Source organism: Equus przewalskii, chromosome 10 (assembly GCF_037783145.1).
Source record: "Equus przewalskii isolate Varuska chromosome 10, EquPr2, whole genome shotgun sequence".
NCBI classification, from domain to species: Eukaryota; Metazoa; Chordata; class Mammalia; order Perissodactyla; family Equidae; genus Equus; species Equus przewalskii.
Genome location: NC_091840.1, coordinates 12,610,633 through 12,682,721, shown reverse-complemented (window position 1 = coordinate 12,682,721; position 72,089 = coordinate 12,610,633). Strand labels below are relative to the sequence as shown.

Genomic DNA, 72,089 nt, shown 5'->3' with positions numbered 1-72,089 from the left:
GCTGGAAGCTGAGCCTGCTCTTGTTCCTGTGGCTCTTGGCCTGTCCACCTGGGACACCAGCCGGTCACTGTGCTTGCTGCTGCCTTTCTCCCTTCTCCTCCCGCCTCCAGCACACACACACACACACACACACACACACACACACTCACTCTCTGTCTCCCGCTCTCTCTCACTCACACTTGTATACACTTACTCACATGCACTCCCACACTGCTGTACATAACACTCAGCCGCAGATGCACATTCACTTACTCACATACACACTGTCACATGCTCATGTAAGGCACACTTCCTGACACACTCGTATGCACTTGAAAACTCACATACAGTCGTGCACATTGACATGTACATACACATTTACATGCTCGCGTACAAACATGTTTCCTCACAGTCTCTCACACGCGCTCACACGCGCACACACAGGCCCCCAACAGCTCAGCTTTCCACATGGGCTCCTCAGAAGAAATGCCCAGCTACCCTCCAGGGGAGCACCACCTCCTCAGTGTCCTGGGAAGGAAGGAGGAGGTGTTGCTGTCCTGGCATCAGCCTGTGCTCTTGGGAACAGGAGGCAGTGAGGGCTGACCGGGGGAGGCCGGCGTTACCTGTCACCAGCACAGACAGGCGCACAAGTCTGTAGGCAGAGCTGCTTAGCTAGGTAGTGACTCAACTAGTCACTCTGTCAAAAATAGGGGGTTTTGGGGGGGTGTGTGTGAGAGAGAGGAAGATTGGCTCTGAGCTAACACTGTGCCAACCTTCCTCTATTTTGTATGTGGGACACTGCCACAGCACGGTGTGATGAGCGGTGTGTAGGTCCGCACCCTGGATCCAGACCTGCGAACCCCAGGCTGCCGAAGCAGAGCGTGCAAACTTAACCACTGCGCCACTGGGCCAGCCCCCAAAATAGTTTTTTAATCTAGTTCCCCCTGCATGCCAATAAGAAAAGTAACTCATGCTCATGTAGAAAGTTTAGAAATTACAGAAAAGAAAATGAAAACAATTAAACCACCCACAATCTTACTGTTTGCTGAGAGAGAGGCATTTTTAACATTTTGGTGTATACTTGCTAGTCGTTTTACTAATCACCTGCTGTCATGTTTAGTTTTGTATGTCAGCTTGGCTAGGCTGTGTGTGTTAATCATGCCTTTTAATTTTTTTTTTTTATTCTAATGCTCTAACGTCTCCGGGCCTTGCTGACCCTGGAGGCACTGGCCCTCCCAATGTTAGCCCATTTCTAGAGATGGTAAAAGACTCACCTGCAAGCACGTCTTTCAAATGCAAACCAACCAACACAGAACCCCACGCCCAGCCACCTCTATGGGGCTCAGACTCAGGGCCACTATTCCCTGCCCTGATGGTTTCAGAGCAAGGTATCAGACCACCAGGGACAGCCCCTGTGCCCCAGGGTCCAGTGGCATTATTTAAACTAGCCCATCCTAAACCTGTTTACCCTGCCCCACCCATTCCTCCTGGTGGAAACCACAGTAAAGGCTCTTGCTCGTGTTTTTGCCTCACTCTCGCTGCCTCCTGACCAACCCTGGTACTTCACCATGTGGCCCCCCTCAGGAGTGGGATTAGTGCCCTTATAGAAGAGAGCCCAGAGAACTTGCCTGTCTTTTCTGCCAGTGAGGACACAGCAAGAAGTCGTAACCCGCAGTCTGCAGCCTGGAAGACAGCCTGCACCAGAACCCAACCGTGCTGGCACCCTGATCTTGGGCTTCCAGCCTGCTGAGCTCCGGAGCTGAGGGAAATACACGTTCGTTGTGTATAAACCACCCTGTCTGTGGTACTTTGTTACAGCGGCCCCAGTGGGCCAACACAACTACAGTGCTCAGTTAGTCAATCTAATACTAACCTAGCTGTTGCCGGGAAGGCACTTTGTAGATGTGGTTGGCGTCTACAATCAGCTGACTTTAAGTAAACCACATGAGCCTCCATAGTCTGGGTGATCCTCGTCCAACCAGTCGAAAGGCCTTAAAGTCAAAACTGAGATTTCCCTGAGAAGAAATTCTGCTTCGAGCCTGCAGTATCAACTCCTACATAGGTTTCGTTTCTCTGGAGAAATATTTGTTGACTCCAAGATCGTGAAGATAGTCCCCTGTGTTGTATCTTTCATATTTAGATCTAAAATCTCCCTAGAATTGAATTTTTTTTAATTGTGGTAAAAACACATAACATAAACTTACCATCCTAACGATGTGTAATTGTGCTGTTCAGTAGCATTAACTAGATTCACGTGGTTGTGCAACAGAGCTCTAGAACTTCTTCACCTGGCAGAACTGAAACTCTGTTCCCCTGGAGCACCGTCTCCCATTTCCTCCTCCCCCCAGCTCCTGCCAACCGTCATTCTCCTTTCTGTTTCCCTGCGTCTGACTATTTTAGATACCTCATATGAATGGAATTGTACAGTCTTTGGTTTTTGTGTGCGGGACTGGTTTATTTCACTTAGCATAATGTCCTCAAGATTCTTCCATGTTGTAGCATGTGGCTGGATTTCCTTCTTTTTAAAGGGCTGAATGATGTTCCATTGCATGTATATACCACACTTGGTTTATCTGTTGACGGGCACAGGTGGCTTCCATCTCTTGGCTATTGTGAAGAATGCTGCAAGGAACGTGAGTGTGCAAATATGTCTTTGAGATCATGCTTTGAATTATTTTGGGTAGATACCCAGAAGTGGGATTGCTGGATCATACGGTAATTCTATTTTTAACTTAAGAACCACCATACTCTTTTCCAAAGTCGCTGCACCATTTTATATGCACCCTAACTGCACAAAGTTTCCGATTTCTCCACATCCTCACCAACGTTTATTTTCTGGGTTTTTTGGTTTTTGGGGTTTTTTTTGGTGAGGAAGATACTCCCCTGAGCTAACATCCGTGCCAAACTTCCTCTGCTTTGTATGTGGGATGCCTCCACAGCATGGCTGATGAGTGGAATAGGTCTGTGCCCGGGATCTGGACTGGCAAACCTGGGCCGCTGTAGCAGGGTGCGCGGAACTTTAACCAGTCAGCCATGGGGCTGGCCCCCTACTTTTTGGGTGTTTTGATAGTAGTCATCCTAAGGGTGTGAGGTGATGTCTCACTGTGGTTTGGTTTGCATTTCTCTAATGATTAATGACATTGACCATCATTTCATAAGCTTCTTGGCCATTTGTTTCATCTTCTTTTGAGAAATGTCTATTCAAGGCCTTTGCACGGTTTTAAATAGACTTATTTGCTCTTTTGTTGCTGAGCTGTAGGAGTTTTTTATTTTCTGGATATTAACCCCTTATCAGATATATGATTTGCAAATATTATCTCCCGTTCTGTAAATTGCCTTTTCACTCTGTTGATCGTTTCCTTTGATGCACAAAAGTTTTTGAGTTTTGTAGTCCTATTTGTCTTTTTTTGCTGTTGTTGCTTGTGCTTTTGGTGTCATATCCAAGAAATCATTACCAAATCCAACGTCATGAAGCTTTTCCTCTATGTTTTCTTCCAGGAGCTCTATAATTTTAGATCTTACGTTTAGGTCTTTAATCTGTTTTAATTTTCGTATATGGTGTAAGGTAAGGGCCCAGCTTCACGGAATTGATTTTTGTATATGGTATGAAAAAGTATCAAGATTAATTTTATTCTAAATATATGTCCAGTTGATCCAGCATGGTTGATTGAGAAGGCCATCCTTTCTGCATTGTTCTGCAGTCCACTATTATCATAAATCAAGTTTTCATATATTTAGGTGTCTGTTTCTGTTTCTGGACTCCCTACTTTGTTATTTTGGTCAATTTATCTAACAGCTCACCATTACTGCAATGTCTTAATTATAGTGCTTAATATCTTCATATCAGGTACAGCAAGTACTTTCACTCTGTCATTCTTTTTCAGGATGGTCTTGGCTATTCATGGCTATTTGGATTTCTATATAAAGTTTAGGATCATCTTGCCAATACACACACACACACACACACAAAAAAAAACTGTTGAGATTTTGATTGGGATTACATTTAATCTGGTTGTCAGTTTTGGAGGAATTGACACTTTTATAATACTGACTCTTTCAATATATGGATATAGTGTATTTCTTCATTTATAAAGCCCTCTTTAATTTGCCCCAATAGTCTTTGGTAACTTTCTAATAGGAGTCTTGAATACTTTTACTACTTTTAGTCCTACGTAAATATTTAATGATTTTCTATGTTGCCATAAGTGCAATTTTTTAAAATTTCATTTTCTAACTGTTAGATGTTCATATATAGAAATATAATTGATTTTGTATATTGAATTTATATATTCAAATAATTTTCTAAATTCTGTTATTATTTATTTCAGTTTACCATTAATTTTTTTTAGATTTTCTACATATACAATTATGTTGTCTGTGAATAATAATCCTTAGGCGCTTATTTCTTTTTCTTGCCTTATTGTGCTGGCTTGGTCTTCCAGTATAATGCTTAATGGGAGTGTTGGTGCTCGGCACCCACGTCTCTTTCCTGATCTCAGGGGGTGATTTTAACATTTCACCATTAAATATGATATTTGCAGTAAATTGGATGTTTTTTTGTTTTGTTTTGTTTTAACTTTTGTAAATATCCTTTATCAGCTTAAGGAAGTTCTCTTCTATCCCTAGTTTATGAAAACTGTTTTTTTTAAAGATTGACACCTGAGCTAACATCAGTTGCCAATCTTCTTTTTTTTTTCCTTCTTCTTTTTCTCCCCAAAGCCCCCCAGTACATAGTTGTATATTCTAGTTGTATGTCCTTCTGGCTCTGCTATGTGGGATGCCACCTCAGCAAGGCTTGATGGGCAGTGCCAGGTCCTCGCCCAGGATCCGAACCAGTGAAACCCTGGGCTGCCGAAGTGGAGCACATGAATGCAACCACTCAGCCATGGGGCTGGCCCCTAGACTTTCATTTTTTTAACCATAAATCATTGTAAAATCTTATCAGATACATTTTCTGCATATATTAAGGGAATAATAAAAGTTTTCTTATTTATTCTACTAGTATTGTGAATTGCAATGATTAATTTTCTAACGTCAAATGAACTTTACACTACTAGAATAAACTCACCTTGGTATGGTATAGTACCCTTTCTTATATCTCAGGATTTGGCTTGCTAATGTTGTATCTAGAATCTGCATCTTTATTCATTAGATACATGGACTTATAATTTTCCTTTCTTTTAAAGACCTTGTCAGGGTTTGGTGTCAAGGTTATGCTGTCCTCATAAACTGAGTTGAAAAGCATTTCATCTTTCCTATTTAGTGAAGGAATTTATGTAAAAGTGATATTATTCCTTCTTTAAATATTTGTAAGAATTTACTGGTGAAGCCATCTGGACTTGAACTTTCATTATGGGAAACTTTTTAATCACAGATTAAAATTTTTTTAAGTAGATTTAGGACTATTCACGTTTCTCAATTTTTCTAGTGTCCATTTTGGTAAGCTAAATTTTTCTAAAATTTTTTCCATTACATTTAAATTTATTAGCATAAAATTATTTGTAATATCTTCTTTTTTGTAATTTTAATGACTTTAGGGTTTGTAGTGATGTCCTCTTTTAAATTTAATTACTGATACTGGTTATTTGTACCGTCTCTTTTTTACTTGATTAGTCTTATAGGGAATTATCAATTTTATTAGTCATTTTAAAGAATCAGCTGGTGGCTTTATTGAGTCTATTTTATGTTTGTTTTCCATTTTGTTAATTTCTGTTCTTAGTTTTATGTCTTATTACTTTCTACTTTTGTGGAGTCTAATTTGCTGTTCTTTTTTCTAACTTCTTAAGTTTCCTACTTTGATCACTGATTTTTCAGACTTTTTTTCTAATGTATGAAACTAAGGCTATTAGCCCCCTCTAAGCATCACTTTAGCTGCATCACAAATTGTTTATTTCATTATCATTTAGTTAAAAACGTTTTCTTGTTTTCATTGCGCTTTATTCTTTTACCTATAGGTTATTTGGAAGTATATTTTGTTTAATTCCTAAACATATGGGATTTTCTACTTATTGTTTTGCTGTTGATTTCCAACTCAATTGCATTGTGGTCAGAGAATTTATTATGTATGATTTCGATACTTTGAAATTTATTGAAACTTGTTTTATGACCCAATGTAGAGTCATTTTTTAAATCCCTTTGTTCATGAGCACTTGAAAAGAATGCATAGTTGGAGTTGTTGATTCCAACTATTTATATATATCCATTAAGTCAGATTCCCTATTCATATTGTTTAAATCTAGTATATTCTTACTGATTATTTGTCAGTTTTGTTGTAACTTCAGAAATAATAATTAAGTCCTCTATGACTATGGACTTAGCCATTTTTCCTGCAGTTCTGAAAATTGTTGCTTTAGTGTTTTGCAGTTATCTTGTTTGTTGCACGAAAATTTAGAATTATTATATGATTTGTTTATAAACTGAAACATTAGCAGGTTAAACTATTTTGTCTCAAGGAATGCTCTTTTCCCTTAAAATCTACTTTGTTTTAATCTAGTTGTATAAACTGTCTTTTGTTTCACGTTTACATGGTTATCTTCTGCCAGAGAGAGTTTTCATTTGCTTCTACAAGGTGCCTGGGAACTTTACCAATATGGCGTCACCTTAGTCCAATTTCCATTGAGATCACTCAGATTTGGACTCTAGTTTTTGCCACAGATCTTTTCTTTCGGAGCACAGAGGTTTTACCAGGCACCACCCATCCTTAGAGGACTCCCGACAACCGCTTTATCCTCTCATCACTCTGAGTCTGTCAAGAACTCAGCTCAGCCTTTTGGCCGCTCAGCGTCTTCTAGAATTGACAACTGCCCCCAGAGAAAAAGCAGCCCTGCAATCCGGGTTTGCCTCTCGGGGTTGTCATCTTCTACTGGGTCTTGACACAATAATTCTTTCACAACCTTTTTAGCATTTCAATGCCTTTGAGTGCTTTTAAGAATATTTTGTCCAGCTTTTCTCATTGTATATAGTTGGGGGTGGGAGTTGGTCCAAGTTATTCTGTTCTCTATTCCTGGAAGTGGAGATCCAATTGTCATTGTTTAATCATCACATACTTAATATTGTATGAATTGCAGCCATCTTATAAGATGCTATTCCTATGCCCCTTCAAGAAATGGTTCAAACTATTGGATTTTGGAGGGTAGATTCAGAAGTAGCAAGATCTCCTGGACAGATCATTGGGCAGTCTGTTGGGACTCGAGTTCTTTTCATGTCTATCCCTGACTGTAGGTGGCTCAATCTGCGGCAGAGTCATGCCATTTCATTTTCGTCATTGGTCCCCTCCTCCTCCGTTATAAAGGAGAAAACTCAGTAATGCCTATGGGAAGCCTAGAATTTTTGGCAGAGGACCACTGTGCCTGATGTAATTTGTAGAGCAAGCTCTCCCTCTCCCCAACTTTGAAGGTTTCCTCTGGATTGAGGAGAATAAACCTCGATATTGCTATTTCCTTCTGCTTACAGAGATAGGAAGGAGTGCTGACAGACCTTCTTAATAACTTTATCTAGCTAAAATAGAGAAAAAGTGGAGTTTCAAAACTTCTGCCCAGTCTTCATGTAGCTGAGGTGGACACGCAGAGCATATGACTTTGTGACGGTAATGTTACAGGTCTAATTTCTTCTGCCTGGGTAGATGAGTGGGCATGTTCCAGAAACAGAAGGATAAGCAAAGAAAGGGAAATACAAACTGCTGTACGTATATCTATAGGGGACTAGGAGACTTTTGACCAGTTATGTTGTATTAGATAACATATATTATCCTGAATACGAATTTATGCTTTACTGTCTCTGAGAACCACATTATATCCATGGAAGCCATGTGTTTTCTGTCCAGGACTTACCCACAGAAGCTTGAACACTGCAGAATGAATGAGGAGGCATCTCTTTCCTTATACCAGTAGTAAGACCTTTCAAGAGTCTGTACCTGGAGTGCCAGGGCTGCCCCACCGAAGACCCTAGTGGTGTTACTCCACACTGAGTAACTCAGATGGTTGGGTTCTTTCTCAGGGGTTATTGTGCCCCATGGGTTGCACTGCTGTGTGCTGAAACAGCTTCCAGATAAGACAAAGATTTTGGTTGAGAGGAAATTTTTTCCTTAAGAGAGACAGAGATTGAGAAAGCAGCTCTATGTCTTAAGAAGGGAGGAGTGGAGAGGACCTCAAGGCAAGGAAGCACAGCTTGAAAGAATCTATCTTATTTTCTCTTCCCATCATCCTCTTCGGTTCTGGAAACATTCATATTTTATACTCAATTTGAAATGACTTTTCTTACATCAATTTTTTCCTGTTTCTCTCTATATCTTCAGTAATGTCTATTGCACAAAAAACAGCCAGCCTTATGTTGGTGATGTGTGCCCACTGCGGGGAATGAAGGCAGTCAAGGGAAGTGGGGTCTTCCCCAACATCGTTCCTCTTCTGAGGCCAGCATAACAGCGCAGCACTGTATCAAAGGAGGACAGCTTTCCTAGAGTGATGATGACAACCAGCAGAATAACCAGCAAGCCCTGACCTCCTTCCAATCCCCCTGCCCCCATATATTTGAGGAAGACGCTGTTTGAAGAGGGGAAGCAGATGCTTGTGTTACACTGAATGGTTACTCAGGAATATCCACGTCTATTGAACCCTTGCATTTGGGCTGGATAAAGGGCAAGAGGATCCAACATGGTAGAGCTTAAAGTGAGGCCATTGAAGTGAGTTGTGCAAGTGCATGGTCCAATCCTGCCTTTAATTTAAATTTCGCTATTTTTTTCATCATAGACATTTTGCAGTAATTTTGAGTTTTCAAAATCTTGCACTAAAATTGTATCTATCTTGATGACTGAGTCTTTTGGTGTCCCCTTAAATTTGGGCCTTTAGACCAAATTTAAGACCCGGGCCTCATTCACTGCACTCTAGACCTGCAACATGAACACACACACGTGCACACACACACACACACACACATATCCAGCATATCACAGTTCTTTGAGTGTGCCTCCATGTTTTGGCACCAAGTGCATCCCCTGCCTATAATGCCATCTTCTCTTTCTCCCCCCATCTGCCTATCAAACTCCTACGTTATCTTTCAAGGCTTGAAGTCAGCTTGAATGATTTCCCTAGAAAGAAATCGCCGCTGCTTCCCCTATGTGTTCCCTCACTCTGCACCTCCCTCTCTCACTGTACTCATCACACTGGATTTTAATTATTGGTTCATGTGTCCGTCTTCCCCAATAGAGTGAGTGGTCTTTGTGGGCAGGCATCTTGTCCTCTTGATATCTTTCTATTTCCAGCAGCCAGCACATAGTAGGTGCTCAAGAAAACACACATTCAATGCTGAACGAAGACAAGGCGTTGTCACCATTTTACCAAGAAAGAAATAAAGCTCAGAGGGTTGGGACAGCTTGCTCAAGATCATACTGGGTCAGCCGGGCTCAAGGCCAGGTCTCCTGATGCCCAAGGACAGTGCTGCTTGTACTACCCAGAATAAGCAGCGCCCCTTGTGGAGTGCCAGCGCCCCCGCCAACCACACAGCTCTCACCCCAGAGCTCTGCACCGCCCCTGACCCACTTGGGAAGCTCTCCAGGGCCCCTCTCTCCCGCCCTCCTCCCTGCAAGGAGACTGACTTATGTGGATCCCAGCAAAGCTCCTGGACGCTGCTCCTGTTGGAGCTGGCCACCAACCCACCCTCTGATCCCCATGGCAGAGTTTTCTGAGATAAAAGACATCCCTCATCTCCAGAGTGGAGAGCTGAGCTTGGCCAACTAGTCTGGGCAGGATACCCGCTGTACCCGAGGTGTTGCCCTCAGCGGGAAGATTTTGCAGCATGAAATGGTCTATTCTTCACAGGACGTTTTTCTGGAAAGCCTCAGGTCCTGAAAGGGAGCCACTTAGGCAGTCAGAAAGAAGGCTTTTTTCCTTTCCTTTTTTTTTTTTTTTGCTTTTCTTGTCTTTTTTAACCTTCTGCTTCTGACTCTGCCAGTCTGTCTCTCTCTCACCCCTGGAGCTTTCTTTTCAACACTGGTCATTCGTGGAGTCGGCTCTGCCCTCTCTGCTTGTGTCTGGAGGGAGAGCGGAGCCGCCTCCCTCTAATGAGGGGCCCTCCAGGCCCTACTGCCCTCATTTTTGATACCTGGGGAGAGGATGTACAGGCAAGGGGCAATTGGATCAGAAAGGCCCCACTGAACAGACATCACAGCCGAGCTCAAAGAGTGCAGGAAGTAGAACAAAGAACAAAAACATTTACAGAAGTGCTGCAGTGTAAGGGGAAAAAGTACTAGAACTCTAACAAGGTCAATGGTGAGGGAAAGACATTTTTTTTGAAAGGAATTGCTGAGGGAAAAAAAGAGAGAAACCTCAAAAAGGGGCCGAGGACTCGGAGTAGGGCCTGCTGGTTGGCTCCTGGAACATTTTCCTTGATATCTTCCCATGAAGCACTATTTCTACAAGACTTCAATACGTTGGAAAAGTTGATGCAACTGGTTAGGAGGAGGGTTCGAAGCTGTGACTGACCGCCATCAGCTCTGTGTGTGTTTGCTTTCAACACCGGCTTCCTGTGGGACCACATCAATGGAGCCTTTTTGGCTCTTTGGCATGCGCTGGGGTGGGGTGGGGGCTCCTGGCCAACCTATTTCAAGGGCGAGTGGGGCGCTGGGCCTCCACGGCTCCTAAGGACAGAACCAATGGGCTGACATTGCCTTGTGCTCTGGTCCCTGATGTCCAAGAATAGCAGAGAGGATTCAGGTGGTACTGATGCAAGGTTCTGTGACTTTGGGCGAGTTTCTTAAGGACTGTGAGCCTCAGTTTCTTTACCTGTAAAATGGGCATGGCATAATCTCCTTTGCGGGGTTATTCTGAGGATTATGATGCCCAGCCTGCATGTCAAAGGGGCTCCATAAGTACTCGTTACTTTTTCTTGTAATTATTTATCATCAATAATGGGAATGGTCGAATAGAACTTCCTACATCTTGGGCTTCAGAGCTAATGGCCTCTTTCCCAGGAGGTTTTCAATGGGACAGGCAGCCTTAGTCTGCAGTGTGCTGATCAATTCCACTTCCTCATTTTTGGATCACCTCTGGCAACGATTTCCCTCTGGCTTCCTCTTGCAACCCAATGAGCTGGAGGGCTGTTTCTCTTTGCCATCTGTCACGCATGCTTTAAATGTTGCAATTCATTTGAACATCATCCCAAGAAAAATGTTAGGAAGTCGGGGCTGCCACATGCCTAATCATAGAAAACAGAAGGATGGCCATGATTTTCTGAGTACCTAGTACGCACCAGCCCTATTCCAGCCCTTCACAGCTCCCAGCTCCATTTAGGATTCAACCCTGCAGCGCCCTCCCCTGCCCGTTCCCCCTTCTCTTATTCTAGAATCAGAATTTTTATCCAGGGAATTTGCTTCCTTCACACATACCATGTAACATACTTAATGTACTTATTCCTTGTTTGTTGTTGGTTGTCCCCGCCCCCCACAACCGGAATGTAAGTCCATGAGGGCAGGATATTTTTTTAAATACGGTTTTTTATTTTAGAATATCTATAGATTTACAGCAAAGTTTCAAAGATGGTACTGAGAGCCCCTGTGCACCTCACACCCAGTTTCTCCTGTTATTAACCTCTTCCATTACTACGTCCATTTGTCACGCCTGAGGAAACAAGGGTCCGTTGCTATTAACGGAAGTATAGACCTTATTCGGATTTCACTAATTTTTCCCAAATGTCCTGTTTCTATTCCCAGATGTCATCCAGGATCCCACATTGCTTTCAGCTGTCATACGTCCTTAGTCTCCGCTGGACTGTGACGGTTTCTTAGACTTTCCTTGTTTTTGATGACCTCCAGAGTTTTGAGGAGGACTGATGATGCATTTTGTAGAATGTTCCTCAGCATGGGTATATCTGATGTTGTTCTCATGGTTACACTGGGGTGACGGGTTTTTGGAAGGAAGACCATAGAGGTGAAGTGCCATTCTCACCGTCATATCAAGGACCATCCTGTCAATATGACTTATCACTGATGACGTTGAGCTTGAGCCCCTGATCGAGGGAGTGTTTGCCAGATTTCACTAAACATAGCAGCTATGGGTTGAATGTGTCTCCTGCAAATTTATATGTTGAATCCCTAACTCCCAGTAGCTCAGAATGTAACCGTATTTGGAGATAAGGTCTTGAAAGAGGTAATTAAGCTAAAATGAAGTCTTTAAGGTGGGCCCTAATCCCACATGATGGCTGTCCTTATAAGAAGAGGAAATTGGGACAAAACATGTGCGCACACAGAGGAAAAACCATGTGAGGACACAGCGAGAAGGCAGCCATCTGAAGCCAAGGAGAGAGACCTCAGAAGAAACCAAACCTGCAGACACCTTGATCTTGGACTTCCAGCCCCCAGAACTGGGAGAAAATAAATTTCTGGTTTTTAAGCCACCTGGTCTGGGGCATTTTGTCATGGCAGCCCTAGAAAATTAGTACAGTAGCCTACCCTCTCTGGTAGTACAGTACCTAAATTATTTGGAATTATTCTGTACGGGGTTTTGTTTCTTCTCCCTCATTTGGTTAATTATTCCATCATTTTTTATATCAATATGGACTCATGGATTCATGGCTACTTATCTTATACCTTAGATTATAATCCAATACTGTTATTTATCTTGTTACCCAAATTCTTCCAGTTTGACCATTGTGAGCTCTTTCAGGTTGGCCCTCGCATACCTATGACATGCCCGTCATTTTGCTTTTTTGAGCATTTCTTCACTTTCTGGCATACAAGCTGCTCCAGGCTCATCTTGCACATTCCCTACCCAGTCCCTAGAAGCAGTCACTTCTCCAGGGAGCCCTGCCTCCTTTTATTGGAGAATGGTGTTAGAAACCAAGATCTGGGTGCTGGTGTGCTCATTGCCACTGAGGTGTCATTGCTTCCAGGCTCCACAAAGGCTGGATTTTTGTCTGTTCTGTTCACTGTGACATAGCAGGTGCTCAACAAGTGTTTGCCAAATCAGTTAATGAGTGAATAATCTTCAGAACTACTTTGTAAAATTGGCATTATCGTCATTATTTTTATCATTTCATAAATGAAGTAACAGGGTCAGGAAGGCTAAGAAACTTGCTAAAGTCATATAGGTAGAAAAAATGGCAAAGCAAGGATTTAATTCTTGTCTGACTAAAAAGCCACTGAGTTTTTATTATCTGCCAATTTGAATTACCTGCCTGACTTCTCTTTGTTTAGTTTGGGAATCTTAAGATCTTTAAACAGTAAGGTAATTCTTCATCTTTTTGTAGTGATATAGCCTAACAGTATGAAAAGAGCTTGGAGGCTAGGATCAAACAGATCTGAATTGAATCTGGGTCCATCACTTAGTAGCTGTGTGACCTTGGGCGAGTTGACTTAAACTCTCCATGCCTCAGTTTCCTTAACTGTAATATGTAGATAATAATAGTACCTGCCTCACAAAATTATTGGGAATATGAAAAACAATGTCTGTGATCTAAAGACTCCACCTTTCCCCATCTAACGCATTTTGCCACCCACCATATACCTTGGGTATCTTGGGTATACCATATACCCAAGAGAGATATAAGGGTACACCTTATAGCTTGTGTATACCATATCTCCAAGAGATAAGCATTGTGACTCTCTTAGGTCTAAAGAAAGCTTTTGTTTCCTCACTGTTAGATGCAAGGAAAGAAGACTTACTCTTACACAGGAAAAAAATATTTGAGAGCAATTCTTGGCGTAACCATGTAACTATAATAAAGGTTATAATCCTCTGTGCTGGTGATTCCCAAACTGTTAGCTGCATGTGGTTAGTTAGCTAGTTGGCAGTGGATCACAACCTGTTAGCTGCCTGTGTTAGTCTGCCTATGCAGACAACTAGATGTTGGAATTATTTCAACTTCTGCATAGTTTCATGAGCTCCAGGCACTGTGAATAGGCTGAATAAATAATATATCTTGTACATATGTTCCATATTGCTTTTTCAATTGTAGGTAGATGATATGATGGTTAATAAAATGTAATTCACTTAAAAAGAGTAAGTGTAGAATTTTTGGTATAGCACCTTAGTAATGATTAGTAGCTATTACTATTATTATTTTGCTAAGTGGAAGTGAAATTAACCAGATTTATTTCTCAGAGTCCTTTGTAGCCCTGAATGCCTGATTCTGGCTCAGGGTGCAATTTCTACCAAAATAACCAACTTTTAAAAATTCTCTTAATAGTTCAGATAGTATTTTTGTAGAGTTTTTAAGAATTTTCTATGTGGGAATCATCTTTGCCAATACTGTTTGTTCTGTTTCAAACTTTACCTCTCATTTATTTTTCTTGTCTTATTTCATTGGTTGGGATCGCCTGTATAATGTTGAGTAGATACACGAAGCCATGATAGGAACAATCTGTATATTATTTTTTACTGTAAAGGAAAGTTTGTAATGTTTCTATATTAGGTATAAAATTTTTTGGAGGCTATTAGATGAGAGAGTTCCTTTATGTTATTAATCTGTTAAAGTGTTTATTGAATGTTTTATTTTGCGTATATGGAGATGATCATATGGTTGTTCTGTTTTAATCTGTTAATGTGTTGAATCACACACCTAAGTTTTCTAATGTTAATTAGAAACATATTCCTAAAAAAACTCTTTACGCCAAGTAAAGCTCACTATTTAGTCTTTATTATTATTTTTTAATGTATTGCCAGATTTGGTATGCTAGCATATTTTTTACTATCCACGGCAATTCTTTAATTTTTTATTATAATAAAAGTCTTTTTAGAAACTTACTGAGGTATAATTGACATACAATAAATCACACATATTTAAAGTGTACAATTAGATATCTTGACATATACGTACACCTCTGAAATCATCCCTCCAATCAAGACAATGAACATATGCATCATCTCTAAAGGTTTTCTCATGCCCCTTCATATTTTATCCTTTTCCCCTCCCTAAACCCTCCTTGTCCGTCCCGAGATAATTACTGATCTACTTTCTATCATTATATATTAGTTTGCCTTTCCTAGAATTTGAGGTACATGAAATCATATACTCTTCTTCTTTTTGGTCTGAATTCTTTCACTCAGCATAATTTTTTTTATTTTCCTGTATGTTGTTGCACATATCAATCATTCATTCCTTTTATTACTGAGTAGTATTCTATTGTATGGATATATCACAGCTGAACTGAAGGTTTTAACAAATGTTAAACAAACTGTAGTTGGGTACATGGCTGTCCACGATGAATGCTATTTTTCCCAGCCTCTTTGCAGCTGAGTGAGGCCACATGACTGAGTTCTGGCCGATAGGATGTGGGAAGTGCTGTGTGCAGATTCCAGGAAGAGTCCTTACAGAGGAAGGACGTGCCTTTTGCTTTCTCTTTCCAACTTTCTGCTGGCTGAATGTGGACATGATTGCTGAAACTGAGCAGCCATCTTAGCCATAAGGTAGAAGTCGTGTGCTGAGGATGATTCAATAAGATAGAAGGAGCCTGTGTCCTTGATTGTCTTAAAACTACTAGACCAGCTTTGGACCATCTACCTGGACTTTTACATGAGAGAAATAAACTCCCATCTCCTTTAACTCACTGTTACTTTGGGTTTTCTCTGTATGCAGCTGAATCTAATATGAACCGTGAGCACAAAGCCCCACAGTGAAGAAGCAAGATAGATGCAAGGACCTAGAAGGAGGTCAGTATGGCTGGAGTGGCCAGCCTCTTCCTCTCTCATTTTATGGACAAAGCAATCAAGAGCCAGAGAAATTAATTACCTTGGGCTAAGAGAAGAATCATGCTGACTGATTTCCAACAATGTTGTCACTATTGAGTGCTTATGCTATGTGTGGCACTGTGCTACATACCTGACAGTTGTTAGCTCTTTGAATCTTCCCAACAATACTGAAGCATAAGTGTCATTATCCCTTTTTTTTTTTTTTTTTTAGCAAAATTAGCCCTGAGCTAACATCTGCTCCCAATCCTCCTCTTTTTGCTAAGGAAGACTGGCCCTAAGCTAACATCTGTGCCCGTCTTCCTCTACTTTGTATGTGGGAAGCCTGCCACAGCATGGCTTGACAAGTGGTGCATAGGTCCACACCCGGGATCCGAAACAGGGAACCCCGGGCCACCAAAATGGAATGTGCAAACTTAACCACTGCACCACTGGGCCGGCCCCCATCCCTTTTCACAGATGACAACATGGTGGTTCAGCAAGACTAACCACCTTGCCCAAAGTCACATAGCTGTTGGTGTGAGAGCAGGGAATTTCAACCTGTGTCTGCTTTCAAAGCTCCTTCTCTTTCCCCCATCTCAGCTCCAGGGAACTTCTACTCCTCTGTAGGTCCACAGAGTAAACCCAGATCCTTGTGTTTAGTAAGTCTCAGAAGGAAAAGAGAGTTTGAAGGCTTATTCTTCTCAATTTTTATTATGTGTCATTCCAACTCTGAAGAGTAGTGATAGACAAGGGCAGCATTTGTTGCTTTGTTTTCTGGATTTCCTTCTTAAAAATGGTTATAATGCTATGCATTTAAGGCCAACATCTTGCCAGCCTTCTGGATCTAATGGATACATCTTTGGGATATAGGTGTGTATTAGTCAGGGTTCTCCAGAGAAACAGAGCTAATAGGCTATACAGAGAAAGCTATACAGGAGGAGATTTATTATAGGAACTGGCTCCCACAGTTACGGAGACTGAGAAGTGCCATAATCTACCATTAGCAAGCTGGAGACCCAGGAAGACCAGAGAGTAATATAATCCTAGTCTGAAGACCTGAGAATCGGGAGGCCAATGATGTAAGTCCTGGTCTGATTCTGAAAGCTTAAGAACCGGGAACACCAATGTCCAGGGGCAGGAGAAGTTGGATTTCCCAGGTCAAGCATAGAGTGCATCACTTTTTCCACTTTTTTGTTCCATTTGAACGTTTAATGGATTGGATGATACCAACCCTCAATGGTAAGGCCAATCTTCTTTACTCAGTCAGATTCAAATGTAATCTCTTCCAGAGGCACCATCGCAGACACCACCAGAAATAATGTTTTACCAGCTATGTGGACATCCCCTAGCCCAGATAATCAAGTTGACACATAAAATTAATCATCACAAGGTGTGTTAGGGGAACAGGAGATCTGGGTGCAAATTAAAATAATAGATTTCTGTGCATGATAGACATACAGGCAAGAGGACACTAGGAACACTTAGCCACCAGCAGTGGTTTGCCCCTGCTTGCAGCTCCGCCCAGCATGGGAAAAATGCCCAGGTGTCAGAGTGACCTGGACGCCCTGGGGCAAGCTGCTCTGAACACCAAGCAAAGCCAGGCAGTCCTGAGGTTTTGGGGTGGGGTGAAAATCAGTTATAGCTAGGCAAGCAGTTTATCCCTTTCCTGGAGTTGTTCACTCCCTCACTTACAATGTAGGGAGCCTGAATTTTGTACTGGGTACTCTGTTGGGCACTGGGCACATAAAAAGAATAAGAAAGGTCTCAGGAGACCACTGGGGAAGACAGACAGGTAAATGACATCATTACAATACAGGATGGTGAGGGCAATGAGGACAGCTCTTAGGAAAAAGGGGTCTGCAATTTTGGCAGCTGGGAGGCTTCTGCTGGAGGCTGGATTGGAGCAAGTTTGGAGGCTTGTCTTTAAGGCCAGCCTGTTTGGTCAAGGGCATGAGGAAGTGTGTGTATTACCACGTGGTCAATCTTGGCCATATGTGCTGAGGCAAGGGAAGCAGAACCATGGAGTGGGTACCACCCTCCAAATCTGCTGTGTTTGCCTGTGACAGGAGCTTTGGAATCCAGGGTATAATCTACAACACCTCACTCTTGCTGTCGACTACATCCCAGACGGAGGATGTGTCTTGATGCAAGCCTCCTTGTACATAGCAACAGAAACTGTCTCTGGCTTGGAAAATGGACAAGTCATCCCACAGTGGGATTAGGGGCTGGTGGACAGGAAGCAGCAGGCACGCCTATGAAAACGCCTCTGCTGAAATGTATTTGCTCCAACCACACTGTCCTTAGGCCACTGGGCTCAAGAGTCACATCCTGAGATTGGCCTGGTTTATGTCACATGACCACACCTTGATGTCACTGAGAGTATCTGCGATGGAGAGATATAATCTGCCTCAAAGAAATTAGAGTGTTTTACCAAAAGTAGCAGGAGCAGATTCTGGTTGGTTAAAACAATAATCGGGAAACTTTGGGTAAGTTGCCTAACTTCCCTGCTTCCATTTCCTATCTATCTAATAGGGACAAAGATGCCACTTATCTCCTGGGGTGGTGAGACATTAAAAGAAAAAATATGGTGTACTTAGAACAAGCTTGGCATATAGTGAGTGTATTAGTTTCCTGCTGCTGTGTAACAAATTACCACAAGTGTAATGGCTTAAAACAAACAAATTTGTTATCTTACAGTTCTGGAGGTCAGAAGTCCTAAAATCAAGGTGTCAGCAGGTCTGTGCTCCTTCTGAAGGTTCTATAGGAGGATCCATTTTCTTATCTCTTCCAGCATCTAGAGACCACCTGCATTCCTTGGCCCCTTTCTCACACCACTTGGACCTCTGCTTCTGTCATCACATCCCTTTGTCTGATTCTGACCCTCCCACTTCCCTCTTATAAAAACCCTGTGATCGCATTTAGGGCCCACCAGATAACGCAGGAGAATCTCCCCATCTCCAGATTCTTAACTTAATCACATCCGCAATGTGATGTATATTTTGGATTGATGCAAGGTACAAGTCTAAGAATGACTCTTTCTTGAAACTTCTCTTGGACAAGAGACAAGGAGGTTTCCAAAGGCCTCTTGTGGAAAGGCAGCCAGTATGAAAAATAGGAGAAAGTACAGAACTAATAAAGCCAATAATAAAGCTAACGGTGGATGCTGGGTGTCAGCAAACTGCAAGGTCAGATTTGTTGCAGTCAAAATGTAACACAGTTGTACACCTATGTTCATAGCAGCACTATTCACAATAGCTAAAAGGTGGAAGCGACCCAAATGCCCGTGGACGGATGAATGGATAAATAAAATGTGGTACATACATACAATGGAATGTTATTCGGCCTTAAAAAGGAAGGAAATTCTAACACATGCCACGATGTGGATGAACCTTGAAGACATCGTGCTAAGTGAAATAAGCCAGACACAAAAAGACAGACACAGTATGATTCCATTTATAGGAAGTCCCTAAAGTAGTCAGATTCATAGAGACAGAAAGTAGAATGTCGGTTGCCAGAGGCTGAGGGGAGGGGGAAAGAGGAGTCAGCATTTAGTGGGGACAGAATTTCAGTTTTCCAAGATGAGAAGAGTTTTGGATATAGATTGTGGTGATGGTTGCAAAATACTGTGAATGTACTTAATACCACTGATTGTACACTTAAAAATGGTTAAAATGGAGGGGCTGGCCCGGTGGCGTAGTTGTTAACTTCACGCACTCTGCTTTGGTGGCCCGGGTTCGTGGGTTCCGATTCCAGGTATAGACCTACACACTGCTCATCAAGCCACGCTGTGGTGGTGTCCCACAAACAAAATAGAGGAAGATTGGCACAGACGTTAGCTCAGCAGCAATCTTCCTCAAACAAAAAGAGGAAGATTGGCAACCAATGTTAGCTCAGGGCCACTCTTTCTTACCAAAAACAAAACAGTTAAGATGGTAAATTTTATGTTATGCTAATTTTGCCACAATTTTGAAAAATTAATAAGAAAGAAAAGAAAGAAAGAGACAGAGAGAGAGGGAGGGAAGAAGGAAGGAACGAACGAACAAAGGAAACATATAGAATTCTGCTCTGGATAATGGAGAGCAGAACTAACTCTTAAAGGAAAGTGGTTCATCAGGCAAAGCCCAGGGAAAAGAGTGATCTGGGCAGAGGATATCGGCCTGTGCAAAGCTGGGGTGTGAGGTGGGGGCACCACTAAGAGCTGAGTGTGTCCAGCCACGGGCAGTAGGAATGGTGTAGCTGGGGCCCACTCCAGAGCTGTGGTGTGTCGCAGGGAGAAGTGGGAGTTGGGAGGAGGCTGATGAGTTGACTCCTGGGCCCTTTCCCCTGTCCATCTGGGCTGTTCTAAGACTCTGACTGTGTCAGCCTGCAGTGGGCTGAGGATGTGGCAGAAGCTTGGTCATTCTTCCCAGAGTCAGTCCTTCCCATTCCCACCCCAGGATCAAAGCGAGCCTCTCCTTCACAGGAACCCTTTGTTTATTTCCTCGATTTCCTGGCGACCTACTTTCTTGTCCCTGCTCTTTATTCCTGCTCTCCCAACAACGCCTTCATCCCACTCCTGCTGGGTTGCAAGGAAAAGATGCTGACCTTCCAGCCCAGATGGTGGCCCTTGGCCCCTCCCGGCTCCTCACGCTGGTGGGAGCCTGCCCAGGCCGGAGCTCCCGGTTCAGCCTTGCCCTGTGGCTGCTGGAGATCCCCAAGGACCTGTGGGCGCTGGTGTCCCTTTGCTCTCCCAGTCCCCACAAGTAGGGTCTCTCGTCAAGCTGGAGAAGTCAGCCCCAAGCCACGTGTGCCCTCTCTTCTCCAAATTTTGAAAAAAAGAATCTCATTTGTTTCTGATTATAAGCAATGCATACATGTTCAAAGTAGAAATCTGAATAATATGGAACATTGAAAATCAAATTAAAAATTACTCATGACGCCCCACCCAAAGAGAAGAACTATCAGCATTTTATGCATATTCTCTTCTCTCTCTCTCTCCATCTGTTTATATGTAAGTTACATGGGAATGTATTTTATTATTCATATGTTTATACATATAGCTATGTAACACATATTAATAACTAATAATAAATAATACATATTTGCTCAAGTGTGCTTGCTGTTTGTAAGCCGTTTTGCTTTGTTTCATTAACAGTGTATTATAAACCTGTTTCCTGGCCATGAATTGCTCTTCTACAACAGCCCTTTAACTGACTGTATAATATTCCACCATGTGCCCGTTCCATTGTTCTGGGTTTCTTGAGCTGGGATCCACAGGTCCCTGAAGACCCACAGGGAACCATATGTTCACTCAGGGAATTTTTTGTTTTTGTCTTCTCATCTTCTGAGATATGAGTGGAAGTTATCAGGAGGCGGAATAGGGCAGGACCTCCAGGCCGGGGTAAAGAGGCTGTGCCAGGGAGCAGAGGTGTGACAGAACGGGTTTCAAGCATGCAGGGTGATCTTTGAGGACTAAAGCATCTTACCTGACGGCGTTTGGTGGGAACTGATTTTCTTCTGGTAGGGTGGGAACCACGTTAGGCTGTCAGCTCCTTCCTCCTGCATTGATTGAGATTGAGTCATTTTTGCGATAGGATGTGGCCATTTTGCCTCTGTTTGACAGAAGCGAGTGGCAATGACACGTGGGTCATGTACAGGAATTACCAGATTTATTCATTCACTAGTCACTCACTCATTCATTCACCAAGCATTTATGGAGTATGTACCAGGTGTTTATTGCTGTGTAACAAATTACCCCAAAATTTAGCAGCTTAAATGGCAATCAATGTTTATTATTTCTTATAATTTCTGTGGGCCAGGAATTTAGGAGCAGCTTGGCTGGGTGGTCCTGGATCAGGGTCTCTTGTGAGGTTGCAGTCAAGAGGTTAGCTGGGGCTACATTCACCTGAAGGCTCGACTGGATCTGGAGGATCTGGTTCCAAGTGGCTCAGTCACTCACACGTGGGCAGGAGGCCCCTGTTCCTTGCCATGTACCTCTCCATAGGACTGCTTGAGTATAGTCATAGAATGTGTCTGGCTTCCCCTAGAGCGAGAGATTTAAGAGAGAGAGGAAATGTGGTGATACTTTTTATGACCTAGCCTGAGTAGCCACATTTTCTGTCATTTCTGTAGTGGGTCAGGCCTATGAGGCCAGCTCTATGTGGCGTGGGAGGGAACTGCACAAGGCTGTGATTACCAGAAGATGAGGATATTTGAGGACCATCTTGGAGGCTGGCTGTCACAGAGTGATGAGCCAGGCCAAGTGCTAAGGATAGAAATCAAATGAGAAGTCTTGCACCCAGGAAAATGACTGTGGCGTGGATGTACCCAGTTGAAATGACACTCAAGCTCTAGTTAAAGGTTACCTTAAAGGTGTGGCCAAAGGGGATTGGTCTCAGCCTGGAGATACCCTCTGCTCACTGAGAGCTGGCATCCCTGCATTGCTAACCAAGGCTGTTCCCGATGTGTAGAACGAAGGTTCAGGACCATGGGCTGCAGTAAGTCTGTTCTTAATGGAAGGTGCATTTTCTTCCACCACAAGATAACTGGTATGAAATGATATGACGCGACAGAGGAGCAGGTGGTTGCTCAGCTTCCCTGCCTCACCCAGAGGCCATCTCACTCCTTGCTCTGGGAGGTGCTTGTAATGCTTAGTAGCAAAGGCTTAGATGTACAGGAGTGTAGGGAACGGCTCTGAGCTCCAGCGATTCTCTTCCTCCTCCGGCAACCATGAAACGTACATTTCCTTCAGTCACTGGAAGACAGTTGATCCCTCATGCTTTGTGTTTTCGGTTAGGCTTGCCTGGTATCCCCAAGAACCCAGAATGCAGAGCGAACCTGTTCTGGAAAAGGAACAGGTTTCATAGATTCCAGAACTTGGAGTGGACATAGTTCTTCTCTTAAGAACTTGTTGAGAAAATCGCAACTGTCAAAGTGTGAAAGCTCTGAGCAGCAGTGAGACAGAAGGGGAAGGCAGTGGAGGGAAGCAGTTCTCTGCTGATGTGCTAGGAGAAGGACCCTGTAGATGCCACTTCAGGTCTGTTCCAGGAAGCCTCGCCTCAGCAGAACAGCCAAACCTCCAAGACTCCAAGAGAAGCGTTCTACTTAGTGGATCTTGGTCTGGTGGCATATGGAATCTCCAGTGGGGCATTGCTCCATCACCCTTTCTGGCCACTGGTGGTGGGAGGCTGAGGGGAATTGTTGACCTGTGATGGTACCTCCATATGGAGCCAGCCTATCCAGGCAGGATGTCCCCCTCTATGTTTCTCATTCAGTAGGCAGCTCAGCAGTGTTTCTGAGGAGATCAAGGGATGTGATTGGCGCAGTGATGAGCTCAGGTAGTCTGTACTAGTGGACTGTGTTCAGGCACAGGCTGGGGGGTGGGCCTTGGCAGCCTGCTCCTGCCTCATCATGCCAGCTAGACTTCAGAGAAGAGGAAGGGATGTGAAGGGGATTTGGGAACTGGCCTCCACAGATGGACTGAGAAGGCTCCAGTTTCCCCCCAGGGACCCTAGTGGACCTGCAATTGGCAAGAAGATGTCATAGGAACCACAGATCAGAGACATCTATGGCGTAGAATGAATATGATGAAATATGAATGTCTGAACCAACCTACCTGAGGGGAAAATAAATGGAAACCAATCAGTATGTCAAGACTCATCTCTCAGGCTCTTGAGGGCTCCGTGTCTGGAGACCATTATAATTACTATCCAGTCCATTTCTTTTTTCTTTAATTTTTTTTAATTGGCACCTGAGCTAATATCTGTTACCAATCTTTTCTTTTTCCTTCTTCTCCCCAAAGCCCCCCAGTACATAACTGAATATTCTAGTTGTCCTTCTGGTTGTGCCATGTGGGACGCCACCTCAGCATGGCTTGATGAGCAGTGCCATGTCCACAACCAGGATCCAAACCGGTAAAACCCTGGGCCGGCAAAGCAGAGCGTGTGAACTTAACCACTCGGCCATGGGACCGGCCCCGAGATGACTTCATTTTTTTTAAGCCACCAAAATGGAAGCGATTCTGAGGATAAAGGATTCTGAGGTCAAGTTTTCTGTGGAGGATCCAACTTAGTATGACAATCACGGAAACAGCTTGGGTCAGGAGACCTGATTCAAGTTCCGATTCGTCATTTACCAGTTATAAGACTCTAGACAAGTCACTTCCTCTTAGTGAGGGTCAGTTTCCTAATTTGTTTAACAGAGAGGTTGAACTAGTTCATCCACGGTTCATCTTCTGCCCTAAGAATTCAAGGAGCCTTCGCTCTAGAACTGTGACTCAGTTGGTGACGCACAATACCCACCAAAAGGGGACGCAGCATTTTCACAACACTTACTAAAAATTCAGCTTAACACTCAGTCCCCATATCTCCCTGCAGGACTAATGCACCATCTTCAACCAACACGACGTACAAGGATCTATCCTTCTGAGACTGTGGCTTCTGATGACTCTGATTCTTAGATTTCTCCTAAATCCCTACTGTCATTGCTCCCCCCACCACTGCAATAAGTCTCTTTGACATGCTATCCCATGCCAGCTCTGTTTGTCAGAAGTGTGTTGTGTGGCTGTTTATTTTCAGCAGTAGCTGGGAAAACCCTCCATCCCACCTGGGCTCTGTCTGCATTCCCTCTCAGCTGTGCCCATCACTGTTCTGATGGCCAGCCACTTAATGGTCAAATTCCCTCTACTCCATCCTGCCCAGAGGTTTCCTACCTTCTTCTTCCACATTTCCATCTTTAGGGGTGGAGTGGGGGCTAATTTCCTTTCTAGGCTGTCCTTCACCTCACCAGAGCTGTATTTGAGAGGTGTTTGAATGTTGAACTGAATTCTGGCTCCCGGAACCATTTCTGCCTTGGCATTAGTCTAGACACAAGGAACTAGTCTAATTCTCCATCCACATGACTACCCCCCAAATGTTGGAACCCAGCATCTATGTATCTCTGAGGCTTCGCTTCTCTAAGCAAAGTAGTCCTAACATCTTTGGCCATTCTTCATTTGAATAGTTTCCAATTCTTTCACCATCATGGTTGGCATCCTCCAAATGGGCTCTAATTTCTTCACGCTCCTCCTCGAGTGTTTCCCAGAACTGAAGGTGGAGCTCCAGATGCAGTTGGCCTGAGCTGTACAGGATTTGCTTCTTTTGATGCAGTCTAAGATTGCCTTTGCTTTTGGCAACCACATCACACCATTGCCTCCTCTTGATTTGCACGCAACTAAAACTCTACGGCATTTTTTTCTTAACATGTGCTCTTGTTAAGCCATTCTGTACTTGTACAGCAGATTTTTTGGACCCAAGTGCATGATCTTACATTTGTCTATCCAAAAGCTCCTCCTTGTGCGGTTCGGGCCCTGTCCTAGTCTGCAGAGGTGATTCAGAATCCCAAGTCAGTCGTCCAGCTGTCCCTCTGGCTTTGAGTCAACAGCCAACTTGATCCTCATGCTTTCTAGAGCTTGGTCCAAATCATTGATAAAAATGCTGAATAGAATCAGACCAATGACACAGCCTTGTGCTACTAGGAATTTTTTGAGGGGTGGAGGTCACACACTGATGGTCCAGTTGCCAAAGGCAGCCTGCAGATGTGTTTTGTTTGGCCTGCATAGCATTTTACTTTTTTTAACTTTGAACCAGTGGCCAACGTCTGGATTTCTAGCTTCTCCTGGAAAGATTGAAGATGTTTCAACACAAGGTCTGCAATCCAACATGGTAACAACCAGCTGGCGTGGCCAAAGTAGCTGTGTGTGGTTGTGTAGGCTGTGGACTGCACATCCCACTGGATGTGTATAGTGACCGCAGTCATTAGACAAGACATGAGCTCTCCATTTTGTCTCTGTCCCCGTCACCCCCTATTATCGAGCACCGGCCACTCCTGCTCATGGATGATGCCTGTCTCGCTCCCAAAGGCATTGACCTAGCAGCCCCTACTCCCTACTATCAGCAGCCTTTGAGTATGATCTGTCAACTACTTGTAAATCCACCTAATGGCACCATCTCCTAGGCCATATAGTTTCCCTTGGATTTTATGAGAGATTTTGCCGAATGCTACATAAAACTCAGCTATCAGGGTTGACTGCAGCATCTCCTTCATTTGTTAGATTAGGAGGACTTTGGAAGATGAAATCCAGATTAGCTTGGCCTGTCTTGGTCTTGGGAAACTATTCTGACTCTTTTTTTTTTTTTTTAGGAAGATTAACCCTGAGCTAACATCTGCCGCCAATCCTCCTCTTTTTGCTGAGGAAGACTGGCCCTGAGCTAACATCCATGCCCATCTCCCTCTACTTTATATGTGGGATGCCTACCACAGTGTGGCTTGCCAAGCTGTGCGTAGGTCTGCACCTAGCATCCGAATGGCGGACCCCGGGCTGCCAAAGGGGAACATGCGTCTTATCCACTGCGCCACCGGGCCAGCTATTCTCTTAACCATCACTATTTACCTTTCTCAGAGCATACAAACCATCCCTTAAAACATTGTTTTTAGGACTTTTTAGGACTTAACCTGGAATTGGTGATCAATCCACCAAGCAAGCATACAAAACCACCCTCACTGGATTCTTCGCCTTCCACTCCATCCCCCCACTCACCATCTCAGCCTCAGAAATTGTTCACCTATTACTCCTCCATGAAATAGGATCCAACAACCCATCTGGTCTCTCACCTGACATAGACACAATCCCATTTCACCCATGCTACACAACTAAAGATATCCTAGCACTTCTATTCCTGATCTTAATCCTACTTAGCTTAGTCTTCTTCTCACCTGATCTTTTAGGAGACCCGGACAACTGCACCCCAGCTAACCCCTCAGCACTCCACCTTCTCCTTTACAACAACGGGGAGTGCATTTCAGCCATCTTACTTTTCAGGCACTTTCACTGCTCTCCGTGTTTGGCATCATTTTCACAAGTCCCCTTGTGATCTCTGGAGTAGAACCGTCCAGGCCAGATTCAACCCATCTGGAGTCAGTAAGTGTTCCAGGCAGGGCTCCAGTGCCTTTCACCAATGTCCATTTTACCCTATTCAGTCTGACTGTTCTCTTCCCAGACAGAGAAGCAAGAGGAGACGAGGCGCTTCATTGCCTTTCCCATCATAAGTACTGTACCATTAGCCTCAAAAAGCAGGTCTACCCATTTCTTGATCATCTTCTTAACTATCACTTAAAAAAACAAAAGCCCTTTATATGGTTGGAGAGACAGCTGGATGTCCACCAACGATCTATGCTTTCCCTGGCGTAGTGCACGGTTGTAGCTGAGCAGGGCTGCCTTGCCAGGGACTGCATTTCCTGCCCTCTTTGCATCAAGATGGTGCTGTGTGACTAGTTCTTTCCAATGGAACGTGAAAGAAGTGACAAACATCAATTCTGGGCTAAAGACCTTAGAATGTAGGTGGTCTTCCTCACCTCCACTTCCCCACCTCCACCAGCTGACGGCAGAGGGCTCAGAGACCCCGGCGGAGCATGGAGACACAGGCGGAAGGAGCATGGATCCCTGCATGATCATGTAGGAGGCTGCCTGCCGATCAGGACACCCTCAAACTTTACACGAGTTAGAAACTAGAGTTAACTATGTTATGCCACTGACGTGTTGGTTTCAGGGGCTAGCCTTGTTCTAACTAAGATGGTCATCCTAGGTATTTTTCAGAAGTCTCAGCTGGTGGACACTATTTGAATTCTAGGCTACTTCAGCATCTTAGACCTTGTGAACTTCTTTCCATCTTTGGTTGTATGTGTCCTTTTAAAATCTCCGCTCTCTCAACATCCCCTTTGCAGCTCATCTCTTCAGGCATACTTGGCTTTGCTTCCTCATTGGGACCATTTGAAATGGCACTGTCAGAACTGCATTTCTATGAGCTTCCAACTCTCTTGAAGCTTGTTTCTGTTACAGCCATTGCTGTGGAATTGTGTACAAGACTCCAGAACTGTGCACCTGGGCTCTCTCCCCAACATCACATGGTCTCCAGCAGTGTCCCAGATCAATGAAATGAATTATACCAGAGACTGTGTATTACTTAAGATATCACCAGATGCTAAATAACCCCCAAGATGTACAATGGCTCAAGCAAAATGGATGTTTATTACTCACCTACATAAAGTTGAAACAGGTTTGCCTAATTGCGGACAGGCTTTCCTCTGATTCAGGGACCCAATCTCCTTCCGTTTTATGGCTATGCTGTGTTCAACACCTGGCTTCCTAGATGTTTGGATGGCCATGCTTGGTGCTCATTGCTTCTGCATTGCCGCACCTACAAAAGAATCTGGGAAATGTTGTCTAGCTGTGGGCCCAGGGAGAAAAGAGTTAGTAAGCAGCTAGTCAGTCTCTGCCAGAAAGTGTAAGATTCCTTATACTTTGAAAACCACTTTCAGAGATATTAGCTCATATTTTTCTTTATTCAGTCACTCCGAATATATTTGTTAAGCACTCACCATTTGCTAGAAAGTTTAAGATGTGAGGGGTCTTCTGGCCCCGAACGTCCCCGCTAAGCATTCACGGGTGCTTCTCCGCTCTCATGCTCGTCCACCCTTCAGGACCCCTGGCTGGGCTGAGAGAGTTTGCTCCTGCCCTGCTACCCACACAGTGACTTGGCCATCTCTCAGGCCAAGCAGTTCCGAGTCCCGAATCACCACGGATTCTTTTCCCCCAAATTTATCCTGTTGCCAGGCACTGCACAAGCCACAAGGGATACGGTGGTGAGCAAGAGAGACACCGCATTCAAAATAATCCCTTAAAGTAGGCAGGGCACAAATTTTTATTCCCATTTGAAAGTTGACTCAAATGGCCTGAAGTTGCACCTGCAGTTGCCGGCAGACGAGAGCTGGCATGCAGGTCCCCTGACTTAGGTCGTGATTTGCACTAGGGTGACAATGAGTGGCACATACCAGAGTTTGCTTTTGCGTTTCCTGTTCATTTGTGAAAATTAGTCCAAGTCTGCAGGCCTGACAGCAGAAAGAAATGAAACTTTGGGGAAGAAACCCTTTAAGAGACTTGGACCTGATGACTGTGTTAGGTTGGCAGGGTAGCGCTACCCCCGACTTCTCTGCTTGAGGGCGGTGGAGACTGAGTGGTAAGTGAGGTCTCCCCATCTAGGGCCTCCCGCGTGGCAATCACACCTCGCGGTTTGGCCCCAAAGCTCGGGCTGTTCCAGTCTGGTGAATTTCTCCTCGCAGACATTCACGCTGTGGAGCCATCGGCGTCCTTCAGAACAAAGCCCCAAACATTTGCTCTCGGCTTTGTTTCTCATGTTACCACTTACCTAATATGCTTTGGTTCTGCTTCTAAGTAACACGGCTGCGGAAAGGACGCCGTCTACCAAGGTCCCCGCCACCGCGCAGCTGCTGCCAGGTTCTGCCCGGGCCCACAATGCCAGCCACACAGGCGGGCCCGCACAGGAGGCAGCATGGGAGACGCTCGAACTGGGCCCTTCTCAGGCTGCTCCAGGGCGGAGAGAGACGGGCTGGGTGTCACCATAACATGACCCCTGACATAGAGAGACGGGGCCAGCAGGTTGGCTGGAGGGGAGGCCTGTAGGACTCATCTGTATAGAATGGATTAAATTCATCTTGGACCTGAAGTTTGTAAACACTTTTTCTTTCTTATTACACCAAATAAATTGTTTATTGTAAAAAGTTTTGAAAATAAAGGATCTAAAAATGACTTCTATCATCATCACTTGGATATAATTACTGTTAACATTTTGGTCTCTGCTGTGGACTGAATTGCATCTGCACCCCCCAAACCCCCATTCATATGCTGCAGCCCCAATGTGACTATATTTGGAGATGGGGCTTTTAGGAGGTAATTAAGGTTAATAGAAGTCATAGAGTGGGATCCTAATCAGATAGGATTGGTGGCCTTATTAGAAGAGGATCCCTCTATCTCTCTCTCTTCACATACTGAGGAAAGACCACATGAGGACACAGCGAAAAAGTGGCTGTCTGCAAGCCAGGAAGAGAGTCCTCACCAGGAACCTAATCAGCTGGCACCCTAATCCTGGGCTTCCAAGCTTCCAGAACTGTGAGAAAATAAATCTCTGTGGTTTAAGCCACCAGTCTCCTAACATTCTGTTATGGCAGCCCACGCAGGCTAATGCAGTCTCCACACCCTTCATTCTCTGTGAAGGTTTCTTTTTATTTAACAAAACACGAAATCTTATTTTAGATAGATAGTACTTTGTATGTCGCTTTCTTATGTTAATTACATAGTGTGAATTGTGTTCTATGTCATTAATTATTGTTTCACACGTCATGTGTAACAGCCGTAACATGTTTAAGATAGAGCGTTCTTTGGTGTGGATCAGCTATAAATCATTTAAACGATATTCTATTTTTTGGATATCTGGTCATTTCAAAATTTTCACTCTTATAAATAGTGCTACAAAGAACATGCTTATGGCGTGGGCTCTGGAACCTGAGGGCCCAGTTTCAAATCCTGGCTCTGCCACTCACTAGGGCCGTGCCTCAGCTCCTTCACCTGTAGAATGAGGATGATAAAAGGACCTGCCACACGGGGTTGTTGTGACAATTAAATGTGCTAATCCAAGTAAAGCACTTAGAACAGAGACCGGCACAGAGTAAACGCTCGATAAATGCAGACTGGATTAAAAACTATCTCAAGGCCGAGGGGTGGATCTCACAGCCTCCCAAGATCCTTCCAATCCAGGTGAGCTGTGCCTTGTCTTCTGCAGGATGGTTACATCGAGGTCTCTCCAAGCCCCCTCTCTCCTTCATCTTTTGCCCGTAGTAAGTACAACTCCCACGCCCACCAGCAGGAAGGAGCTGCGGGGACCGCATGAGAGCTCCAGAACTGCGTGTAGCCAGCTCCCATGCCCTTCCACGCTCCCAATCAAATAGTAAGCTCTTGAGAAAGAAAAACAGACTGTCCCCAAAGAGGAGGGAACAACAACAACTGATCTGTGGTTAGTACTGGAAGAAATTCAACCCAAGTATGCTGAATAAATGAGTGTGCTCCTTGTCCCAGAGGTCCCGGTGGAGAGGCTGGGCTCCCCATGAAGACCCATTTTCCTCTCCATTATTAATAGGAGTTCTGTCTCTGCTGAAAGAAAGGAAAAGAGAGGAGAAAAGAGAGCGGCAGCCTCACTCCCTCAAAATAGAAAGGAATCCAGATTTCAAAATGCTCAGACTTATTTCTCTTTCAAAAGGCAACTTCAGAAGCCTGTCCACCCCTCCATCAAAGAGCCGAGCTGTTTGAAGTCCCCTCCTCCCTAAGCCTACCTGCTGATTATTCAGGAAAATATTATATTGACATGACTCTTTAGAATATAAAGGCTTTGCGGTGTTTGGGTACAACCCTATGTCTATCTTGCACCCACACATGATTAAAAATTTAGATGGCTAACTTTGAAACAATCACATGCATTAGAAGCTTCTTAATGAGCCGCTATCTGAACGAAAGCACAGCAAACTTCAGAAAAGTGCTTCTGTGGAAATTGCATTGTCTTTGATCCCGTAAAGTCACGGCGGGGTGGATTCATTTCAAGTTTATTTTTTGGCATACTGGTCCTCCCGAAATATTGGGAGATATCTTTCTTAGCAAGATGTGGGGGAAAACAATGGTGCCGTCTCTTTCATTTATCTGCAATTTGACAGGAGTGCAGTTTATTAACTTGAAAAGAGGCAGAGACATTATCTGAAGCCTGGAGACTCTAGGAAGATCGCCTCCCTTTTTGTACCAGTGGGAGTTGGCGACATTTTGAACCTGCTCACCATTAAATGCCTTCCTGAGTGGTGGAAAAGCCTTTAAAAAGAAAGCCGATGCATTTATGATGTAAATTCGTTATTTTGACAGTCTTTGAAATCTGTCATACTCACATCCAATTTAATGCCTCGCAAAAAAAAAAAAGAGTCCCTTTTCTTTTAAAACACTTTTAAGATTTTCAAAGCCATTTTCATGTAGCAAACTATTGTTATACCTAATATATCCTGAAAGTATTTTAGCAAAGGAACTTATAGGATTCTGTTTTGAGTCATGTCGAGTTTTAAAACATGGCAGCCTTCAAATAAGCTTTGACCCGGATATCTCTTTTTGATTAGTTCAAAGCTGCTCTTGATTTCTGTGTCCACAATTAGCCAGCACATATCCACTTAGCAGTTTAGGCAATCGTTTAGCGTGACACAAGTTGGCCTGATGAGTGGCCACATGTATTGTCACATATTCTGAGTGACTGAATCTTCTAGACCACCGAATATAGAGGTCTCCTATGGGCTACGTGGAACACAGCTGACACCCTAAAGCAGCAGTTCTCATCCAAGGGCAATCAGGTCCCCAAGGGAAAATTTAACAACATCTGGAGATTTTTGGTTGTCACAGCTGGAAGAAAGGTCTAGAGGGTGGAGGCCAGGGATGCTGCTAAACATTTAGGATGCACAGGGCGGCCTCTCACAACCAAGAATGATCTGTTCCCAAATGATGGTAGTGGTGAAATTGAGAAACCCTGCCCCAGAGGCAGGCAGGATGGGTCTCTCTGGCAGGTCTATATGTCGATGTCCTGGGCCCGTGGGTACCAAGCTGGCAAAGCGTGAGGACACCTGGGCTGCTTTTTACCAAATGGAGATTCTCAGCCCCCTCTCCACCCCTACTGAAACAGGCCCTCCGAGGAGGGGGCGGCGGGAATGGGTTCCGTTCAGATGTTCCCCAGGTCGTTCTGATGCAGCTAATCCACAAGTGAGCGTCTAGGAACCATCACACTAACCCACAGGCATCTCTTCATTTTTAGAGTCTCTGCTTTGCTCAGAATTATTAACGTTTACTTTGTACACAATTCTAATGAGCGTGCCTTTTGCTTTCCTAGTTCAGAACATGTTAACAGTACGGTGGCCGGCAGAGAGGGAAGCAAAAAGTGACAGTGTTCAATAAAAAGGGATGCGTCAGAAAACCTACTAAAAAAAAAAAAAGGCAGACACAAATTCCCCAAAGCTCAGCACTCTGGGGCTAACCCCCTCATTAGGGACAGCTGGGCGGACAGACAATACACACCTGAGCAAATAAGTCAATAATTAAAACATCTGCTAATGGGAAGCACTATGCAGAGAAACAAAATAGGGTGATGAAGAGCAATTGGATAGCTACTTTAGTTTGTGAAGTCAGGAAAGGAAAGGTCTGTTTAAGCTAAGATCTGAACAAAAAGAAACTAGCTATGCGGAAATAGCATTCCAGGCAGACAACACATCTAGTGCAAAGGCCCTGAGGCAGGAATGAGCTTGAGATTGTTCTAAGGAAGGAAAAGAAAGCCTGAGAGTCTGGGCTGTGGTAGCCCAGAGGGAGAGTGGTGTGAAGTGAGATCGGGGTATTGGTGGCAATTGCTCTGTATGCCACGGTAAGGAATTTGGGTCTTATTCTAAACACAAGAGGAAGCCATTGGAGAGTTTAAAGCAAGATAGTAACAATCTAATTATGTTTTAATAAGACTGATTTGCCAGCAGGTAGAGAATGGATGGCAAGGGGGCAAGAGTGAGAGAAGGGGGTGGGTACAGTAGCTGGACGACAGCAGTGGACTCAGGTGGTAGTGGTGGAGGGGGGAGAAGTAGGTGGGTCCTGGATGGGTGGGCAGAACTTGCTGATGGATTGGATGTGGGTGATGAGGAAAAGAGAGGAATCAGGGATAAGCTCCTAGACTTTTAGCTCGAGCAAATTAATTTAGAGAGGGCCATCTACATAGACGGCGTAGGCTGGGGAGAGTGTAGGCAATCAGAGGCTCTGTTTTGTCTTTGTGAAGTTTGAGGTGCTCCTTAGATATCCTTATGGAGACGTCAGTGGATGATAAAACATGCCTGCACTTCCAAGGAGCCGTGACTCTACTCGGCAACCATTGACATTTACATGGTACTTAAGTCATCACGGAGGGCTGGACAAGAGAAGGGGACCAACATGGAAAGGTGCTCAAAGGAAGGACACAGCAAAGGAGGAGGAGCAGATAGGAGAAAACCTGGAAAGGGGTGGAAGATGCTGCCAGTAGGAGAGAGTGGTTAATGATGCCAATGATGTTGTCAACCAAGAAATGCGGGTAGGCTCCTGCTGTACAATCCATTTGTGTAATGAAGATACTTAGCAACTGATAAGACTCTGGCCAATCAGAGCAGACACTGGGCCTTAGCAGCAGGTTCAGAGTCTCAGAGACCCTCTGCTGTGCCAGGCAGTAACGCTGGTGTCTGAATTGCGGAGGAGTCCAGGAGGTCCTGGGAGGGTAGTTGGGGCAGAAGGTGGCACTCAGGGACCCGAGGCTGCAGCTGTTTATCAACTTTTACCCTAGTATTTCAATATTTTCACCACCAGTCCTAGTACATACCACCCGACCACAGCCCAGAATATGTGGCATTTGCCATTGTGAGCTAGTTCTAGAACAGAGTATTTGAGAGTCTGGTCTTCATCACTTGCCTTAGAAGCCCTTTGAGGTCTTCCTAAAAATCTATTACACTGAGTCCCGCCTTGGACCCCGCCAATAAAACCCTGTGGCCATAGAACCCCAGAATCCGCCTTTAACAAGCTCCTCCAGTGATCTGCAGGCCTGATGAAATTTGAGAACCACAATGTAGAGGAAAACTTCTATGAAACTGCAGGACTTCGTGCATTTGAAGGTGGGGGCGCTCAAGCGTCCGGCTGGGCACGGCCGTCGGTGGGATGGGGGTGGGGGTGTGGGAGACTGGTGCTTGGGTCCATTTTGATTGACTCTAAACCCCACATTTTTCGACTCAGTCTCCAATCCAAACAAACCTTCTCAGGCCCGCTAATCCCCATTACCGAGTGGATTTTAGCTGGATCCGCACTTCTTTATCAGCTTGCAAGACATTTTCATCTCGTACCGAGGTCTTCCTGCAGTTCTTCTTCAAAGTGGCAGCCCCAAGAAGGCTGGAAAAAGAGTTTCAGAGGGTGTTTACAGATGCCTTATCGCTTGGGGGGGGGTGGGAAGGGAGAGTCAGGAGCGGAGGGTGTTGAGTAAAGGAACAGATTTCTCCAAAGCAGTTCAGAGCTAGCCTAATCTGTGGAGGCGATCAAACAGGAGCTTAAAAGATCTCTCCCACAAAGAGGGAAATTAAGTTTTCTGGCTTGTCAGTCACCCAGGATCTAGGCTGGTATTTTCTAATACATAGGATTGTCCTTTACGGGGTGCTAATTACAGGATTCTGGAAGCAGATGTGTGAGGGTGTGCAAACACACGCACGCACGCATATCATCTCGTGTGTGCGTACCTATGTAGGCGAGTGGGTGTCCGTATAATTAAGAGAATGAAATGCCTTTCCTCCGACTGCTCCGGAGAGGGAAAATGGTCACTTGGGAAACCATCCTCTCTATTTGTGAGTTGAATGGGGAGTGGGGGAGGGCAGGGGGTCGCTTTGACCAAGTCAGCCACAAATTCCCTTACTCCTCTGACATGAGGAAGGGACAAACTTGTATTCTTTTCTTTTCTCACCTAGGAAGAGTCAGTTCTCCACGCTTCTCCCTGGAGAAGGGAAATGGAATGTTTCCAAGACTCAGGAGGGCAAGCTGGGAAGTCAGCGTGTCTGTCGGAAGCTTACAGACCCAGGGAAGAACCCCCAGGGTCTGTTCAGGGTTTGCCCGTCTCAGCCCCAAGCAGTGAGCTCGGCTCAGGGACGGAGCCTCCACATCTGGCCTTCTCTTTGGCATAAGTGAGGCCTGGCTGCTAGAAAAAAACCCGTTTGGAACTTGGCCTAATAGACTTGGTCCTGGTTCAGCACACAGTATGCCACACAAACCACCAGAACAGCACTGGGGAGAGAGAGGGTGCCCCCGCGTTTGGCTAAACCGTGGGGTATTTCCTTTGCAGAGAGCGTATTTAATCACGTTTAAGTATAGGTTTGTTGTGGTGGGGGGGACAGTCCCTGCCATCCTGGATTTTCCCACAGAAGGGCTCGGCTTTCTCAGTGTCAGCCACTAAGCACCGGGGGTTCCCTGGCACGGCCAGAGCCCAGCCTTCCTCCTCCCCAGAGAAGCCAGGCCGCCGCCCCAGCCCGGGCCGGGGCATCCTCTCCTGACCGTCCTCTCCTGACCATCTCGGGGCTGTCTCTGCTTAGCCATGTTGCACCTGACTGTTTCTCAGACTCTGCAGCCTTTTCTTCTCCAAGTTTCTTCATTTTCCGGTCGACTTACTGTTTGGGGGTGAGCTGCCCGTGGTCTCCGGGTCAAGAGGAGGTTGGGTTGCTGTGGAGAGCTTCGACTTTGGAGGATCTGAGGCTCAGCAGCTGGGGGAGGCGGTGAGAGGCAGGACAAGGTCGGACTTAATACCACGACATCCGCAGCCCCACAGCGTGGGTTGGGATGCTGGTTGGATCCCCGACCCTCTCTCTCTGTGACCTTGGGGAAGCTGCCTAGCCTCCCTGTGCCTCAGTTTCCTCAATGTAAAGTAGTACTAGGTAATACTAGGGGTAATAGCAGGGCCTTCCTCAAAGGGTTGTTTGAGGACGAGACGAGAGCGAGTGCATGTGAAGGGCTTAGGAGAGAGCCTGGGACGGGCAACATTCTACATGACTGTTAGCTCGTTAGCCTGCCCCTGGGGTGGTGCCCCCAGCAAATCTGTGGGAGGAGCTTACTCATCTTCCCAACTGGCCCACCCTGTAACTTGGGGCAGGAGCTCACGAAGGCCTCCAGCACAGGGGCCCGAGTTGGGGCTGCAACGGGGCTGTTTCACTCTGCACTGGCTGCAGGAAGGGGCAGCCCGGGGGTTTGTCTGCCCAGAGGGGCCTTTGCGCGAGTGGAGGGGCTGCCTCTGGAGGTGATGCTGGGGTGGACACCAGAGTCTGTGCTGGCCCTTTGGCTGGTGCCTGTAATGGGCCTCATCATCGAGTTACAGCCAACTAAGATGAGCCCTCCCTAGCGGGCTTCTTACGGTCCGTTAGTCCTCTGTATCAGCTGCCTCTCGGCCTCAGCAAAGCATCAGCTCCTGTGCTGGGAGTCGACTATTTTTCCATAAGTCTGTGGCTCCAGGCCCTTTTTTCCCCTGTGTAAGATGTGCTGGCCACCTCCCTGATACTCCTGGCGGGTCTCCCAGCTTCCACTTGACCCCCAGCGGGCCGTCCCTCAACTGCAGCCAGAGCCATCTATTTAGAGCATGAACCAGAATATTCCAGTCCCTGCTAGAATCCTTCCAATAAAACATCACTCCAACACCTTTCCACAACCCACAAAGGCCCCCTCGATGCAGCCTCTTTGGCCTGAGCTCATTCCTCTCCAGCTACACTAGGCCACTTTCGGGCCCTCCGACATGCCAGGCTCGGTCCTGCCTCCAGGCCTTTGCCCTCGCAGTGCCCTCCACCCGGGTTCTGCTTCTCCCAGCTCCTTCCACCCTTCAGATCCCGGCCCAAATGTTACCTCCTCAGGCCCCCTGATCCAAAGCAGCCCGTCTCCTGCCAGGTTCTTCTCTCTCCACCTGTTCATTTACCCCTGTCTCTACCAACCTCGTCCACACTTGGCTGTAACTCTCAAGAGCTTGGTCCATCTGACACCCCTTTTCCCCAATGCAATGGACAGGACATGGCACCTGTTGGCATTTGTACATAAATATTTTTGTTTGTTGTTTGTTTCTTTTTTGCCGGGGAAGATTCGCCCTGAGCCAACAGCTGTGCCAGTCTTCCTCTATTTTATATGTGGGTCACCACCACAGCGTGGGCACCAATGAGTGGTGCAGGTCTGTGCCTGGCAACTGAACCCAGGCCACCAAAACAGAGTGTACCAAACTTAACACTAGGCCACGGGGCCGGCCCCCTACATAGACATTTTTTAACTGACAGATTAAATGCTGCCCCTGCACTATTTTGTGGGGTCTCTTTGAAGTCCCTTTGGCTCAGGATGGAGGATTTTGGAAGACCTGGGGGACTGAGTTTGTGAATGCTGCTGCTCGGCTGCGTACCTGGTAGTGCACGTCACCTCCACATCTCAGGCCTCAGAGTCTTAATTTATAAGATGGGGACAACCCCAGCCTGTCTTAAATGGTTTGGGACAGGAGTAGCGTGGCTCCCAGCCTGGAGTAAGTGCTCAGTAAATGGAATTGCTCTGGTGGTCCTGGTCGCCGTTGTTATCATGGGACAGGGAGGCAGATCGTCCTAACACATCCCTTCCTCCCCGCCCCGCCTCAAGGCCAACTTAGACCTTTGCCTACTGTCACAAGGTCTCAATTAAGCACAACCATTTTTCCTGGAAGGGAAATGGGACCACAGCCACCTATTTGCCTACGTCAACCTCAGTAAAAATTTGTAGGCTGAGAACAGAAGGGCTCCAGGGAAAGTCAATACAAGCTTGTTAAGAGTAAGAGAGGGAAGAGACTGTCCAGGTCAAGGATGGACCATCTTACATTGTCAGACACCTTGACTCCCCAGAGACGTCAAAGTAAGCCCAGGTTCACCTAGTTGGCAGCTGGTAGGATGGGACTTGAACCCGGGCCTCTGGCTCCACAACACAGTGTCTCCTGTTGAGGGCCTGGGCAGTGAGAGAGCAGCATGAGGGGGTCAGGGTAGGTGGGGAGGGGACAGAGCCAGAGGCTGGACCGAGAGGTGGAGCAGAGTTTGAGGAAGGACATCCATTTTTCAGTCTTGACCTTGGCCCACAACCATCGCTGCACCTGGCTGGAGAGACTCTGGAGCCTGGGTTGGCCCAACCTGCCCGCTCCCAGTGCCTCCACCTGTCCGGAAGCCTTGCTCCAGCTCCGCCTCCAAGAACACCCGCAGGGCAGCGAGGCCGAGCCAACGTGTCCCAGGCTGAATCCTCGTGTTCTGCCAGGGCCTGGCTTCCCCGCTCCCAGGCTAATTACTGTCATCAGCGGCCTCACGGGGTGATCGCCGGGATTAAAGAGCTCCAGTTCGAAAACCACTTTGAACTGTGTGAATGAGAGGGTTTGCAGAAGGGAGTTGGAGAAGAGCAAAATAATGGACTATAGGGATAAAGTACCATTTCTAGGGGTTGCGAGGAAAGTCACTTTACTCCTCTGAGCTCACATCACCTTTAATTCGGGGGAGGCCTTTCTGCAATCGCCACATTTTCTCTGCCTGTTCTCCCCAGAGACACACATGTTGAACGGTCTAACTCCTCCACTGACCCCCGATCATACAGCAATTGCTTTGGACTAAACAAGTCAGGATCAAGAGCCTTTTCTGTGACTTGGAGACAGAGAAAGGGATGGTCAAAGAATGGGAGATGACTCTTACTGTTCCGTCAGCCAGTGCAGATGAGCGGACACCTGTAGAAGGGTGAGGGGACAGTGGTAGCAGGAAGGAGGATAAAGAAGAAGGGCACCAAGGCTTTGCTAAGGAGAGAGGCAGGTGTGACAGTTCCTCAGGCCAGGCGCAGCCCTAGGTCCTTTCAACTGGGTTCGAACCAATGTAGGGTGTTTGCCACCTGGTCTGAAGACAACAGAGGAAAGTGGGAGCATCGCCAGAACTGAAGACTTTCTTAGAAGGGCCGTTTCCTTGTCTTGTAGTCTTGATGCCTCAGGAACAGGAGAGCGGAGTGGAGAGACGGTCTGGAGTAGCTGCTCCAGTTTCCTTGACCTCCAGTTACAGGTTGGCATTCACCATTTTCTTCCAGAGCTTTCCACCCAGCCCACCTTGACTGGGGCAGGAGCAAGACATGTGAGGGAGAGAAGAGGTGGTCCCGGGCTGGAAGTGACTTCTGGCCAAGCAGAGGCTGCTTCAGAACCAGTGGAAAGTGCTTATTTCCGATTCTAGAAAGTCTGTGATTATCCTTGCTGACAACACTCTCTCTTCTGAAGCCCAAAGTGGTTGGACTGAGGATGACAAGAGGTCAGGGCTAGGAGAGAAATGGCAGGGTGCTTCTCCAGTGGCTTAATAAAAGTCTCTAAAAGAAAATGCTTAAAAGCTTAAACATTTGCTGATGACCCAGTTGGGCTTTTTTACATCAACACCAATGCCAGGGGCAAATGCAGACCATGCCTAGTTATCTGAAAACAATTCTTGCCAGAATCACTCCAAAACTCAGTCTTCCATTAGCATTCTGGTGTGTGTGGGGAGGGGGGGTCTTTGGAGCCAGGACAGGAGATGGGCAGTAAGAAGAAGGATCATTGGAGGCAAAAGTTGTCTTTTGAGATTCCCTTTTTAACAAGCATCCACTGTTATTAAAACTGTAAAGCAAATTCACTTAGATGGACAAGTGCTTTCATTTTTCAAGTATGAGATTGTAAGCCATCCTCTTTCCCTGTTCTCTCTCACACGGATTTCTGTATCTGAATATCCAGCCCTTCGTTTCTCCCCGCTGCTGGAGCCTTGGAGAGTGGGCTGCAGGTCTCATGTACCTTCACTCCCTTTAGTGTGCGTTTCCTAAGAACAAGGACATGCTCTTACATAACCACAGGGATTTACCAAATTTAGGACTTTTCTGTTAAGACAATGCTTTTATCTAATCTACAGTCTGTATTCCGATTTCATCAATTGTCCCAATAATGTCCTTTATGGCAACATTTTGTGTTCTGGTTCATGATCCATCTAGAATCACAGAAAGCAAGGATGATTTTTAGGTCTTAATTGAACCCCATCGATGTCCATACTGTTTTGTTTATATACTCTCTACTGGGTTTCAGAAAGGATTTCAAACAGCATACAAAAAAGACACAAATATATAATAAGATAAAAATGCAAATTGAAACTATCAGATGAAGGAAATGAAACAGAGCGAATATGAGAGAAGGGAAGAAAAACTAAAGTGGGGGGGCGAGATTATTTTGTAAGAGACATGCCGTGAAATCCTTCATGTTTGTTGCTGGAGGTGAAGCATGCTTTTGCCTGGAGCTTTCTAGTGGCCAAAGTGAAGAAAGAAACCAGATCAGAGAGACATGGCATCAGGATGGTCCCAGGTGGGCGTTTCTGTCTTGTAAGATAGTTTTTTCTTTTTCCTCTAATGTTAATGTCTATAGTTCATGATTGTGGTACACACTCTCTTCCCAACGTTTTCTCCAAGCCCACGTCTCCCTGAGCTCTGGGATGAAGGGACACAGAAGCTAGGAGAAGCTGAGAGCCTGGTAACTAAGCACGGCACAGACCTACCCTGTGCAGCTCTCATGGCATTCTAGTTCTTCCTTCATGGCACTGTCGCCAACTGTCATTTTATACGACTTAATTTAAATTAATAGTAGTTCACATACGCTTGTGTGTGCATTTGACTATTGCTCCTCCCATGCTGGGGAGAAAACTCCTGGAGGGTGGGAACCTCATGTGTTTTGTTCCCCAGTGTTTCTCTGGGGCCTCGAACCATCCCAGGCACCTGATGAGTGCTCAGAGCTTTTGTTGAATAAATGAGTGTCCCCAGGAACCTCTGCACACACATCCCGTTGTGTGTCACTCTTTTCTCCCCTGTGAAGTCACAAATCCTGAAGAAGCCAGTAAGTTTCTCTGCTTGAACGTGGAATCCAAACTCTCAGAGGACAGCTGGGCAGCCGGTGGACACTCGATAGCACTTGCTGACAGATGGACGTTGGGACAGACGGAGCTGGGCTGGGGCCGAGGCTGGCGTGGGCCGAGGAGGTGAGGACGCCTGCCCGCCCGCCTCCTCTGTGTGCGGCAGCTGCACAAAAGAGCCATCTGGGCCACACCCGGCAGAAGGGGGGACCCGGTGGCGCCAGTGTTCCTCGCGAGCGCTGGGCAGCCCTCTGCCAGACCCCCACCGCCCTCCTCCCCCACAGGGCTCAGAGCCTCAACAGGCGCTCCGTGGCATCGGGGTCCCAGCCCCGGCCAGATGCTGGGCTCCCAGGGGTGCGCCGCCACCCACACCGCCGTCTGGCACCTTAGGGGTCACTTGGGGGGCAGTTGGCTCCACAGTCACCTCTCCCTGCCCCTGCCTCCTCGCCACCTCTACCTCCCTTCCCCACCCCACACATGATGCGGGCCCTGGTTCCTTGGGATTCAGTCAGAGCCTCCGACACATCTTTTATTAATATTAATTCTAAAAAAAAATTTTTCAGTGCTATTTACCATCTGTTTTTTCCCTTGGCTGAAAATAATTGGAGATGAAACGCCTGCTGCTCAGTCCCGTCCCCCCCTCCACCCCGTGTAGCCTCTGAAGGAACAATGGGCACAGACAATGACTGCATTTTTCCTCCAGCAAAACAAGCTCGAATAAACTCTCCTGGCCGGGCAGCAGAGGCTGCGCTCCATCCAATGGCTCTCGCAGCCCAGCCTTTCTTATCATCCGCCCTTCAGGGTCCTGTGCGTCTTTGGTCCAGAAAGCCTTCTCTGGGGGTCTCTTTGATTTCTATCAGCCAAGTTCACTAATTTTCCTCTGTCCTAACAACATCTGGCACATCTGATGTTCCACCCAAGTCTGCACCATCTGTAAATATAAATAGCCTGGTCTTGATTCCATTAGAGGCCCATGAATGGAACAAAATTATTCCAAACCGACTCTGCCGTGAGGGCCCGCCAGGATTGGGCTCCTGCTCTGGAGAAAGGAAGGAGAGGCTTTGTGGCTCCCTCCTTCCCGAGGAGCCAGACCTTCCAGCCTCCTGGCTGATGGGCTCTAAGCCTCCCTAGATCCTTCAGAATCACGGAATCATATGTCACTATGGAGGGACCTTGTAGAAGGTCGCTTAGCAGATAAAATGCTAAGGACAGAGCAGGCCCTGATGAGTTAACTTCCTTGAAGCAGGACCAGAACCCAAGCGCTGACTGCCCTCACCAAGGGCACTTTCCCAGGGGAGGTGTCCTGGGGCTGCCTCCTCCCCAGGCAGCAGCAGCCCAGAGATGGAAGTCCCCTGCGGATTCTGTGGCCCAAATCACTCAGGGGTACTTGTGGGCACCTTGCCAACATGACCCTGAGCCCGCATCCTGCCAACCTCATCCAGCAACTCTGCCCTTTTGCCCACCTGTCAGCACAAAGGGTGCAAAGTCTGCAGCAGAGGGACCCGCCATCACTCCATGGGCTTGGCACCAGCTGGCAGCTGGATTCTGTTTCTAAGAGCACCCACTGACCTTCCCTCCTTCCCGTCAGAGACCTTGATGCCTCGTGCCCTGATCTTCGGATGTGCGCATCTTGTTGGATCATTTTGTGCCTGCCCGTCGGTGTCCAGGTGGAGTTTTTTCAATCTTCAGTCTCTCTCTCTCTCCCCCATCTCAATTTCCAAGAAAAAAACAAGATCTTTTTCAACCTAGGGGTTATGGACTACATGCTTGTGTCTCCCCAAAATTCGTATGTTGAAGCCTTAAGCACCAGTGAGATGATACTTGGAGATGCGCCTTGGGGAGGTCGTTAGGTCGTGAAGGTGGAGCCCTCGTGATGGAGATTATCGCCCTTATAAGAACAGACACGAGAGAGCTCGCTTCCCCTCTTCCTCTCCTTCCTCGCTGCCCCATCGTGAGGACACAGAGAGAAGACTGCCCCAAGAGAACCAGGAAGCAGGCCCTCACCAGACAGCAGATCGTTCAGTGCTGTGGTCTTGGATGTCCCAGCCGCCAGAGCTGTAAGAAACGTTTGTTGTTTCCATCTAATCGACGGTACTTTTGTCATGGCAGCCTGAACTGACGAAGACACTAGACCCCGTGCCCAGGTCTCAGCTTCAGGGGGAAACTGCTCTTACCAAAGTCACCTGAGTGACCCAAGGATGCTCCTGCACTTTGCCCGGGTCCTCCCAGTCAAGCCTGGTCTCACAGCTACTGTTTGTCTCGCTCCACCAGCTCCCCAAACAGCTCCCACACATGACTGCATTTCCTCTCTGAACCCCAGGCTCAGTCACCACTCTACCTCCAGTTTTCCACTGGGAGACTTTCCAGACCCGGAAAGCACAGCACAGTCATCTGTGGGTGTCTTGTCAGGCAGCCTTAACGCCAACCAGCCTTTCTGGAAATATGTCTCCCAGAAGACCATACTGCGGTGTTACACACCAAAAAGAGACATACTAGATAAATAAGGTTGAGAGACTGGGTGTTATGGACTGAGTGTGAAATTGAATGTCCCCCCCGCCCCCCAAAATTCATATGTGAAGCCCTGATCCCCAGTGTGGCTGTATTTGGAGATACAGCATCTAACGAAGTAACGAAGGTTAGATGAGGTCATAAGGGTGGGGCCCCGATCTGATAGGATTAGTGACCTTTTAAGAAGAGACACCGGAGAGGATCTCTCCCTCTCTCTCTCACCACATAGCACTGGAGAAGGGCTGTGTGAGGACACAGAGACAAGGTGACTGTCTGCAACGCCAGGGTGGACCCTCACTGGACACCAACTTTTGACCTTGGACTTCCAGCTTCCAGAACTGTGATAAAATTAATGTCTGTGATTCAAGCCACCCAGTTTATGACGTTTGTCGTGGCAGCCCGAGCAGATTGATCTACTATGTTAAACCAACAGGGTAGGTTTCAGCACAATCGTCATTTATTCATTCACCCTTTTGATCAATAAATATTTACTGGGGCTGGCCCAGGGGCGCAGTGGTTAAGTTCACACATTCCAGTTCGGCGGCTCAGGGTTTGCCAGTACGGATCCCGGGTGTGGGCATGGCACTGCTTGGCAAGCCATGCTGTGGTAGGCGTCCCACATATAAAGTAGAGGAAGATGGGCACGGATGTTAGCTCAGGACTAGTCTTCCTCAGCAAAAACAAGAGGAGGATTGGCACCAGATGTTAGCTCAGGGCTAATCTTCCTCAAAAAAACAAAAACAAAAACAAAACAAATAAATATTTGCTGAGCTCCTCCTGGAGTCAGGCGCTGGGCTGGGCACAGAGGACAGTGGGGACAGTGGGGACAGTGGGCATCCTCTGTGCCTTTTACATGCCAATGTGCTTTGTGGTTCTCAAAGAGGGGGTTGTAATATGCATGGTCGCCACTCGTATCTGACCCCAGAAACCCTTCTTTGAGGAGCAGTGTGTCACAACAGATACTTTGAGAAACACTGAATAATACTTTGGTCCAATGGGGAGATGGATTTTTTGGTTCGTGTTTCACCATGGCTATTATTTGACCCAGGAGAATCGGGCCCCCATACACAGTCCAGAGTACCAAGCTGAACGCTGGGAAGATTGAAAAGCAAAGAGAAGGCAGGGATCTGGGAGAAAACACAGCATACTGGAAAGGCAGGGACCTTGGCATAAGGCGGACCAAAGTTCAAGACTTGGGTTTGCTGTTTATGAACTATGTGACCTCTGGTTAGTTACTTGACCTCTCTGTGCTTCCATTTCTTCCCATGTAAAATAAGCATATCTTAGAATGTTGGTGATGCCTCCAAGTAAAACAGATATAAAGCTCTTGGTACCCACAGCACATGCCACAGGTGTTAGCCATCATTATGTCACGTGTAGACTGAGCCCTCGGTGGACAGAAATCAGAGGCCTCAGCTGTTCTATTCCAGGAGCTGTTAGCAACCCCCTCAGCCTCCTCCTGGTGCTGCTTCTCCATCCAAAAACCAGCTTCCCCCCAGGGAAGCCAGATCCTGGTCGTCTTTGGGTACCCGCTCAAAGCCCTCAGCACCGTGGGCTGCTCTCTCCTGCGAGCCCCATATCCCACCTTGGCCCCGGGAGCCCGAGCTGGGGCTCATGGAACTTAATCCTCTATTTCTACTTATTCAGTGTAATCACTCCTCTGCTCTTAAGCGGAGGTCTAATTATGAGGCCTAATTCCACATTTTCTCTGGCAGGATGATAGCCAGCGTGTTCTTCTTTGATCTGCAAGAACCTCACTAGAGTTCAAGATGGGCTGGATTTGTGTTTCCACCCTCTGATCCATTTTATTATCCCCTTGAGGAGCCGGCTAAGCTTTTTCAGACGTGTGTTTTAAGAGCATCTTGCCAGGCCTTTCTGCCCGTTTGTTTTGTAGTCAACAGGGTCGTCCCGCCCCGCGTTTAACTTCGCTATTAAAACTCTTTGCGAATCCATATTAGGGGATGGGAAAGCCCGTGCTTGCTGAGATCCAGAATCAGAATCCTGCCGTGTCAGTCGAGGTCTGACCTCCCAGGTGAGTGTTATCTGATATTTGTGTGTTTTCTTTCTCTCCACCACGTTCCTGGGGGGTATTGAAAGGGATACAGGACTCCGCGTTGCAGGAAAGGGGCTTGAATCTATTTCTGCCACGAACTCCCCATGTGACAGTGGGAGAGGCACTAGAACCCTCCAGGACTTAGTTTCCTCTTCTGAAAAGGAGGTTGTTTGAGGATTTCCCTGTGTGTCTGTTTGCTTGGGGCTGCCATGAGCGAGCACCGCAGGCTGGCTGGTTGAAACAGCAGAAATTTATTTGCTCAAAGTTCTGGAGGCTGCAGGTCCAAGATGGAGGTGTTGCCCGGGCTGGTCTCTGCCGAGGCTTCTCTCCTTGGCTTGTGGATGGTCATTTTCTCCCGGTGTCCTCGCCTGGCCTTCCCCTCTAATTGTCTGTGTGTCCTCATCTCCTCTTCTCATAAGTTCACCAGTCATGTTGGGTTGGGGCCCACCCTAATGACCTCATTTTACCCTAATTACCCCTTTAAAGCTCCTGTCTCCAAATACTGTCTCAATATGAGGTACCGAGGTTAGGACTACAACATGTGAATTCTGCCCAGGGGACACAATTGAGTCTGGAACATCTGATATAGCCGAGGGGGAAGTGCTTATGTGACAGTGTATAAAGCATATTGTTGAAACCAAATCTGGGGACAGCTCAGTGCCCTCAGTCATTTAACAAGTTTTCCTTGTTAGCAATCATCTACAAGTTTCGTGCCGTCCAGCGAGGGTGCTGCTGTGGAGGGCACCTGTAAACAACATTTGCTGTTGGAAAATGGTCTGAAATGGCGTTCAACTGACCTTCTGAGCTCAGATCCTATGTCGACCACTCAACGAGTGCAGTGTTACCCAACTTCTCTGCTGGGCCTCGTCCAAAGGGCGGGGACTGTCCTAGGACCATCGTGATGATCAAATGAGATGACCATGCAGAGCTCTTAACAGAAAGCCTGGGTTGTAATAAGTGCACAATCACTGTGAACTATCGATGGGACTTCCAGTGGTCCCTTTGGATGAGAGAAAGTCAGGCTAGCGTGGGGTTTGTGTGGTTCATTTCTGGAGACTCTCCCTGGCTTTTTCCAGGCGAAATAGTTCCAATTCCTTTAACCTTGCTTCACAGGGCCTAGTTTCCACTGCTTTGATCATTTCTGTGGCTCCTGCCTGGACACCCTCCAGCCTCTCCAAACCCTTTCAGGAGGGTGACACAGACTCGACTCAGCAGTCTAATGAGGAGCTGACTAATGCGGGACCCCGGGGGGGGGAGGACTCGGGGGCCGGGGCATGTCACGGGCCTTTTATGTGTGTGGAATCCAGTCAGCTTTGAAGAAGGCAGGGTGCTCTGTTGACTACGACCAGATGCCCTGGATTTTCCAAGACCAGCTTTTTGGAGATGGTTCAGATTTCAAATATTCAATTTGATTTTCCCCAGAAACCAGTAAAATGTCCCAGAAGTTCTAACTTTTCTCCTTCCACTCCGCAGGCCCAAGAGTGCCTCTTGCACATGGACGTGACATTAAAATGTTCCCCTAGCCTGGTGGGGGACAGATGACATCCTGATGTGGTGAGGTCACACGATGGCAGTCCTAGAGCGGGAGAGTTGTCCTGATTTCAAAGACTCTTCCCTTTGGGAACCAGCAGTTCTAAGTCATGCCAGACCACTCTGTTAGGATTTTATCTTCAGAAAATATGTTCATGGAGACGATCTTGCTCATCTGTCCTCAGCCTGTGGACAGTGACCACCGCTAGGTCTTTTTCTACCTGTGTCTGGCCCCAAACCTTAGCTCAGAGTCAAGTACCAGCAGGGGCTCACCTGGTAGTTGCTGACCCATTGGAAGCTGGTCCTGTCTTCATCCTAAACATACAGTGGCTGCTTTTAGCCCTAAATATATCACCTTATAATTGTGCTATCGAATTTCATCCAGTTTTTGTAGGGTCGTGTTTTCAATTTGTCACGGTTGTTTCGAATTTTATTCTTGGCTTTCTGAGTGTGAGCCACCCCACCAAATTTAGCATCACGTGAGGATGTGAGGAGCACAAGCTCCATCCTTTTGTTTAAGTCATTAGTAAAGATAGGCCTGCCGTTAATCCCCAGAGGCTCGGCGTTCTTTCAAGGAGATGCCACAGCACTGATTGAGCAATAAAGAATGGCTTTTCTTCTTGGCTGTAGAAAAATGTGTTCGTTGCAGAACATTTGCAAAGTGCAAATAAGCACAAAAGGGAAGTAAAAATAACTTGTAACCCCACCATGCAGATGTAAGTGCCGTCTTTTGGTGTGGACCCTTCTTGTTAAGTATGTATACATTAATCAACATGGATTAAGTGAAATGTGTTCCACTACGATGTGCCTATTTGTGGACCTGATCATATAGTACGCCCAGAGAGCTAGTTATTATACTCCACTACCCCACAGATGTTCCCAAATCAAAAGCTATTATTTATAATATGTACACACACACACATGTGTAACCCAAACCATGTTCCATGAATACTAGCTCCCTGAGGTGGTCCAAGAAAACAAGGATAGCATTGTTAATTCCTTTGAGAAATGCTTCTAGGAGGTTCCCAATGTGTGCAGACATATTAAAGGCTCTGAGAAGTCCTGCAGTAAAAAAAAAAAAAACAGAACCTACCTAATTTTTCCAACTCAGCATTCCTCAAATTTAATTATCCATAAGACCCTGTTTCTAGAAGCACCTATTACTATTCCTTTGAGATACATTTGTAGAAATGCTGTTACAGATTAAATCTTGACATCAGGGTGAAGGAAAATAATTTTTCAAAGCACTTGACTTAAAGTCAGGAGACCAGATCCTTCCTTTGCCCTCGGTGAACTTCGGACCTTGGGTAGGTTATTTCTGTCTGGGCCTTGGTTTACCAAAATTATTGGTTTCCCCTTATAACCCTAACCTGCCATATTTTCCCCTTAAAGTGAAGATGAATTTAAGTTACATTGGTCTTGGATAATGCATTCTTTACAACATCATCCCGTTATTTCCTCTTGTCTCACAGTAATAGTCATCACTTATTTAGCACTTCACACAGGTTAACTGATGGGGTCCTTACAACATCCTCACGGCGGGCAGTAACTAAAGGGGCTTAATTCACTTGCCCTATGGCCACATAACCAGTGAGAGAGCTAGGATTTGAACCCTGGGACCGCTGCCCTTAGCCACTAAGCTGCACAGCCTGTGCTCCCCCTATGGTTGGGGATCAGCTCGAGCGTCTTCCCAGGAAGGGTTCAGCTGCTGGTCATCGGTTCACAGGGCTCATTTGCTCTCTCTTCCTAATTCAGAAGGGAGCACTCATTTGCCACTTCCCATCCTCGGGGCTCTCCTGGTCCTCTGTGATGCCACTACAGTAAGCGTTCCACCCTGACATGCGCAGTCCCTCGGAGACCCCCTCAGCCGCGCCTCCTGCTGGTTTGAACAGAGCTGGCTTCCAAGTCCTCAGCTGCGTCCTGCCTTCTCCAGGTGAGCCTGCCTTCACCACGGAGACTTCATCCAATCCCCAGTGGGAGCAGATCTCCGTGCAACCGAAGGGAAGGGGCATTCCTGTCCACCGCCTGATTTTATTGGCTTCCTTTCCCTGTCTTTGGTGAGACTGGGGGGCGGGTAAGTGGCGGAGGGGCCGTGCGAGTTTGTACCAGCCTCTCCTGCCTGCCTAGTCTACTGAATAGAAATAGCTAGATTAATTGAGTGTTTACTATGTGGTAGGCACTGTTCATGTAGGCTTTCGTCTCAATGACCCTATGGGGTATCACCTCTTCAATTTACAGAGGAATTCATGGAAACAGAGAGTTTGAGTCGTTTGCCTAAAGTCACACAGCTTGTAAGAGTCAGCACTAGGATGTAAACCCAGACCCAGCCCCTCCTCCAGGGGCTGTGGATTTAACTCCTTTGTAATACAGCCTCCCCCCTCCCCATTTCCCACCCACGTTGTACGTCCCCCCACCTCCCCAGCTCCTCTTCCACTCTGCACAGACCTGTACTCTCTCGGGTTCCTCCATCCCTTCACTCTTGGTCTTGCCTTCCCAGCCTTCTCCCAGTCCCCAAAATGCCCCCTCCTGTTTCAGGGCCCGAGGAACCCCCAGAGCACCCCTGGGCCAGGGAGTGAAGTCACGTGGGCGGAGAGGGAGGGACGCCTTATTCTGTAACTGGTTTCTGGAGCACATCCTCCTCCAAGAACCAAGGGGCAGGTGAACAGTGTGCAACAGAGACACCTACTGGCTGCTCGCAGCACAGGACCCCGGAAAACCCCAGAACCAGGCTCATCCCTCCGAGGGCCAGGTGGACACAGCTATTTGGCAGGGGTTCCTGTCTGCTCTTCCCTGGCTCGGCCAGGCTGGACTGGTCCCTGAGAAGGACTGGGAGGCCCCTGGTCTCTTTCTCTCATCTTGCCCTGAGGACAAAGCCAAAGAGAAGCGGCAACTTTTACTGCAGAGTATCAACCCCTTGGTGAGGATGCTCACAGCTTGGCCAGGTCATCGGTGGGGGGCGGAGGTGGGGGAGGGGGACAGGGTCGTTTATGGCCAAATAAACCAAGAGTGGCTTTTCTGTAATGCAAATAGAAGGACAGTAACACCTGATGCGGGGTGATTGGATGTGGCCTGTGTCATCCAGGAAGGACCATCCTCCTTGGCAGGCTGTCTCCCTTTGAACCAGGCTTTACAACCCCATCTCCAGGGCTCGGCACCATTGGATGCAGAGAAATGAGGCCCACCATTCTGGTTAATTGCCATAATTTGCCAGTTCAAATATTGAGCTATAAGGTGGCTGGAGAAGAGAGGATGGTCACTTCCTAGGAAATCGGTCATCCAAAAGACAGCCAGGGAGATTGTCCCTCAGATGTTCTGCCAAAGAACGGGGACACCACTGCCAGCAATGCCCCCTCACCCTTTCCCCTTCAGAGAAGGACTATGAGCTGGGGCAGATCACACATGGGGACGGGGACAGTTGTTTCCAAGCTGTATCCAAAATATCTCAAGGGGCCTGGACCACCCCTTGTTTGATTTGTTCTTCTGAGTGGGGTCCACTTTCTCCAGTAAACCTATCAGCAAACGTTTATAAAGACCTGATGTGCCTGGCACAGCGTCGGGGGGTTAGGAAAGAGCAAGAAGCTTAAATAGGATCACCATCCGTCTCCAGTGTGAGAGGGAGATCCTCAATTTTAAAATACCCTCTCTCGTTATTCTAGTGAGGATATTCACATAAGGCCAGTCCAGGGGTTGCCAGCTCTGTGAGTAAAGAAGACCTGGAGACATGGACAGCCGAGGAGAGACACGGTCGATTAAGAAGAGTTGGACACCAGCGTCTTCTGGAGACAATCACATGGTTGTTCCCAGGGACTTGGTGCGGACATGCTCTGACAGCTGGAAAGACCACCATGGATAATGTAAACTCTGAAGGCTTCTTGGAGGAGGAGGGCTTCGAAAGGGTCTTAAAGGGCGAATACCACTGGTGGTCTAGTGGTTAGGATTTGGTGCTCTCACTGCAGCAGGCTGGGTTGGTTTCCCTGTCGGGGAACGACATCGCCCATCCATCGGGTGTCATACCGTGGCGGCTGGGTGTTGCTGTGATGCTGAAAGCCATGTCACCAGTATTTCAAATACCAGCAGGGTCACTCGTGGTGGGCAGGTTTCAGCGGAGCATCCAGAGCACGACAGACTAGGAAGAAGGACCTGGTCACCCACTTCCGAAAAGCTTGGCCATGAAAACCCTATGACTAGCAGCAGAGCACTGTCTGACACAGCGCTGGAGGGTGAGAGGATGGCACACGAGACCCGGCAGGTTCCGCTCTGCTGTCCACAGGGTCGCGGGAGCTGCATGGCACTAACAACAGAGGATGGATAGGTTTCGACAGGCAGAAACGAGGTGGGGGAAGTGCCAAGTCAAGGGGACATGCAAGGAAATATACCCATTTGGTTGGAAAAGGAAAGAAACCCCATGACAATAAGGCCCCCCGAAAGTGGATTGTGGCCAGTTTGAAATAGGCTTCAAACAGCCAGCTGAGGAGTCCGGGCTTTCTCTGGGCATCATGAGGCAGCCACTGAAAGCTCTTAAAGGAGAGATCAATAGGATCGGGGCAATACATTTGGAAGGTCACAGCTGGAGAAGATCAGAGTCAGGAACAAGGGTTAAGAAACCCATGGAATGGTTCTAGAATGGCAAAACAGTAGGACAGCATGACTGGTTGACACAAACACCCAGATGTCTGTGGGGCGGCGGCCTGTGTGACCAGCTGGGATAGAGGAGCAGGCTTGTTGGGTCCTTGCTCCCGGGAGCTATTGACAGAGCGAAGTTGCAGCCCTGGGGCATTCTTAAAGTGGGCGGGCCTGTGCATGGTCTTCGGGGGCTCGGATGCAGCAGAACATTCCTCAGGTACGGGGCCGCGGTGGAGCGGGGGTAAGACAGAGCCAGGCCTAGCAAACGGACGCCATGACGTTCCCTAGAGGACCAAATGCAAGGAGGAACAAGCTAGCCCAGTGCTCGCCGCTAGAAATATAGTTCAAGACTCATATGTAATTTTCAGTTTTCTAGGGGTCCCACTAAAAAAAGTAAAAAGCAACAGGTGAAATCACTGTTATATTCTAATTAGCCCCATATACCCAGAATATTATCATTTTAACATGCCATCAGTGCTTTAAAATTATGGAGATATTTGACTTCCTTTTGGTTTGTTTTGTACTAGCTCTTAGAGATCTGGTGTGTGTTTTAGGCTCAGAGCACATCTCAGTCTGGACCGGTCCCAGCCCAGGTGCTGAAGAGCCACACGCGGCTAGTGACGTCCACACTAGACAACACCGGGCTAGCCCCAAGGGCACTGTTTCTCAACGCCAGGTGATTCTGTTCCCCAGGGGACATTTGATAATGTTTGGGGACAGTTTTGGTTGTTACAACTGGAGGGTAGCCACCAGGGATGCTGTTAAACACCCCACAGTGCACAAGGCAGTCCCCCAAAACAAAGAATGACCCAGCCCAGAATGTTGACAGAGGCAAGTCAGAGCTCCACATAATGCTGGGAGGAAGTGGGTACTCGAGCCAGGTTGTCCGGGTGATGCCACTACAGACACTCCCACTAGAGCTCAGACCTCGCCTCAGACAGGGCAGGCTTCCAGGCGCCAGTGTCAGAACTTCCTGGTGCTTTGTGATATGGCATGGACTACACCCTGAGCCACTCAGATAAGCCAGATTCTGTTTGTAATGATTATAGTCGTGCAATTACCCTCACTGCACCCCACCCAAACCTCAGCATTGTGGTTGCTGCATAGTGTGATTCCCGCTCAGGGCAACTGTGCAGTGGAAAATCATGGGAACAGCAACCCCTACAGTTGTGCAGTGCACAACCTATGCAACTGTATCTGGCAGCTCCACTCCCAGAAGCCAGGGAACCATGTCTCATCATCACAGCAGCCTCTTCTGGTTTTCTTCTTGGCCATCCCCCTGTTTAGAAGCCACAAAGAAGAAGAGCAATTGCTGATTATCCATGTTCTAAAAGACTCTCTCCTTCGACTTGGGGCCATGACCAAGAATTTAAAGTGCTACTGAATTTCTGTCTAGGGTTCCTGCTCTTAAGACAGGAGCCTGGTCTTTTTATAAGAACAACCTTTCCCTCCTTTACTCCTTCCTTCCTTTCCTACAAATATTTATTGTAGTGCGAAATTGTGAGCTCATAAGGGGGTTGGGCTATGTCTCTGAGCAGATAAAGACAGATGGATGGCTGCTGGTTGCGCCGACATCTCTGCAGGAAATCAAGATAAACTTAGAGCAGACTGTTTGCAGTAGAACCAGCTCAGGTGATGTTAACAGGTGATGTAATTTTTTAAAAACTCCACCATTGAAAAATAAGAGCAATTCTGAGTTAAAGCCAGAGTGTATATGACGTTATGATATGCGTACACACTCCGGAGCAAGCTTCCTGGATTAGAAGCCAGGCTTCTCCACTTGCTAGCCATGCTACCTTAGACAAGTTACTTAAATGCTCTGTGCCTCAGTTTCCCTGTTTGTAAAATGGAATAACACCAACACCTACCTCAGAAGGTTGCAGTGGGAATTTTAGCAAGTTAACGTATATAAAGTGCTTAGAGTCATATTTACCGTAGGGTAAGTACTCAGTGAGTGCTAGCGTGTAAGGTCAGCCGGGTTGGCTTCATGCTGCAGACCTGCTCAGAGTCTTTGACGTGATTATGTGCCCTGGGACTCTCGAAGCGAGGAGCAGGTAAAGGAGGTCGTGCTTCCTCGTCTTCCCTGACCGCTGTTTGAGACTGGGCCCTCTGGGAAGCAGAGCCCGAAGCAAAGATGAAGGTGCTGATGCTTTATTGGCGCGGTACAAGCCCAGGGCGGCGAGGACGAAGGAGGGAGAGGAGGCAAGGAGACCGTGAAGCAATGCCCCAGTGATGCCCCATCACACTGGCTACCATCTTACTACGATGCTGCTCAGCAGGTGTGTGTCTGGCCACACAGGATTTCCCCAGAATGGCTATAAGGAGGAAATGCTCTCCAGAGAAATCCCCCGAAGAGAGAAAGAGGGAGGCTGTGTCTGCCTGGCTCCCTCCCTTGGCCCGATGGTCAAATTTCTCTCCACGAGGAGCCCATTCCACCAGTTGTATCAGCTGGCCCCTTGGCGGCTACTCCAGATGCCATCCCTGGAAGTGAAGGTGTCCATCTAAGTCTGGAGGAGGAGGAGGGTCTCAGCAAGCATGGGAGACCAACCCAGAGTGGGCAAGAAAGGGACGGTCAAGGGGATCTGAGAAGGCACGTGGGTTCGTGGCAAGCTCCACCCCAGAACCGTTCAGGGAAACCCTCTCTTGGTAGACGCTCTGGGAGACAGGCTTAGATCTGCCGGGAACGGCTCAGAGGACTACACTCCCGAATCCACAAGGAAGTTGCTACGATATGAAAAAATGCGATGTGTTGGGGGAGGATCCCACCTGGTTTGGGGAGGTCAGAAAGTGAGGTCTGGTGTGCTGAGGCTGAGGGATCAGGAGGAGGTGGGTGACCAACGCCAGACGGGGTGAGCGCGGGATTGGGGAGCGGAAAGGCAGTGTCCACGACAGGGGGTACTAGTTCCCTAGGTCTGCCGTAACGAAGTACCACGAACTGAGCGGCTTAATATGACAGGAATTGATTCTCTCCCAGCTCTGGAGGCCAGAAGGCCAAAACCAAGGTGTCAGCAGGGCCGTGCTCTAGGGGAGGAGACTTCTTGCCTTATTCCAACTTCCCATGGTTGCGGGCAATCTCTGGTATTCCTCAGCTTGCATCTGCACCACTCCAACCTCTGACTCCGTCTTCCCATGGCCTGTTCCCCTGTGTGTTTCTTATAAAGACCCCAGTCATGGGATCAAGGGCCCACCCAACTCCAGTATGACCTCATCTTCATGAATTACATCCCAACACCCTATTTCCAAATAAGCCACCTTCTGAGGTTCTGGGAAGGACATGAGTTTTGGGGGAACACTATTCAACCCAGTACACAGGGGGAACAGGTGGGCAAAGGCCTGGAAGAAGAAGAAAGCTAGACTACAGAAAGTGGCCAGAGTGGCTCTTGAGGCCAGGAGCGGCAAAGATGAGGCTGGAGAGAAGGTGAGGTGGGACCCCAAGGCCTTCAAAAGCCTCCGGGCTCATCCCAAGTGGAGGAATGAGGGCTCTCACCAGATCCGTGCTCTAGAGAGACTCTTGGCCCTGTGTGGAATACAATTTGGAGGGATCTGAGTTGAATGACATTGTGATTTATAATAAGATATGTACATATTTGGTCTTTGTCTCGTTTCTGGCACAGAACTCCCCAAACCCTCGGAATTTCCTAGGTGATGAGAGCAGCAAAGATGTCTCCTGTTACGTTAATGAGATGACCTCCAGATGCACTGAAGGACGGAGGCTAGTTGTCAGAAGAACCAACCATGAGATTAGAGGGTTGCAACTTCAGTGCCACCTACCCCAACATGTCCCCACCTGGACCTGCAGGAAAGGGAGAGGGGCTGGAGTTTCAATCAATCGCCAATGGCCAGTGATTTAATCGTTCACACCTATGTAACGAAGCCTCCATCGAAACCCAAAGGGACGGGTCCAAAGAGCTTCCGGGTTGGTGAACAGATGGAGATTTGGAGAGAGTGGCACCCCGGGGGAGGTCATGGAAGCTCCAGGCCCTTTCCCCAGCCCTTACCCTATGTGTCTCTTCCATCTGGCTGTTTCTGAGTTGTATGATTTTACCATAAACCAGTAATATAGTCGGTAAAATGTTTCCCTGAGTTCAGTGAGCTGCTCTAGCAAATTAATTGAACAAGGAGGGGGCCTTGGGAACTCTGATCTACAGCCAGCAGGTCAGAAGCCCAGGTGACAACCTGGACTTGCAGTTGGCATCTGAAGCAGGGGCAGGGGCAGTCTTGTGGGACTGAGCCCTTAACCTGTGCGATCTGACGCTATCTGCAGGTGGATAGTGTCGGGATTGAGTTAAAGCGTAGGACACCCAGCTGGTGTCACAGAGGATCACTTGGTGGTGGGCAAAACCCACACACACTGGAATTGGTGTCAGAATCTAAGGCGGGTTAACCTGGGAAGGTTTCAGGATGGATATGAGATCTGAGTGAGGTCTTGACCAGACGATGGATTGGCAGGGAAGGTGGGATGGACATTCCAGGTGGGCACAAAGGGGCAGGAGACAGAAGCAAGTTGTATGTTGGCTCGACAAGCACTTTCAGTTTGGTTCTAACGGAGACACCATGGTGGAGAAGGGAGTAATGCAGGGTGGACTCGGGGATCCGGGGTGCAGAGGTTCCATTGCCCGAGCACAGACCCACCTACAGCCCGAGGATGACTCCGCCAGCCTGCGCGGTGGGCCAATTGCCTCCGAAGTTGGACTAGCACATGCTGAGCTGCAATCCCGTGGCCCCTGACTCCAGAGGTCCCTCGAAGGACCCCAACCTCTCACGGCAGCTTCTGGAGCCTTTCCTAGCCGTGGGTTTTCTGAGACAGAGCTGCAGAGGAACCGTTGCTCCCCGACCCGGTGGAGTGGCTGGTCTTCTGGTGCCTCCTGGCCCTGCTCTTCCTCCCCCAAGGCCCCACTCACCACAGAGGTGGGAATGCAGAAGAGAGCTGTGCTGGAGACTGCTGGGGTCAGGGACTCGGGGAAAGAATGTCAAATATGAGAGGGTTCTGCTGACACGATGCAAGGTGTGGGTGGCTGGAAGCTGCAGGGGATTTTAGAGTAAAAGACTTTCCGAAGACACTTCTTCGAGGTCAGTGACAGGAGGCTCCAGGCACATCTCACGCCTCCTGCCAAGAATTCCAGAGGCCAGGACCCTCCTCTGGGAGCCAAGTTTAGACGGTTTCCCATGGAGCCCCCCGATCGGGACAAATTCCATCTTTACCCATAATTTCCTCCTCTAGAATCCAAAGCTGAGGGAGACCCCGGCTTAGGGTGGTGGCAAACAGGCAGGCACTGAGACAAGCAGACACGAATTTGAATTCCATCTCCCCCCCCGCCCCGCCCCCGTTATGAACTGTGTGATCTTAGGCAACTGACTTAACCTCTCTGAGCCTGGTCTTCACCTATAAAAGTAGATGTAAAATTAATTGAGGCACTGAGTACAGTGCCTGGCGTATATGGTAGACACTCATGCTCATTTCCCTCTTCAAAAGATGGCTGGTAAGGCAGGATTGGATACATGGCCCACACTACCAACTGGGGCTGGCCAGTCAGCTTTCACCCATTCAGTCATTCATCACGCATGCACATAACAAACAAGTTATTAAGAACTATGATCAACTGGTCACTGTCATGGGCACTGGGGATTCAGCAATGAACCAAACAGAAGCTTACACTCTGAGAGAGGGAGACAGAAATAATCAGTTAAATAAATATATCATATATCAATTATTGGTAAGGGCTAAGAAAAAATAAAGCTGCCCGCAGGGCCAAAAGTGCCGGGAAGGGGGACACATGGAAGGACCAGGGTGGTATTTTATTTTATTTATTTTTTTAAGGGGTGGCATTTTAAATAGGGACATCAGGCAAAGTGTCAAATCAGAGGACCTTTGAAGAGAGACCAGAATCAAGCCAGGCAGAAAGAACCACGAAGGAAGGGCCCTGGGGAGACACAGCGACCAGCCACGAGGTCAGGGCAGCTGAGATGCAGAGCACGGAGGGGCAAGGGGTCGGAGGCGAGATCGGAAATAAGCGGGCTCTTATCGTGGAAGGTCTTGTCCACCCCAGCAAGAGCTTTGGGTTTCACTCACGGTGAGATGGGAGCCATCTTATCAATCGTATTTTTTCATAACTAGTATTAACTGGGCTCTTAATTATGCCAGGCGTGGGGCTAAGTTTTACATACATTTAACTCTCTTGAGAACCCCATGGGGTGCCTACCATTACTATCCCCACTTTACAGATGAGGAAACTCGGGCGTGGAAAGCCTGAGCTTACTGCCCAGGATTCAGCCCGGAAGTCCTAAACTCTAGATCCTCCTTCTGTCTCACTCACCTTTCCCACATTGCCCTCAGTGCTCCAACTTATTTCATTGTCATCACAAGCAGCAGGTCCCCTAAAGACCCAGGTGAAGACAGAGGCTCAGACTGAAGGGACGCGACTACAAGCCCACGGATGCCGAGGATTGCCAGCAGCCGCCAGAAGCTTGGAGAACAGCAGGGAACAGATTGTCCCTCAGAGCCCCCGGGAGGAACCTGTGCTGCCAACACCTTGATTTTGGACTTTTGGCCTCCAGAACTGTAGAAAAAATAAATTCCTGTTGTTTTAAGCCACTGAGTTTGTAATTTATTATGGCGGCTCTAGGAAACAAATACAGATTCATGTAGAGTAATGGAACGAGCTCTGGATTTGGAGTCAGACAACTTGAATTTGAGCTGTAGCTCTATGCCTCCTGGCCATGTATCCTCACACAACCCCTGTACTTTCACCCAGGCCTCAGTGTCTTCCTCTGTGGAATGGGTACCCTGTAACCTGCCTTCCAGGGTTGTAGGAAGAATGAAATGAGCTGTGGGACAAAGCAGGTAAAGTGTCTGGCAGAGCTGGCAGGGCTCCTCCTTTGTAGAGGGCTGGGCTGGGGCAGCTGAAATGAGGAGCCGGAATCCTGGTGCCCAGGATAGCACTCAGGATTAAGCTTAGAAGCGGCAGCTCCTGGGCACTCGCTTCCAAATGCTCCAGCATGTTGTTGGCAAAGCAGCTTCTCCCTGACATCACCTCCTGAAGAGGGAGCGTCCAGCTCCCGGGCCAGGCAGGAGTAACCGTTTGGAGAATGAGTCAAGGAACCCTGGCACTTGGACGTTCAGCCATTGCTTCCTGCCAGGAGTCTGGGTGTGTGTGTGGGAGGAAGCCCTGTGCCAAGGGGAGTCTTTGGTCTTCAAAGCCAAAGAAAAGGCAATTAAGTTTATGGTGGAATTAGTCAGGAAACTGTAAACCTAGGACATTGCCCTGTACAGTAGATCCTTTTAGCACCATCCCAGAAGACACTGAACAGTCTGGGCCCTGGTTCCAACAAAGCCGTCTCTTAAAAATAAATTTAGAGTCTAGACGACGTCACCATGACCTCCTTGTCATTCCTGGGTCTTCGTATGTCACCAGATGGGGGAGTGTGGCAAGTGATAAACCAAGATACTTCAAGTCCTGGACCCCCAACCATAACCCTACCCCACCCTGGATCTGGCTTCCATTAAGCCCCTCCCAGTGGAGAACATGGGAAGGAAACTGGAGCTGGCGTGTTGCACAGGCCATCGGGGCAGGCCAGACTTGAGTATGACTTGGCCTCCCACATTGGATTGGACTCACCCTGGTCCCCACAGTCTTAATTGGTGAAACCAAGCTTAAGCAACCAAAATGTTGCCTTGTGAGCCATGGACCAGGGATAAACAAGATCGTTTCATAATGATAAAGGGACCAATTAATCCAGAGGACATAACAATCCTGAACATTTGTGCTCCTAACAGCAGAGCTTCAAAATACATGAAGCAAAATCTGATAGAACTGCAAGAAGAAAATTACAAATTGACAGATAGACAAATTACAATAGTAACTGGAGATTCCGACTCTCCTCTCTCGATAATTGAGAAACCACGTAGACAGAAAATCAGCAAAGATATAGTAGACTTGGACAACACTATCAACCAACTTGACCTAATTGAGTGGAAATAACCCAAATGCCCATCAATAGAGAATGAGTAAACAAGTTGTGGTATATGCATATAGTGAAACACTATCCGTAGTAAAGCTATTAATCACTCAATGACATGGATGAATCTCAAAACAATTATGCTTAATAAAAGGAGTGAACCAAACTCTAGAAAACGCAAACTAATCTATAATGACAGAAAGCAGACCAGTGCACCTTGGAGACAAAGATGTGGGGAGGAGCAGGGGGAAGTGATTAACAAGGAGCATGAGGAAACTTTCGGAGAGAGAGATCCGTTCACTTTCTTGGTTGTGGTGATGGGTTCATGGGTATACATATATATGTCAAAATCCGCCAAATTGTACATTTTATATGCAGCTTATTGTATGTCAAATATACCTCAATAAAGCTGTTTGTAAAAATGTCTTAAGGCTCTCCAGAAGGCAGAGGAGAAAGTCTCCACCTGGAAATCTTGTTTCCGAGGTTGCACAATGTGCCCAGTGCCAGGCTTGTGTGTTCCGCTCCTGAGACATTGGCAGATGGCACCCACACACAGCTCAGCATTCTCAGTTTGGAGAGAGCATCTCCAGAAGGCCAAAGCAAAGTGCCAAGTGTCCCAGTAAAATCTCTTCCGAGAAGGGACAATGAACATGGACAACTTGTAAGCAACTACAAAGATTTCACTGGGACAGAGTGACATAGAGCTCTTGTTTTCGTTTGAACTGCCGTCTGGAGTTGCAGGCGTTCCCCCAGGGTCTCTCTCTATCCGGGTCTGCAGAGGGCTGAGGGTCTCCGGGGTAAAAACCTTCTTGTACACAATCGTCATTTGGTCATTTGCAGACATATTTGGCAAACTTTGGGTGGTAGTACCAGGAAGGACTCAGGTCATCTGAAAATCAGACACTTTGGGATGAGGAGCTTGGCCAAAGGGTGCCAGACTTAGCCGCAGGACCTAAAGGTCAGGACCGAGGGTAGTTTGGGGCAGAGCATGCAGCTGGGTCTTGGCCCACTGCATGTGTGAGCCCTGGAGAGGAAAACATTTTTTTGTTTGACCTGAATCACCCCACTGATGCCAAAGCCTGCGCTCTTACTGATACAGCATATTGACCCCCAGACCAGGGGTCTGCAAACCACTGACTGCAGGCAGATCCCGTCCATTGCCTATTTTTGTAAATAAAGCTTTATTGGAACAGACACCCTCATTCATTTTTCCGGTCTGTGGCAGCCATACTGTCACAACAGAGTTGTGTAGTTGCATGATTGCGGTAGAGACCATATGGCCCATATAGCCTGTAGCATTTACTATCAGCCCTTTAAGGAAAAGTTTGTCCACCCCTAGCCCTACTTATCAGGCCTTATTATGGTGTGAATAATTTGTTTAACTCATAAGTAATTGAAGACATTTTATGTAAAAGCAACTGATATAGATGAATGGATAGACAAAATGTGATATATATATATGTGTGTGTGTGTGCCAAATGAAATATTATTCAGCCCCGAAAGGAAAGAAATTCCAACACATGCTACAACATGGATGAACCTTGAGGACATTGTGCTAAGTGGAAAGCCAGTCACAAAAGAACAAGCACTGTATGAGCCCACTGACACGAGGTCCTTAGAGGAGTCAGGGGCACAGAGACAGAGAGTAGGATGCTGGTTGCCATGGCCTGGGGGGATGGGGAATGGGGAGTTGGTGTTTAAAGGGGACAGAGTTTCAGTTTGGGAAGACGGAAAAGTTCTCCAGGTGGATGGCGCTGATGGTTGCACAACAATGTGAATGTACTTAATGCCACCAAACTGCACACTTAAAAATGGTTAAGATGGCCAATTTTGTTATGTGCATTTTACTACAATTTTTTAAAAAAGAGAGAAATAGATATGTGATGAAGTAGAATGTAATTTTCCATGAACTTTTTTTTAGATAAAATATAACTCTTCAAAAAATTTGCAGGGGCCAGCCTGTTGGCATAGTGGTTAAGTTCACGCGCTCCGCCTTGGTGGCCCAGGGTTCACAGGGTTGGATCCCACGTGCAGACCTAGCACTGCTCATCAGGCCACACTGTGGCGGCGTCTCATATAAAATAGAGGAAGACGGGCACAGACGTTAGCTCAGCAACAATCTTCCTCAAGCAAAAAGAGGAAGATTAGCAACAGGTGTTAGCTCAGGGCCACTCTTCCTCACACACATACGCACAAGTTCCCTCTCCCCTGCTGTTAAGACACGTCGACAGAAGCTGCTGAAAAGCACTGCACAGCCAGCGCCCAGCGAGAGCCTTTCCAGGGGCCCCGAGGAAGGCTTTCCATCGCGTTCCTCTTTGGTACAGGTCAGTCCCGTCCGTCACCATGCAAACGAAGGCCATTAAGCCCAGGCAGGCTCCTCAGGAGAGGACGGTCACCCACACACTCCTGGGAGCAGACTGTGCCACACGGTCAGTGGGGTCCCTTGGGTGAGGGGTCAGCAGGGAGGAGAGACCAGCGCCAGGTCTGGCACCTCCCTCAACCACACCAGCAGAGACCTAGTGGGAGAAGCAAACAAGATAACGGAAGGAGATGTGAAAAGGCTTTTACCAGTTGAAAGCACTCGATGACGGTTGGATCGTTCCTCAGCCTCCAGGGGGTCACGCCTGTTTTTACAGGTGGTGCAGTGGGACAAGCTCGGGCGAAGAGCTCAGAGGGCCTCTGATCAGTCTGTGGCTCTGCAACCTACTGGTTCTGTGACCTTTGGCAAAGCACTTCATTGACCTGAGCCTGTTTCCTGGTGTCTAAGTGGGTATGTTAATCCCTCACAGGGCGCCCATGACGAATCCATGAAGGGTTGTGCAAAGCACCCGTGTGCTCTACCAATGCTGGAGCCTAGGTCACGGCCCTCCAGCGTCCGCTCAGGTCCTGCTGCCCCGACCAGCCCGTAGACACTAGGCACTTAGAGAACTCCCCCAAAAGTCTTCTCCAAAGACTGGCCGCTCATTCCTCAAACCTGAGGGGGGCTCTTGACTGCGAGGGTGGTCTGAGTGAGGTTATCAGACACCTACTCGGGTGCCAGAGGGGCCAGCATCTGTGTAAACCTGCCCCGTCCTGTGCCCACAGGCCTGTCGGAGTGTTGAATGAAGCTGTCGTGAGAAATCCCACTGTTCAGCAGACTTCTAAGTGAAGCCGGGGCTGGGTGGCGTGGCCTGGGGCAGCACTGATTATTGTGACAAGCTTTCTAAGGGCTGAGACGTGGAGTGACCGCCACATATTTGTCAAGATGGAGCCTTCTGCATGGGAAAGGGAGGAGGAATAAGAGAGCTAAAGACCAGGGGGGAGCATGGCCTATAAACAGGATTTGGGAAGCACAAGACACCCCCTCCTGGCCTCCCATGGGACTGCTCCTGTCCTAGCAGCTTCTGGGCTCCCAGTCTGGGGGCGGGGGTGCCCAGAGCCCACTACTCTGAGCAGGCTTTGGGAACAGGACCGCTCACCATTGTTTGGGGGTAGCCCTCGAAAGAGCCCAGTTAGTAGAATTCTTGTAAGATCCATGGGAAGTTGCCCTCAGACAAAATCTAGACATGGGGGATTGCTGTGATCAGACGCCCTTGCTATGGGAGCTGGGGAGAGGGTGCCCGAGGGTGCTGGCTTGGACTTGAGAGATGGAGTGAGACAGGACAAATGAGTTGGCTGGTGCTTTTGTGTTGGGAAGTGCAGACACCTTGGTCTTCTTGAGAAAGCTCCTGTTGACCTTCTTAACCAAAACAGAAGCTACAACCTGGAAATGAAAACAATGATGTTTCTGTGGAGATTTTTTAAATTAAGTAAAAGTGAAAACAAAAGATAAAATAAAGCAGATGGCTCCGGGCAAGTCTTCTCATCTGACTCTCGATCCAGTCGGCACATATGTGAAAGGACATTCACTTTTCTCCTCTTTCTGAATGCGGCTGAATCGTCAAATGACACTTTGTTGAAAATATTAAAACCTAGAGGTCACGCCAAACCCAGCTTGAAAGCAAGAAGACATTCTTTCGTCTTAGCACAAGTGCATATTTGGAATTGTAAATGCAAATTCTTTGGAGACAGACTTGCCTTCCTGGCCGGCAAGTACAGACAGAACGTTTGAAAGCAGGTCTCGCTTTCATTTTTGACAAGTGTTAGGAATAGATACTCTTCGCAGCTTGAGAGAGGGAGAATGAAAACCAGCTTGCAGGTCAGCGTGTGGAGGGAGGGCAAAGAGAGGGGGGTGGCTTCTGAAAAGAACCATCTGACTCAGTTTCTGCCTCTGCTGAGGGCTCTCTTTGATGTTAAGGAGGGGGTGGCAAGGAAGTCACTAGGGGAAGTCCGGCGACATGACGGCAGCCAGTGCGATAGTGCAGGTACCTAGGAACCTGGCGAGTAATCTGAATTTTTCCAGGGGAGGAAAGGAAGCAACAGAAGCTTGCGTTCCTGGAAATTCATCATAGTTACATGGTTAATGGTGGTTTGCTGGTTTGGGAAATTCATCCAGCCCTGAGCCTTATGGTCCAGCTGAAATCTTGTAGGGCTCATGGGAAGTTGCCTTCAGACAAAATCTAGGCCTGAGGGATGTGGCTGTGATCAGGTGCCCTTCCTGTTAGAGCTTGGGTGAGGGTATCTGGGGGGTGCAATTTACCTCTTTACCCAGCCTTCCCCTACTCATGCTGCCTCATGTGGAAACAGAGCTCTTACCACCCTAGGGAGACAAGGAGATGGGAAAAGCAAGGTGTCAACATTGACGGGGTATGGACCAGGGGCCTGGTACTTGACACTGAGTCTTCCCACCAACTCATGTTGCCGATGAGGAAATTCAGGTTGATGGCCAAGTAACCTGCCCAAGGTCCCCCAATGAGTAGGGGGCAGAACTAAGATTCAACACAACTCTGTCTAGCTCTGAAGCTCATGTTCTTTCTTTTCTATGGAGCCACCTATAGGTAGAACAGAAATAAAGAGATGTCCAATGACCAGATTAAAGTCACTCAGCAGTGGAAGAAATGAGACCAAAATATGCATGCCCCAGGGGCTGGCCCCGTGGCCGAGTGGTTAAGTTCGCGCGCTCCACTGCAGGCAGCCCAGTGTTTCGTTGGTTCGAATCCTGGGCGCGGACATGGCACTGCTCATCGGACCACGCTGAGGCAGCGTCCCACATGCCACAACTAGAAGGACTCACAACGAAGAGTATGCAACTATGTACCGGGGGGCTTGGGGAGAAAAAGGGGAAAAAATAAAATCTTAAAAAAAAAAAAAAAAGCCAAAATATGCATGCCCCAGTCGCCTAGTTTGGGCCACTGTCACTGTGGACAAATGACCTCTTACATGCCGCTCTTACATTTGATGATTAAGGAAAACCCTAGTGTGGCCAGTAGAAATGTCTTGATGCCTCCTAAGCTTTCACTTGCCCTCTTAGCTCTCTTAGTCCATCCCCCAAGTTTATCCTCATGGCCTTTTAAGAAATTTGAGATACGATTCACATACCACAAATTCACCCATTAAAAGTGCACACTTCTGTGATTTTTAGCATATTCACAAAGTTGTTCAACCATCATCACTATATAATTCCAGAATATTTTCATCACCCCTAAAAGAAATTCTATACCCCTCAGCCCTTACAAACCACTAATCTATTTTCTCTCTTTTTGGATTTGCTTATTTTGAACATTCGTATAAATGGAATCATATAATATGCTGCCTGTTGTGTCTGGCTTCTTTCACTTAGCATAATGTTTTCAAAGTTCGTCTGTGATATAGCATGTATCAGTACTCCATTCCTTTTTTATGGCTGAAGAATATTTCATTGTAGAAATTTTTTTATCCATTCATCAGTTGATGGATATGTGGAATGTTTCACCTTTTGGCTGTTATGAATAATGTTATTATGAATACCTGAGTACAAGTGTTTTTGTGGACATTTGCTTTTGACTCTCTTGGCTATATACCTAAGAGCTGGGTCGGAGGGTAAGTCTATGTTTAACTTTTTGAGGAGCTGCTAAACTGTTTTCCAAAGTGGCTGCACCGTTTCACATTCCCACCAGCAATGCAGGGGAGTTCCACTTTCTCCACATCTTCACCAACGTTTGTTATTGTTTGTCTTTGTTCTTATAGCCGTCCTAGTAGGTATGAAGTTGTATCTCATTGTGGTTTTTACATGCATTTCTCTAACAACTAATGATATTGATCATTATGTGCTTATTGGCCATTTGTACATCTTCTTTGGAGAAAGGTCTATTCAAGTCTTTCGTCCATTTTTTAAATTTGTTTTTTTTTTTTTTTTTTTGAGTTGCACAAGCACTGGGTACTAGACCCTTATCAGACATATGGTTTGCAAATATTTTTTCCATTTTGTGGGTTGTCTTTTCACTTTCTTGATAATGTCCTTTGAAGCACTTAATTTTGAAGAAGTTCAATTAATCAAATTTTTTTGGTTGCTTGTGCCTTTGGTGTCACATCTAAGAAACCATTGCCTAATCCAAGGTCAAAAAGACATACACCTACACTTTCTTCTAGAAGTCTTAGCTCTTGCATTTAGGTCTTTGACCATTTTGAGTTAATTTTTGTATATGGTGTAAGGTAAGAGTCCAACTTCATTCTTTGGCCTGTGGATTTCCAGTTGTCCTAGCACCATTTGTTGAAAAGACTGTTCTTTCCCCATTGAATTGTCTCAACACATTTGTCTAAAATCAATTGACCATAAGCTTATGGGTCTATTTCTGGGCTCTCAATTCTATTCCATTGATGCATACGTCTATCCTTATGCCAGGAGCACACAGTTTTGATTACTAGCTTCATAGTATGTTTTGAAATTGAGAAACTATGAGTTTTCCATGTTTGTTCTTCTTTTTCAAGACTGTTTTGGCTCTTCTGGGTCCCTTACATTTCCATATGAATTTTGGGATTGGTTTGCCAATCTCCATAAAAAGGCCAACTGGGATTTTGACCCTATGGCCTTTTATCTCTGAAAAGGGAAGGGAAGAAAAGCTGTGGGCAGGTAAGGGAACTTTCTTGGCACATCGACAATGGGAACAGGACAATGTCTTTCCTCCAGAATAATTGTCTCACACAGGCTAATAAAGAGCTGAATGACGCAGTGTTTCATCCCAGCCCCCAATGGGGGAGCATTCCACACTTGCCTATCCGTTATTATATGGCCACTTGCAAAGGAATGAACTGATTTTCATCAAATTTAACTTATCACCAGCAGGTTCAAGATGCACAATTAATTTAATTTAGGGCTTAGCACACCGTCTTGAAATTAAATGGCTTATCTTCGGTGATTTTTAACCAAAGTCACTGAAATTTGACCAAGGCTATGGAAGTATGATTGTACCAAATTAGATCACTGTTAGTTAATTGAAGCAACAATTATATTTGAACCCTCACTGATGTGGGTCTCAGTTTTCTCATCTGTAAACAGAGATGATTCTTGGGTGTCTGTCAGCTCTGAAGTTCTATGATTTCAATAATTGGCTGGGTTACAGTGAGCAGCCCCATGTATCTTGAGTCCTTTCTCAGTTGCATGAGCCATCACTTCCATCCATGATCCTCATTGAAAGGGACTCCTCAGAACCACGTCTTGGCTGAACGCAGTGATGAAAGGGGATGTGCTCTGTTTGAGTGTGTCCTGCTGCTTTAGAAGGGTCTCTAAGATAAGAGAGCAGATGTCTGTAGGAGGGGGGAGACCTCACTGTAGTGACTCTTGGGCTGCTCTTCTCGCACATCTTTAGGTTAATGATTTCAATTCAGGGGGAGGCTCATCTTGTAGGATCACCAATACTGAGCTTTCTCAGGGTTGCATAAGTCACTGACCAGCCTGATGAATCCAGGCCCATGTGAATCCTTCCCAAGTTCTAGAAGTCTTTCATTATTGTCTTTAGGCTCAGAACAATGCTAAGTAAGCATCCCCTGACCCTACCCTCTAGAAACTTTCAGTCTATATCAGAGGAAGGAACTAAGTTTGTGTGACCTCATGGGCCAACTCCCATAGGTTGGTAGTGATTTCTTAGAGGATTATGTTGAGAAGGATTCTGGGGCTGAGTTTCAGGCTCAGCAGGAAAAAAGTGAGATGATGGAATAAGCGCAGGACAGGGGCCTGGAGGCATAGATTCCACACATTTGCCATCTTTCCTCTAAATACAACAGCAAGCTTGTGTATATGTATGTTCACCAATCTGTGAATGCTGAAGTAACTGAAAAGACACTCAAATTGTCTTTATACTGAGCATTATTTCTAGAATGAATAAATAGTGTCTTACACATATATGTGCAATGAATTTTTCAAATACAAGTAGTTATAGTCATAACATGCAAGCTTATTTCAAAGGATTATTCAATTCAGAGTGGATTTCTTTCATTATACATGTTTTCTGTCCACAGATAAGGAAAGGCCAGCTGCTACTATATGAGGGTCCACAAAAACTTTTTGATGTTTAAAAGGTGTCCTCATCCTGAGAAATGTGAGGACCACTGCTTTGCAGTCTTCCCATAAGCAAAGGCTGAAGGACACCCAAAGGCACCAGACACAATCATGTCATGATGATTTGACACGAATCAAATACGCTGAATAAGTTGCTTATAGTGCATCCTGGCACAATGTGGTTTTTCCAACAGCCAGGTAAGCCTATTGTCTTGGGAAGGGAGATCTTAATGAAGTAAATTAGCTCCATCCCATGCTAATGGGTCCCCGGAGATGAGAGAATGACCTCACTCTGACCTCTTCCCAATTTTGATCTCAGAATGTCAGAACCAAGGGCCCTTCAAAATGTCTACTTTAACAGTTCTCAAACTGTGCTGGTAGTAGCAGATTTCTTCTTGCTATAAAGTGTTACCCAGAACTACAAAATAGTAAACATAAAAGAGTAGCCATTCAGTTGAGGGAAGGAGGGGGTACCCAGACTCCTCCCTGTTGGGCATCATCAGGGTCCACCATGGCTTTGCTTGCAGACTCCCAGGGCTAGGTACCAACAGCATCAAACCCCTGACCTCACGGCCACCCTACCCTGTGGGGTAAGGAGACCAAGACTCACATCCTCAGCTCTCACCCTCAAACCAAATCCTATCCAGTTGCCTCGACACAGCTCAGCAAGCCAAACACGTTGTCCTTTTCCCAAACTAAGTCAAAACGGTGGCTGCATGGTGCATTCACATTGGCAGCATCATGACACCAAAGGGGATGTCTCACCAAATCTTGAAGCCTCACCTCTCTCCTGATCATGAATTTTCCCAGGCTTTGAATTTGTCCATGCCTTAAAAAAAATTAAAAAATAAAGAATTGATGCCAAAACGCGCATCACGTCTCATTTATATCTTGTATCCATGGTGTAAAAACTGCCCAGAAAGTTCCACCTCCACCCCCCTCCATCCTTCTTCTTTCCCTCCTCCTCCCTTTTCCCACTACTTTTCCCCCCTTTTAAGCCCGGTTGAGTCAGCCTCGCCTGGGTCCCGCCCCTGTGGTCTCCAGCCCAAGCAGCCCGCAGAGCAGCGAGGGCCCGACTCCATTCCACGCCACCCCCTGGGCAGTGCCTTGGCAGAGATTTGAAACGTTTCTATTTAAATGACATTTGAACAAACGCGGAGGGGTTCAGTTGTACTTCAATCAAATTCCGTCGGATCCAGTTGGGAGCCGGGTCCCTGTGGACAGTGCGCATGGAGTTCCCTCTGTTTTCTGATTTGAATTGCTTTGTTCTCGTTCCAGGAAGGGGGAAAGAGGGGGATGCATTTGGCCTAAAATGAAACATTTCCCTTTTAAGTCAAAAATTTGAACATGGCTTGGAGGAGAGAATTTAAGCTCCATAATCCCCCGTCCTGAGCAAAGCAGTAACATGCCTGCAATTTCCTCTTTGGAGGAGAGAAATCAGAGACACAGCTATTGGGCAGAGCCGCCTGGCGCCCTCCGTGAGCCTGCCCGGAGCCGACGTTTCACATGCTCCTGGGGCCACCGCTCGGAAACAAACGGCATCCCACAAGGCAGCTGGACCTGTTTCCTTATGGAGTCGACGCAATATGCAGTTTCAATTGTTTGGGGGAAAAAAACCACAGGGGCAGCTTTTCTCTGGCTCCCAGCTCTCTTTTCTACTTTCCTGCCTGTGTGGGGCCCACCGTCCACCCTCATCATCACACCAGCTGCTTCTGATTCTTTTTTTCTTCTTCTCTGTCTTCTCCCCAAAGTCCCCCAGTACAGAGTTGTATATTCTAGCTGTAGGTCCCTCTGGTTGTGCTGTGTGGGACACTGCCTCAGCATGGCCTGATGAGCGGCGCCATGTCCACACCCAGGATCTGGACCAGCGAAACCCTAGGCCACCAGATGGGAGTGTGCAAACTTAACCACTCAACCACAGGACGGCTCCTGCTTCTGGTTTTTGACTGGCCCTGAGCCCCATAACCTTCGTGTTCTACCTACAGTCTCTCTTCTCTTCTGCACGCCAGCCATCACCGCCTCGTCAAGACATGGAGTCAAGGGGGAATGAAGTGAATGTCAGATTTCTGCACAGATCCCTCAGGCTCCCCAAGGTTGGGCTTTCTTGTCCCAGACATGAGAAAATTGGACCAGATATCACTTTAAGTTATCGTCCATTTTGAAAATTATTTGAATTATCAAGTAATAGCTCTTGAAGGGATGTGAGCAAGTATCTAGGTTACATTTTCTAATTTTCTGATGAAAAAGAGGGTATCAGGCTGAGCCCTGGCTTCCAGGCACAGAATTGTCTTTGCTAATTTGACCTTGACCTGATGCTTCAAACCCTCTCTCTCAGAAGGCCTTGTGCAAGTTCCTTAAACTCAATGGATATTTGTTTAATTAATGGGCAGATGTGGAGATGGATGCATGAATAGATGAATGGATGGATGGAAACTCTATCAGACCAACAAACGTTTTCTTTTTTTTTTAAAGATTGGCTCCTGAGCTAACAACTGTTGCAAATCTTTTTTTTTTTTTCCTGCTTTTTCTCCCCAAGTCCCCCAGGTACATAGTTGTATATTTTAGTTGTGGGTCCTTCTAGTTGTGGCATGTGGGACTCCGCCTCAGCATGGCCTGATGAGCGGTGCCATGTCTGCACCCAGGATCCAAACCAGCGAAACCCCGGACTGCTAAAGCAGAGTGCGCGAACTTAACCACTCAGCCATGGGGCCGGCCTCTAACAAATGTTTTCAATCCTGCCCAGGGTTCAGTATTTCAATAAAAATGACCAAAAGCAGATATCAGAAACAGAGCAGAACCAACCCAATGTGTCCCACCTTTCCTGAGCCATGCAGATCTCTCTCAGCCATCGGTTCATTCCTTTCAGGCCCAGCTTTGCCTCTAATCTGTCCATTCTGGAGGAGGAAGAGATATTTAACATGGTGACTTGATGTCCTTGGAACCTTGAATCTTTTTCCCAAGGAGAATATTGCAAGCTTCTGATTCAGTTTCTCCATGTTAATATTTATGTAGGAAGTTCACTATGTTAATCAGAACACTTTTGGTTGTAAATGCCAGAAACTGAACTCAACCTTATGCCCCAAAGGGAATTTATTGGTAGATATAAATAAAAACTCCAGAGGGAAATTTACCCCTGTGTATAGCTGGAAATAGGTTTATAAAAATACGACCAGAAACCTTTCTCTTCATCTCTCAGTTTTGCTTTCCTCGGTTTTGGCTTCATTCGTAAGCAGGCTCTTAGACATGGAGCCTTAAAAAGATGCTGCACACCGAGTAGCTCCAAGCTTACTTGGTCCTTTGAGCCAATGGTCACAGTGAAGAGAGTAACATTCTTTCTGGGTAGTTCTAGCTAAGGTCCCAGGGCTAACTCTTGTAGGTCTGGCTTAGGTCAGGTGACTACTCCTGAGCCTGTCACTGAGACCAGAAAAACAGGATAAATATTCTGATTGGTCAGGGCAGGTTTATGGTGGTGACTGACTGAGGTGAGCAAGAGGAAAAGGTGGGTTCTATGTGCAGAGGGAGAGATTTGGAGGCACAGAAAATACCACCTGGCCACTACACTGACTTGTGGCAGTTATGGAGCCCATGATAAAGGATTGTGGCAAAAAGATCACATCTTCCAAAGATGGCTGCAGTAACATCTTCTTTCTCATATGCTCTTCTAGAACCTTGTCACTCCCTCTCCCCTTGAGCCTCAGTGGGCCTGATGGCTGCCTGACCAGTAGAGTACATCAGAAGTGACACTATGTGACATCCAAGGCTAAGTCATAAAAATGCCATGCCCTTCTGCCTTGTTCTTTTGAGGTGTTTCTTCTCCCCATCCGTTACTCCCCTTCTCTAACACATCTATCTATCTTGCATGGCTCACCTCAAAAATACCCTCCCCAAGATGCCTTCCATGATCCTTCCCACTTGCAACACCCACCTCTCTCCTCCATGCTCCTGCGGCCCTCCACACATGCATGTCCATTGGGGTGTGCCCTCCTTCCAGTTATAAAGTGCCTGACAGTGGCTGAAATGATCTGACTATTTCACCTAACAAGAAGTCCAGGGG

At 46.9% G+C, this 72,089-nt stretch overlaps 1 long non-coding RNA gene across 1 annotated transcript; it reads left to right on the top strand.

Moving 5' to 3' along the window:
* Positions 1-45,369: 45,369 nt before the first annotated feature.
* LOC103553493 (uncharacterized) lies at positions 45,370-58,271 on the top strand. The gene is made up of 3 exons (XR_545475.2): positions 45,370-45,513; positions 48,820-48,997; positions 58,055-58,271. It is a non-coding gene; the product is annotated as an uncharacterized lncRNA (long non-coding RNA).
* The last annotated feature ends 13,818 nt before the right edge of the window (positions 58,272-72,089 follow it).